The sequence below is a fragment of the Populus alba genome, chromosome 2 (assembly GCF_005239225.2).
Source record: "Populus alba chromosome 2, ASM523922v2, whole genome shotgun sequence".
NCBI lineage: Eukaryota > Viridiplantae > Streptophyta > Magnoliopsida > Malpighiales > Salicaceae > Populus > Populus alba.
The window spans coordinates 9063899-9135987 of NC_133285.1; the positions used below are offsets into that span (position 1 = coordinate 9063899).

Here is a 72089-nt window from a genome sequence, read left to right on the forward strand (position 1 = left end):
AATACATGAATCACCAACCAATTTTTCTTGTGCTTCCTGATGACTAATATTACAAAAACTCATCATCGATATCTATATAATTCAATATATGCTAAGATAGTCCAAACTGATGTATTACCCGATCTGGACAATACATCTTAACTACGTCAAAGCAATGCAACAAGACTTGTGCTGGCCAAATGTCAGATTCCTCATGACATATAGACAAAGTTAAAAGTATCAAGTCCTTTTTATGTGACATATATTTAACCTATCAGAACATATGAAATACTTATATTAGATAACAAGTCAAAACTAAATAATTGACATTAAAATAATAAAAAATACAATACATTTGTAACACATACCTAATGTGGTTGTTGTGCGTCCAACTCATATCGAGAGAACTCGTGGACATAAGTGAGATTTATCGTGAAATGTCTAACTCTGCACCATCTAAAATAACAAGCCACAAAATTAGTACATTTCTTATATTCAATTTATTTAATAACATGTTGAGTAGAATCAATTTTATTTTATTATTACCTAGAACCAGTGGGTAATGGCCTTTAAGTGACAATGTCAAACATATAATTACCCTAATTCTTTGAACATCCGATATGAATATACTGTCATGATGAGCAATATTAATCAATATTGACACTTTTAATTTAGTATTTAAAATTCCATTAATTCTAACAATAAAAGAACTTAAAAGTAATTGTACTTAGATATATAATAGACACTTGTCAATTTTTCTTCTTTTTTTAGACATATTTTACATAATTTTCGATAGATATATGTAAGCATGACCCCTTATATGTAATTAGAAATGACCTTATCTTCCTTAAATTCAGGAGCAAAAGAAGTCATGTATTGATCAATAGGCTCAACTAACTCAGCATCCTTATCTTCCTTATCTTTTTCATCTTCATTCCCAACCTCAACACTACAATGTAATGGTCATCTTCTTCTTTACTTGGTTTGGATTCACTATGACAATATGAAGGAAACATCATATCTAACTGAGGTTTCATATTAACAATTTCTTGTACCATCATGTATCTCATCGAGTTGGAAATTTCAAACAAATAAACGTAGAGTTATTGACTTTCAAATTAAGCAAAGTTGGATCTAAATGAAAGGTGGTCTCAGGTGATGAGGATGCTAGCATTACTCTAACGAGGTATTGATGTGGTTAACTTAGTTAGCCCAAACAGTGCAATCATCATGCAAAAATAATTTTTTTTTATGTGTTCACACACAAAGACTCGTTAATGAGTTCTTATCAATGGTTTACAATACTTTCCCTCAAGATCAAGAGGCCATAACTTGATTAAAAACCTTTTAAAACCGTAGCAAAATCTTATAAATACCCCCCTCAAGATATATATAAAAAAAAAGGCTGGAAAAAAAGAGAGAAAAAGATAAGGTAAGGTAAGAAAAAAAACAGAGAGAAATTTTAATCAGAAACATAGTGTAGAGGTCTAAAATCCTAAAAAAGGTTTTCTTAAGCTTTGCAAGTATATGAGAGGCAAAATTTTCTAAAAAAAAAAGCCAAGAGAGAGTAATTGTTCTAATCTAAAACTAGGTCCTTTGTGGCTTTTTTTTTTAAATATATATTTATGTTTACAAGCATAAAAAAAAAAAAGGTTTGGAATGCTTAACAAGTGATGTTGCATCCATCTCTTTGTTGTTGTGTTTTTTATTTAATGATTTTTTTTAAGTCTTTTTATGTTATATATATATATATATATATATATATATATAGTTTTGTTTTAGTTTTTGTTTAGCTTAAGCTATGCATGTTAAAGCGATGGTATATATCATGGGTTTTCTAGGCCTGTTCACGCATAAAATAGATTCAGAAAACCAATTTTGAATCCATGTTTGCAAGAACACGTAGGTTATATTAGGTTGGTAGTTTTTGGATTGGTACCCTGTGCTTAATTTTGATGTTTTAATTTTTTTTTATTAGTTTTTTGGATTTAAACATGTTTATATATGGTATTACGACTTGTTAAGATATATATATATATATATATATATATATATATATATATATAAGAAAGCATGTTTTAGAAGCTATAAAAATGCCTGTTTGTGGGGTTTAGTAGTGGCTGGGCATAACAAGGTTTTTTCTAGGTTTATAGGTAATGTTCTTCGTGTTTTTGAAAAGAACAATGCCTTAATCCTTTAATTTGGACCAATTTTAGTACATTGCTTTGCACAAAACCTTTCCTTATGCATGATTAACCAATAATCTAGTGCTTATTTGCATCAATAACATGATTTTAATGGTTTTTAATACTAAGGTTTTTATTTGAAATTGAAACTCATTTTAATAAAATCATGATGTTTAAAAGATAATCAAAGTGAATGATTGATATATTATTGATCATTTGATGATTTTCAACATGTACATCCTTCATTTTTATCAAATTTGGTATGTTTTGGAACCCATATTGTTGGGTTCATATTTGGTGTTCTTCATATTTTTGATGTTTTTCATCTTTTTTTTATTCATTTTGTTCAAGAATTTTGAGTTATTGTGTTTTTTTAGTGTTTAATTTGTTTTTTTTTGCTTAAGTTTTATTTTTGGGTTGTTTTTGGGTCAAACTAGGATTCTTAGTTCAGTTTATGGTCGAACAAAAAATTATAAGTTAACCCGGTCAGAACAAATTGGGTCAAAATTTTAGGATCCTGTTTGGTTTGCGATAACTTTCGTTAAAGGGTTTTTGGGTTTAAGGGTGTGTTTGGCAAATACCCCTTAAGCCTATTTTTTTGTAGTTTCATTATAAAGTAAATCGAGTTTTCATCAAACTAAGCCTAAAGGCAATAATAATAATAATAATAATAATAAAATATTTTATTTTTTCTTGCATATGGCTAAAAATCCAAAAGTTATTTAAGTATTTTTTTTTTATAAAAAAAATCTAAAATACTTTGACATGTTTTTTTTTTTAAAATATTATATGGATTTTACAACAAGTTTGTAAAATTCCAAAAGATTTTGGCCTATATTTCAAAAATATCAAAAACAGTTTTTATTTTGTTTCTTTTAATATACGGGATTATAAACTTATATATAAGACAAATTCCTGATATTAAATAAAAAGACAGTTTATTTTATTTTTTTTATGTTGGCATTAGAATTGTTAAGTTTTTAACTTGATAAAATAAGGATCTTCTTACTAAGGAGGACTTGTCTTAAACCTTAGATAGATCAACGATTATAAAACACTATATTTTCTTAGTTTATATCAGACAGATAAACAATGCAGCTTACTTCAGGTAAGACATACTAGGAATGCTAACACCTTTTTTTATGCAATCAATCTCCTTACCCAAACTCTAAGACCAGTTAAGGCTTTTAGTGACCAAAATATCATGTAGCAACTTCTTTCTCTTTTTTTTATTGATAAATAATAAGAATTCCTTGTTCTTTCCACTCATATCATTCCCGACAATCTCAATCTGGAAGGATGATTGTCGGGCGCCGCACATGTGCGACATAAACTATATATATATAGCTTTCCTATATCGAAAAGTTAAGGATCATTTCATGTGGATGTAGGCTATATAGTTATATCACCTTAAAAAGTTAAGAAACAATACATGATGATGTATACTATGAAAAAATATATGAGGATAAATATTCATAAATTAGTTTTATATTTTTGGGTTTATTAAAAAAATATATAAAAAAAGTATGGTCCCACCCGGGTATTGGGTTGACCCTGCATTATTTATTGGAGGTTAATCAAAATGCATAATTTATCAACAAAACCATAACGGTAACATAACCGGCTAAAATCTAAATTCATGAAATTAATTGGAAAACACCTAAATTCATCAAATTTTGCTATCATAATGAATTTATCAACCTAATTCATGTATGCCACCGCTAATTATCTTATTTTATATCTAATTCGGTATAATCCCTAATTTAACCTAAATAAACACCAACTCTAACAAAATAATTTGATTAACTCGCAATCAACAACAATCCAAAATCATTTATTATTTTACAAAATAACCTAATTATCATGTCAAATTATAGGTTGCATATACATCAAATTGGTAGAGAGAAAGTGTTGGATATACCTCTAAGTGTAGAATGTGGGTGGTAGTGGTGATTGTTAGTGGCTGTTTTGTTGGGAAATAGATTGACCCATGGTGGAGAAAGAGAGGGGGGGGGGTGGCAATCTCATGCTAGAGAGAGATAGAGGAGTGATCTCGTTGTGATTTGGGTGTGTTTTGCGGTTGGAGAGGGGTAGGGGGAGGGGGGGGGGGAGGTCACTGACAACAAGGAGAGGAAAAGAGAGGAAAGTGGTAGCTGACAAGAAGGAGATGGAAAGTGTAGAAAAAGGAGAGAAATAGGAAGAAAAGAGCTGTGTTTAAATTTCGTATAAAGTCACATTTTAAAATTGCGATAATAGAGTCATAAAGTTAAGCTATACTATTTTCTCAAATATTTTTTTTCAATTTGTTACTTTACTAAAAAAAAAATTTAACTATACTAAAACCCCAAAAAACTCTGCCGTCAACAGGACATATAAGGGGAAGTGGTAAAGATGATCTCCAAAGTCTCGAGCCCCTCAAGTTGTGGAGCAGAATTAAAATCCACCTTTACGGCTACCTATTGGACCAGGTATGAGAATCTGGACAGACGATATTTATGCGGTGGAAGATGATCTTGACAAGCCACCAATTGGAATGAAGTGCCATTCTAGAATCCTTGAGCTGTCGTTTGTGTCGGAACTGGATCAAGCATCTCCTCAATTTCTCCTCCTCTGACTTGTCCACTCCTCCACTACTCGTGATAGCACCCGACTGTTGCTGTTGCTGTTGCATGCTTCAGCAAATAAATCCTTTCACACCTCATTGAGCGCATTCCCTATTGGACAATTTAATGAGATGGATACCACATCGAAAGCGTTACATTAATAATTTAATATTATCTGATCTTCTTCTGGACCACATAATGGCTGCCCACCTCTTTTTCTGGTATTTTTTACAAGAATCCAAAATACCGGCCTTAGTATTGCCTTTCAAAACAATTTCCACGCCATTATTGTGATTATTATTGTGATAGCAACGCTGATTTTTTTCATTTTTTTTATATAGATTTAGACTATATTATATTTGATATAACCTTTGCTCTGGTTAGAAATAAATTTGGTGTATTTAAGATGTTGAATGACCTAAACTCTAGAACATCTTAACCGTTAAAAAAAATTTATAATTTGAATATCATTATAATGGAGAAGATCGATCAGATACCGAACATGACAACGACCTTCGTGGTCTTTTACCCATCATAAAAATAAAATAAAATAAATAAAAAGGGTGACAAACCGGCCTCCTCGTCCATTACTATATGGCGGCAATGCCAAGCTAGCGTATAATCGTGGTGTCCAGCCACTCCTTGCCAACTGAGACAACCGGGTCATGACGCCCATCTAATCAGTCTTGAAGAGTCAAGACTCAACTAATCATAATTAATGTTGCAAAAGTTAAAGCTGGAAACATGTGGTGCGCCACTTAGCTGGCCTAATCAGTCTTTTTGGCTCGAGCCAAATCAGGCAATTGTGGGACGAAAATGACCGGTGAACTGTTGCTAGATCACTCCCAAGTCCCCACTAGCTGGACATTTCTCCTTTTGAGCAAGGAGAGTCAAATTTCCAATTTGGAGCGAACTATATAGGGACACAGGTGTTATAGTACCCTGTGTCCAATAAGATTGGGGGGGGGATAGGGAGGAGACGGGTGCTGGTGACTTCCATTTTAAGATGAAATTATTAGATACAATATACACTTTAGATCCTGAATTTCTTATTATTATACACTTTGTTCACTGAGTTTTATTTATTTTTAGTTTTATTCTTTTAAGTTATGATAGCTAGGTTTTATGTCTTGAAATTTATTTTAGTTTTCAAGCTCTTTCTTATCCAATATTTCATTAAATCTTTTGACACTGAATCAAATATTAATTTTATAAAATAAAATATTAAACTATTTTTAAAAATAAAATCAAGAGATTAAGGATAAAATTTAACATTTAAATAAAACAAAGCTTTTTTTTTTTTTACAAATGATATGGAAAAATACTATTTGGCCTCTCAACTTTCAATTTTTACATGTTTGGCCTTGTTCTTTTAGGTTATCATTAACTTAGATAGAGAAAGGAAAAAGCTTTTACGCATAGTTGTTAAACTTGATCTGGGAATTGATTCGGCCAAAAGGCTGGGCTCTAGGTTTTATGGGTCAACCCATAAACCCGAGTTTTGTAGGGGTCAAGTTGGGTTAAAGATAAAATATGGAAAAGGAAGGCAAAAATGAAGAGGTGAAGCGTGTAGAAAAATGGCTCTTAATCTCTCATCACCATCTCCTCACAAAGTTTATGTACCCTCTTTGGCTTTATCATACAAACCCTTTCTCTTTTACATTTTCCCCTTGCAAATTCCTGTGGTTTCTACATGCTTGAAAACATTAGCTAGAGAGAGAGAGAGAGAGATGTTAAAGACTTAATAATGGTAGAAAAGTTTGCTTGTTTGATCGGGAAAAGAGTATCAAACAATCCATACAGGGAAATACTTGAAGAAGGAAAAGCTTCCTTTGCGAAGTGGGAAGAGAAGTCTCGAGAATATGGATCCTAAACTTTTGATTCCCACTTTAGCTGACAGCTATGCGGTGTGGAATAGTCAATTCCCTGCACGATAAAGAATATCCTTTCTTCGATGCACCACTTTTACCTATTGCCTCTCTCTCCCCTAAAACTGTAAGCTTGGTCCCATTTAACCTTCAATTTCCTTCAAGTTACAGTCTCAATCATCAAGGCTAGAAGGAAGAAATGGGAACTCAACGCCAACCCTCAAGATCTCCAAACCCAAAATGTTGGGTCTTGTCCGGGTTTGCTTGAGTTGCTGGGTTTTGCCAAGTCATTGCACTGACTGGTATTTTGACAAACTCAAACTAGTTCAGCCACTAGGACAACCGATTTCCAAGTCGACCCGCTTGGCCGATCCGGGTTTAATAACTATGCTTTTACGTGGCCAAAGTATGGTCACCAGTAACTTTGTTTTTTTGTGTCTATATATCTATCTTTAAGATATAAATCTAATAAAAATGGTTTTTTTTTATTTTTAATAATACCAAAAAAATATAGATTAAGGCTTAATTTATTTTTTATTTAATTCTAAGTTTTTAATCTGATTTAAATGTGTTTTGAGGATGAAAATAGAGTTTTAGAGGTTTATATGACTTTTTTTATATATTTTTTTTTGGTGAAAAGGGGGCTAAAATCTTAGGATTTTTGGGTTTAAAAACTTTGATGTTGATTTTTTTTTTTTTTTTTTTATCATCAAAGTCACTTTCGATAATAAAATATTACTACAAAAAGACAGTGTCGTTCACTATCTTAAAAAGAAGAAGAAGAAATACTTGCCTTGTGCTTTAAGAACACTTCACACCTGCATTGCAAGCTAGCAGCACATAGGCATCCTTTCAGGCCCCCACACTCGTGTACTTGTTATCTAGGCATTTCCATATACATACATACATACATACATATATGTGTGTGACTTAATAACTTATTTAATTATTTCATGATTTTTAAATAATATTTGAGTTTTTTTATTGTTATTGTAGCACTTGCTTGTCTATGATTATGTATGAAATTAATATGTAGAAGTTTTTGAAAAAACAAATTTACATGAATATAAAATGATAATAAATATATATTATATTTTTAATTGTTGTTTTGTACATTATTTTCTTTATTTAAATATTCATATAATCATATAAAAAAATTGAAAAATTATTTTTTTTGTTTCTTGCTTTAGAATTGTTTTACAAACCATGGTATGTTTTTATTTAGTAATCATGTTTTTATAGAAAAAAACATATTTCAAACAAAATAAAAAAGAAATAAACGAATAAAGAAAATGGAGTTTTTTCTTAAGAAAATACATTTTTTTCTACTCAATTTAAATTATTTTTTATTATTTTAAGTTTTTGCTCAAATAGTTATACTATTAATAAAAAAATCATTTTTTCTGATAAGAAACAAAATGGATAAAAAAAGATTTAAATCATTTGGGTTTTTCTTAAAATATTTATTTAGTTATTGTAAAAAAAAAAAAAAGATTTTGAAAATGGCTTGACGACACTGTGCGGGCGTTATGGGCAGTAATCTCTAAAACATCTTTTAGCACAAAAGATAGCCCCGCTTTTCTTTTTCATGCTATTCACAGCTTACAAGGGAGAAAAATGTGGGCTCTCGTAAAAAGTAAAACCAATACACAGAAATGGATGTTCTCTGCTTTTCTTTATAATTAATTATAGATTAATTAAGAAGCATGTGCAAACCTGCAGTTTCCAGTAAAATGCTGAAGCCAGTATATATATAAATTTGAAGGAGCTAGCCACATTTCCCCTTTATTTTTTACATAAATTTCTAGATCAGTCAACTTAACTACAGATCCACTGCTCCAGCTAATCAATCGTAAGATTGGATTTCTCCAGACCTCCCAATTTGATTGGTATAAGAGAAAGGTTTGGAGTTCAAATCTGTTTCTCTGACAACTGTATCAGGAAAAACGATTATCATGAATATGAAAACCCCATGTCTCTCTCCATTCCAAGAAGTTGACCTCTGCATTAATTCTCTCTGAATTATATATATATATATATATATCGCAGAGGATATGGACGGAACATTACATGTGGGGAATATTACAGCCAATCATCATCTATATATATATATATATATATATTCCGTCCATATCCTCGGCAGAGGATGATGGAAGGTGGTAACATGTGCATGGTATGTAGTAAGATTTTAGTAAATAACACAACAAGAACCAGATTCAAGTTTAGCTAGGATCGATGGAGGGCCGATGAGATTTAGGATACCAGGTAACGGGAAGTTATTTCCAAATTCTTAAATATTTTTCATCCAGGTCTTTAATTCTTAGAGTTTGATTCTCAAATCTTAAACTGCTTTTTCTCAGTTTAGATAGGAAGTATCAAACATCAATATGCTGCAACGTTTCTCATATAAATGTCAAATTCGTTTGTTTTTATGTTTTAAAAGTATTTTAAAAAAAAATATAAAATTTTTTAAATTTTAAATTAATATTTTACTACTATTTTAAAATTATTTTGATGTATCAATATTAAAATAAGTTTTTAAAAATAAAATAATATATTATTTTAATATATTTTTAAACAAAAAAATTATTTTTAAAAACAACCCATAACAATCTTTAAATTCCCTTTGGCTTGATGGAAATTGGACCCATTTTGGATTTGTCCCTCTCTCTGACTTTTTAGAAACTCAATTATATATGAGGACACGATTTTTGAGACAGAATCTAGCCAGCCAGTCAAAATGATCAAATATATATTGATTACGGACGCAAAGCTAGAATAAAATGATCACGAGGAGACTATGAAAAAAGATGCGAGTGAAATAAACGGAAAGCTCACAGGAAAAATAATTAAAGTAAATTCTTGAGGAGGAGCCGCATATCATGATGTTTGGATTTTAGAACATTTTTGGTGTTCATAGCCTATCGGTGCATCTAAAAGTACCCTTGGTTTCTAAGAAAGTAAAATTAACTTAATTTGTTATTACATTTTAAAATTAATTCTTCAATAATGTCCTTTCAATGAGAGACTTGAACATAAGTTATTTGAGAAAAAAAATCAATTATCATATGATATTAAAATTTGAATTCCTCATGTTCATTTAAAAAAATTGGTAGGGTTTGAGTTTATTGTACAATCTGACAAAAGTAACTAATTTATAGAGATAGATTAAATATTTGGGTAAGAATATAAAAACAAAACGAGATAATTATTTATATATAATTGTATGAACAACCTCAATAAACCATATCAAGGACGTGCTTGTTTTTGTAATAAAAACCATGTTTTATAAAATTTTAAATTTTTTTCTTGTTTGGAATTAATTTTTTTGATATTTTTGAATCATTTTGATGTACTGATATTAATAATAAATTTTAAAAAAATATTATTTTCATGTATTTTCAAATAAAAAATATATTTTATAAAACAATTGTTAATATAATATCAGACAACCTGAGCCTCAAAAGTCGTAATTTCTTGTATCAACTATTTAGTAGGTGGCCCAATGATAAGAGCTTGGGATCAAGAGGTTTGCTTCTCACGTGGTCTCAAGTTCAAGCATTGTGGTTGATAATATAATGATCATTAGAGGCTTACATGGTTGTTCACTTTAAGGCCCATGAGATTAATTAAGGTATGTACAAACTGGGCTAAACACCCATGTTAATCCGGGAAAAAAAAAATCATTCAGCTCCAAATATCATAACAGTCCGATTGGTATAAAAATTGTAAGAACCTGAGCATGATTTTGGTAGTAGTGAAAAGGTCTCAGCACCATTTTCAGTTGGAATAAAAAATGTGCAAACAAGGGGTTTATTTCCTTTCTCTGCACCAGAGTTCAAACCTTATTGTGCACGCCTGTTACCCCCGCGGTGTCTTACATGCTTATTGTGTTTGCAGGATGTTTAGTGGACCGTGGGATTAATCGTAATACGTGCAAGCTGGCCCGGACACCCACATAAATATATAAAAAAAAAAGTGCAAACCCTAGTCAAGATTGCAATGTATTGCCAGCTGCAGAAATACTGATTCTTTGTTATGGCCATGAGAAAAAAATAATGCGCTGCATAATACGAATGTTAAAAATGACAAACGAATATGTGTTTTTTTTTTTTTCCCTGGTACGAAGATGTTCAAACATCATTTCAATTGATAAGAAAAAAGAAGTTCGTATATGTGGACACTTCTGGAGCTGTTATGTTCTGTTTTTTCAATAAAGTGATGGGTTTTTCAACAACACGACCCGAGGGCCATCTAAATATGGACGCATCAGGAATTTATCGAATACAAAATGATTGTGGAATGGAAAGTTTATATTAATTCATAAATAAATAAATATAGGACATTTGTCGGCCCTATTAGGATTTCTCATTCGAACTCGCTATATTATATTATAATTGTAATTGTAATTGTAATTATGCATGTATGTATATACGCATGCATGTATGTAATTTAAAGAATGTGGCTAGCCTTACTCACGTGACATTACTTACTCATAAATAAATTGGACATCGTAATTTTTTTTATATTTTTTTTTATTTTATATAAGGTTATTATAATTTCATAACCTGAGTTATAAGTTTAATAAGTTAACTTGTGTTGACTCTCTTTATTTTTTAGATTCTCATTTAATTGAATATTTTTTTAATTGGATTTTTTATTTTTTTTCTATAGAATTATTTCGATTTCATAACTTAGATTATGAATTTGTCAAGTCAGTTCAGGTTGACTCTATTTACTTTTTTGTTTTTTTTTAATTGATTTTTTTTCAATTTCACCCTCCAACAAGTCCATCTTCTTTTTTTTTTTTTTTGATTTTTTCAATTTTATCATTCAATATTATTGTTTGGAAATTGAACTTCATATGTTTTTCTCGATTTGTTTTATATGGGGTTATTTTTTTTTTTCTAAATTTTAACGTTTAATATTGAATTTGATGGAAATTGAGTTTCATAATTTTTTTTTATTTTCTTTTGAAGTTATCATGAGTGGATTCAATGTCGTCAATTTAATATTTTTTATTTAAAAACGTATCATCCAATATATTATCGTATCAATATTTTAAAAAAAAATTAATATGTTTTATATTTTAAGTTTATGATTAATTGTTTTTATTAGAAGACATGGTAGAAATATTTAGATATTTTTTTAATGTTAAAAAACTTGAAAAAAATGCAGAGTAGCAAGAGCTAGTAGCTAAATAGATACAATTGAAAGAAATAGTTGATACATTATTGAATCCACTGCATTGTGAGTAAATGCACTGATTTTTTTTGTACTTTTTATTCTTTATAATTATGATTGTAATTATTATTACTGTAGAAACAACTAAAAGAAATAATTTTGTAATGGTTAAGTTGTGCATTTGTTTTGATGAAAAAGTTGTAAATTTGTGTGTTATTTCTAAAAAGAAAAGTATAAGATTATTTTTTCCCCAACCTCTCGTGTGAGATACGACACGTTGAAACTTACAAAAGAGGTGGGATCCAGATTCCCGTCATCCCCGGAAAAGTAAAAACTTAAAATCTGCAGTGTAGCTGTGAAAAAATATAAAGAAAAAAAATTAAATTTATTTGTAAATCTAATTAGAATTGTGGTTATGGTTTATTTTTAAAGTATTTTTTGTGTTGAAATGTATTAAAATAATAATTTTTTATTTTTAAAAAATTAATTTTGAAAATCAACGCATTAAAATAATACAAAATATATAAAAGATTAATTTTTACCCAAAAAAAATTAAATTTTTTTAAAAATATGATTTGCAGCACATTTTTAAACAGTGTTGTACAGTATTGGTTTTATTTAAAAAAAAAATAAGAAGAAAAAAGTCACGAGATTTAATAACATCTCTTTTGTGAGCTGGAATCATTAAAGGTCTCCAATTATTCTTTGCCTTTTAGTTACCGTACTATGATTAAAGCATGATTACTTTTACTACTCGACAATAGCCGAAAAGTTAAACGAATGCCTAGTATCTTTTTTCAATAAGTAAACAGTGAAAAGTCCCAGTTTGTTTAGAAAAGTCGTGTCAGATTTAATGGTTAAATTTGATTGTTGTTTTTTGAAATATTTTTATTTAAAAATATATTAAGATAATATATATTTTTTATTTTTTAAAAATTATTTTAAATATTAATATATTAAAATAATTTAAAAATATAAAAAAACATTTTTTTTAAAATACAGGGAAGCTACATTGCCAAATATAGTTTTACATTAGCCGTCACTTTTATTTTATTTTAATATAAAAAATAACTTCACTAATCATTATGATTACTCTTAAAGAGATTTGACCTATTAACTTCGCTTTTATTGTTTCTCATTAAAGGATGGTGGTGAATTTTGGAATAAACAGTTTAATAACTAATTTGAATGTTAGAAAATATTTTTTTTTTATAAAGTAGTCTTTTATAAAAAATAAAACATTGAAAAGTAAATTATTTCTTAATATCCAGTAGTGTTATGAAACATAAATTAAAAAATATTTTTTAATGTTTGACTATATCATGAAAAATTAACTAGAAAATAATTTATTAGTGTTTTAATTTTTTCTTAAGTTTATTAAAATGATAGGGATCAAATCTTATAGATAAAAAAATTTAAAGGATGATAAAATTAAAAAAAAATCTAATTTCATAAATTATTTTAAATAAAATAAAAAGTAATAAAAAAAAGAACAAACAAGACAAATTGAAAAATGATGAAATTAAAAATTTATTTTAAATAAAAAAATAGCAATAAAAAAATGAAGATTAAATTTGATAAATTAAAAATTTCAATTAAGAAAAAGATAGGAAAAAATAAAAATAAAAAGAATAAGGATCAAAGTTAGTATAAAATCAAATTAAATCAAATTCTAAGGGAAAAATTGAAAACAAATTAAAATAAAATATATAGCAATCAAAAGATTGAGGATAAATTTGATAAAATTAACAAATAACTATATATTTTTAATTTTTTTAAAAACTTTTAGAAAGTATTTTCAACTTGAAATAAATGGAAAACACTTTTATGAAAACGAAGTCAAATATTCTTTTAATTGAAAAATATTTTTTAATATATTTTTAAACATTTAAAAGTAAATTATTTTTTTTATGTTTGATAGTGTTATGAAAAATAAGTTGAAAAATATTTTTTAGTATTTGACTATATCATAAAAATTTAACTGGAAAATAACTTATTAACTAGAAAAAAAATTAAAGGATAATAAAATTAAAAAAAAATAATTTTATATATCATTTCAAACAAAATAAATAGTTTTTGAAATAAATAAACTATACTAGTGATTTGGAAAAAAAAAACAAGGAAAAACAGTAATATGGTCATTTGTTTTAATAATTAAATTTGTTTGAGAGTTTCGTATCATAAAGAATTAAATTATTTGAATATATTGATTATAAAAAGAAAGATTTTCTATTTTTAGCTATATTCTTTACATATAATTTTAAAATCAATATTTTATATAATCATTTTTAGAAAAAACATAAATAAGATACCTTGATCTATCTAAATAATAAAGATATATCATAGGGAGGGTTAACAAATTATGCAATGAAAATAAACTATCCCCATTTTTTATTATATTTATTTACACGGTATAAGATTGACGATGAGTAATATGACGAAGGAGACAAAATTTAAACCAAACTCTAATATTGACTCATTGAATAACTCGAACAGGTCAAGCACGCCCTAAACTAATCTGATAATTTCATAAATTACAAATGGTGCCACTATCTGTCCTTGTCGGTATTCATACACGCATGACTTTCGAAGTAGCTATAATAATTATGTGTGTTGAGTAGCATAAATTAGGGCAGGCTTTTATCATTAGGTATAAACAATATATATCAGAATTTGATATATCCCGGCAAATGTAGCAATAAAATGCTAGCAAAGTTTTATGGCAATGGTTTTTTCAAATTATACGAATACAACGACAGCATAATGTTACGGTGACGTTTTCTATGAATACGACGAGGACATTCATGATGGCTGGTTATAATGTAATATATTGAATATCTCACAACAAAAATCTTGCGCTCGACATGTTTTGTCAACGGACTTGCTAGATGCTTGTTAAAATAATCACATAGAACTTCAAAGACGCAAACTTATCATGTGTATTGTATTTTTTTTTAATTATTCGAGCCCAACAAAACAAAAACAAAAACAAACCAGGAACATGTATATTGTATTGTTTTGATACACATTACAAATAAAAAAAACCCCATCAAGTTTCTAAAACTTAAATCCTTGGCCAATAAACATCATAAATCAATTTTACCTTATGCAAATATCATCAACGTTTTTGTAATTAATGCAGTTGAAAGTCCTTCTTTAAAGTGTTTTCCGTCATAAATCAATGTTTTTTAGTTATTTTTCTATAATTTTGATATCTTCATGTTAAGATCATTAAAAACATTTCAAAAAATAAATAAGAAATACTTTCAAAAATATTTTAAAAAACATCTGAACCGCAATGTCAAACGATATCTTATTATTAATGTTGTATTTTCTTATCCAAAGAATATTTAATGAGGGTGAAATTAGATGTCCATGTACAAGTGCATAAACAAAAAAAATTCTATCATGAAGATGTTGTGATGAAGCATTTACTTAAAATAAGGTTCATAAAGAAATATTTAAATTGGTTTGCACACAAAGAACTCTATATTCCTTAAAAAATCATGTTAGATAGGATGATTGACTCAACTTCTAATTCTAGTAATATATATGAGTTTATAGATAGTAATGAGAATAATAAGCTGGAAATTGATGTAATAAAAATAAATTAAAATTAGTTAAGCAAAGATTTATGTAACATGCCTTTAAGTAAAAATTCAAATATATTGAATTTTTAAAATATTTTAACGAATCATTATAAAATAAATATATAATTCATAATAAATTATTGATCATCATTAAATATATTTAATATCAAATCAAATTTAAATTAAAAGATCAACGATTTATTTAACAACGAAAACAACAATATTTATATATTTCAGATGAAATTCTTGATCAAATACGTATTGAGAAGGCAATGGTAGAAATTTAGATTTTAGACGAGAAGACTTTCCATTTCACATTCTTCAATCTATTGCCATTTTAATTATTTTTTTGAACCTTAATTATAATTTAATTTGACTTCCATTTCTTAAGTTTTATTTATTGAAAGAAGCGATGAGTGTATGATACACACACGCGCTAGAGGTTTTGGATCCATGATTTTGATTAAAAACAAACCCAACAATAAATGCCACAAACTCCACCGAGTAATCCCCCTTGCTGATGATGTTTGTGTTTAAAAATATGATATTAGTTATGATTTAAAATATTTTTTATTTAAAAATATATTAAAATATTATATATTTTTTATTTTTTAAAAAATATTTTTAATATCAACACATTAAAATGATTTTAAAAAAAATTAAAAGAATTAATTTTAAATAAAAAATAATTTTTAATTTTTTAAAATACAATCTCAATAATATTTTCAAATACCGTATAAAGTATGATGTACCTCCAACCAAGTGACCACCGGTTGATGGCCCCATCAGTTTGGGTAGTCAACGCTGCGTGGGAGTCAGCATGAATGCTTCCATCGTATGATATGTATGATTCAGAGACAGCTATTAACAAGTAGTTTGCCAATTGCCACTATAATTACTGCTAGTTACTATGTCCTTAATAAGTTGTTAAGAGCGCTTTATTTTTATTTTTATCTGTATTCTCTAACCAGTTTTATCACGTTAAAATTAAGGTTTTCTTGTGCAGGTTTGAAGTTTATGAGTGGTTGGGAATTGAGATGAATATGTGCTCCGCTGTCACTGTGGTTGGAGTATATTTTTTTAAAAATCTAGAATTTTTTTTTAATCTTTTAATTATTTTAATATGTTGATATTAAAAATAAATTTTAAAAATAAAAAATAATATTATTTTGATTTACTTATAAGTAAAATACATTTTAAAAAAACAACATTTATTGTATTTTAAAACACTAATAACACTTCTATAAACGCAGACACGATCTCCATGTACTAATACTTTTTTCAGCCTTTAATTAAGGGAAGATGGTTATCACGTAAAGGTACGAATTTATTAAGTAAACTAGGATTATACAGTATAATATCACAGATAAAATTTCTTAAAGGGAAGAAATCTTGGTGATGTCCAAAGATATCACTTGCCGAGACGAGAATTTACGGATTTTTTTTTTAATAAAAAAGCTAATAATCATCATCAAAATTCAAAGTTAAGTTAGAATCCATTCTTTTCGTTTGGACCCACTTTAGAATCAGCATTAGAATATCGAGTAAAATTAATCTGCACCAGGCTGATTTGTTTTCACCTTGAAAAATATTTTTGTAAAAATTAAATAATTTTTTTATACATTAATTTTTTTTTAAATAGTTTTGATATAATAATATTAAAAATAATTATTTTTAAAAAATCAATTTTAATATATTTCTAAAAAAACTAATAGGACGTTACCAAACATGCCACGACACCAGGCAATAATTACAGAAAAGGCAAGTTGGCAACCAATTCCTCGACTTCACCAAGGCCATAACCGTCATTTGACATGCACCCAGGTTCAAGGCACTGTTTGTTTTGTTTTTTTGTTTTTTTCCCCGTAATATAATAGAAAAGTAAAGGCGATATTGGGAATTAGGGAAAGATTAGGAAGAAGTGGACGGCAGTTGAGGGGGGGATGCATTCAGAGAGCAGAGCATAGTAATTGCCTATAAAACAGACAACCCAAAAACAGAATCTACTGCCCATCAAAGACTCCCAAAACAAACCACATAGACTCTCTCTCTCTCTCTCTCTCTCTGCATTTGATTTCCTTAACCAATTGGCTATATAGCCAAATCTAAAGCTTACATTCTCTCCAATGTCTTTTTAAGTTTTAAACACCCGCAGCAGAGTGACAGAGAGTAAAACAAAGAAAGCTTAGAACTCGGCGAAACAGTAACAACACCCCCTACTTCTCTTCTTCCACTTCCACCTGTTGTTTCCCTTATAAATAACTAACTGTTTCTCTGTCAAAGGTATTGTCTCTCTTCTTCTTCTTCTGCTGCTGCTGCTGCTTCATTTCTTTTCCTTTTTTACGATAATTTGGTTTGTCTGTCTTGAATCTTGATTCTGTTTAATTTTCACTCTTACAATCATAAGAGAACCTTTGGCTTTCGCTGTTGTTGCTTATGGATTTTTTTTCTCTTTTTTCTGTCTAACTTTCTTCTTGTTTCTTTCTCGTCTTTTACAAAAATATTCCCTTTTGTTTTGTTTTCTGTTTCATATTCTTTGTAACAGGAAACTATGTAGGGACTTGAGCTCATTTGTACATGTAAATCCTTTGCATTTTGTTTCATGGCAATCGACGGAAGAAACGTTTTCCTGGAAATTTCCCAAACGTTGACCAAATAGTTGACCATCTTCAAAAAGAAGAACGAAAGCTTTACACTTATCCCTGTGAATCTTATGATCTCCTTTACAAACCTGCTTCTGCTGCTTATAGATTTTGACTCTCTTTTCTATATCTCTTCTTAGCCAACCTTTGAGTTCCTCCATGTTTTCTCTTTATTGAATTTGCAGAGAAAAACTTTGAGATAAAGAAAATAAACTAAAATTTTGACTTTTGCCTCTTCTTTTATTATGGTTGTTTGAGACTTGAGAGTAACTGGAAATTGCGTTTGTCGGAGGTCTTTGATTTACTGGGACACAAAATAGTAATCCGTGAAAGATTCAACGTATTGAATTCCATTTTTGTCCATTGTATTTTCTGCTCCCAAGTGATGTGCTAAAAACTTTGCACTTTCAAGTGTTTTTGTTAAATGAATGTACCATAGATAGCTTTTGTCTTCTTGCCCCGTGTCTACCTTCTGTTTATTCTCACGGTTTGATTTGCAAGTACCGATCGACCAACATTATTTGTCGTTATATTCAATGATAAGAATTGTACAAGCTTGATCTTGATCATTTATCCTTTACTGTACTATCATTACATGACTGCTAAAATATGTTTTCTTCTTTCTTTTTGATGTTTTGATTGCAGTTTTCAAAAGGGTAAGTGAGGATGTTAGAGAAAAAGATGGAAGGAATTAACACTAATAAAGTGATAGAGGAATTTGAAGCATCGACTAAAGATGCTGGAGGGGTTCAGAGAGAAACTCTGAAGAAGATTTTGGAAGAGAATGGATCTGCTGAGTATTTGCAGAATTTGGGTCTTAATGGAAAGACTGACCCTGAGAGTTTCAAGTCTTGTGTTCCTCTTGTTACTCACGAAGACTTGGAAGCTTATATTCACAGAATTGCTGAAGGTGATTCTTCTTCCATTCTCACTGGGAAACCCATACTAGACATGTCTTTGAGGTATGTATATTTCATGATTTCAATTAATTGTTTTTGGAATCTTGTAAGCGTAGCTTCTAATTCTCGAGAAAATCTGAATTTTTGCAGTTCTGGTACTACTCAGGGGAAGAGAAAGTTCGTACCTTTCAACGATGAATTGATGGAAAACACCTTGCAGATATTTAGAACTTCGTTTGCTTTCAGGAACAGGTATTAGCAAGGAATTGTCTTTTATTAGAAGGGCTTTTTAGTTCGTTTTTTTTTTCCCCTTATACAGAAAACTTTCTATATTTTTGCTAGAAGATGAGACTACTTTGTTGGATAATATGGATTCTGTTATCTGTTGTTTAAATAATTAAAAAACAAGGTTTAGTTATTAGCTCGCTGTTGACGCAAGTAGGATTGTATAATGCAGAGAATTCCCACTGGAGGAAGGAAAGTCATTACAGTTTGTCTACAGCAGCAAGCCAGGGAAAACAAAAGGGGGTTTAGGTGCAGGAACTGCCACAACAAATCTCTTCCGCAATTCGAAATACAAAAGTGGAATGAAGGCAATTCAGTTCCAAGGCTGCAGCCCTGATGAAGTAATATTTGGTCCTGATTTCCACCAATCATTATACTGCCATCTCTTATGCGGGCTTCTCTTTCGTGAAGAAATTCAATCTGTGTTCTCTACATTTGCTCATAGCATTGTCCTTGCATTCCGGAGATTTGAACAAGTCTGGGAGGAGCTCTGCAATGATATACGTGACGGGGAACTAAGCAGCCGGGTCACTGCCCTTCCTGTCAGAATGGCAATGCAGAAACTGCTTAGGCCAAACCCTGAACTGGCTGATTTAATCTATAAAAAATGCTCAGGATTGAGTAATTGGTATGGTTTAATACCGGAATTATTCCCCAATGCTAAGTACATCTATGGGATAATGACCGGGTCAATGGAGCCTTATCTGAAGAAATTGAGGCACTATGCAGGGGAGCTGCCATTGATGAGTGCTGATTATGGTTCTTCAGAAGGGTGGATTGCAGCGAATGTCAATCCAAAATTGCCCCCTGAGATGGCTACTTTTGCTGTACTTCCTAATATTGGATATTTTGAATTCATCCCTCTTCAGGACAACGCTGAGTGCATGTATAAGGAGCCCAAGCCAGTGGATCTGACTGAAGTCAAGATTGGTGAAGATTATGAGATCGTCGTCACCAATTTTGCAGGTACTCGCAGTTTTCCCTCTTAGATTACTTCTTCTTTGAAATTATTTGTTGGAGTCAGTAAGTGCATGCTGCGTATCCACAATGTTGACATGAATTGAAGATTGAAACTCCATTCCATTATATAAATGCCTATCCAGAACAGGCCAATAGCCCCGTCTTTTACATTCTTTTCAACAATTTTAGAATTCACTAGTGCAGAAGCTTTGCTTTATCTGTTGATACGTCTAACCTTGGGTGGGTACAGAAGCTTTGCTTTATCTGTTGATACGTCTTAGCTTGGGTGAGGACTCTATGTTGTCTTCTTTGCATAGGTTTGTCTTCTTTGTATAGTATGGAAGAGATTTTTTTATTATTATAATATATTAAAATAATTTATTTAAAAAAAATTATTTTAATATCATCACATTAAAATAATCTAAAAACAATAAAAAAATAATAATTTGAAGTTAGAAAAAAACACCATGATGTTTTGTTTTTTTTATAATCTTAAAATGTTACGAGAAGTCTTGCGTTTTAGGTATTGGAAGGGGGGAAATTAACTCCTAGATCTGCAAGTATTTATTATTTGTAATCTTTAGCCGTGAACTTCGACCCGTCAACGTTTTTCTTTATTTAAAAAATAGCAAATTGAATCATTCAATGTCAATGTGACATATTTTGTTATATGATTGAAAATAAAGCGTGTCCACACGGAGAACTTCTTTTATTTAATTTTGATGTTGATTGTGAACTGCAGGGTTGTACAGGTACAGGCTGGGAGATGTGGTGAGGGTTATGGGCTTCCATAACTCAACCCCAGAGCTTAAATTTGTATGCAGGAGGAACCTTATTCTTTCCATAAACATTGATAAGAACACCGAGAAAGATTTGCAGCTGTCTGTAGAAGAAGCTGGCAAGCTGTTAGCTGAGGAAAAACTTGAAGTAGTTGACTTCAGCAGTCTGGTTGATGTATCCACAGACCCTGGCCGCTATGTAATCTTTCTGGAAATTAGTGGCGAAGCTAGCGAGGAGGTGTTGCAAGAGTGTTGCAATTGCTTGGACCGATCCTTCGTTGATGCAGGCTATGTCAGTTCACGAAAGGTCAAAGCCATTGGACCCCTCGAGCTCCGAGTCGTCTGGAGAGGAACCTTCCTGAAGATTTTGGAGCATTACCTAGGATTAGGAACTGTTGTTAGCCAGTTTAAAACACCACGTTGTGTTGGGCCCATGAACATCAAGGTGCAGCAAATCCTGTGTAATAACGTTGCTAAGACCTACTTTAGCACCGCGTTTTAGTCAATATCTGTGAACTGCGCTTTGGTAATTGCCTCTTATTATAGTTAAAATCCATGTAAGAAAGTTTGCTGGAGCAGCCAAATAGAGTGTTTATGCAGCCACATCTCTCTTTGCTCCTCTCTCAACTACCTCCCTCTGTTTTCTGGGCCATTGTTTATTGAACTCTTCTTCGTAGTGGGCACAGGCTACCAAACTCTTGCGTTCGAGCAGGTCCAGTAGCCAGACAGCACTTTTTTCTATGTCAAAGCTGCCAAACAAAGGTTTACAGAACCCTTAGGTGAGTCCATCCAGGCTCATGTGCTGTTGTTGTTGGTAGTAAGGTAAGGAATCAGGTTAAAATATGAAGTAGGATTATTATTTAATGTGGACCGACCTCCACGAACAAGACAGAGGTACATGTTCGATATGACTTTGAATCCATTATGTTGTTATACAAGGTGGTCGTTAAAAATAAGGTTATGTCAATGTATCTAAGAAAATATATTTTATATGGTTGTCTTGTATAATTGGATGTATAAACCCTAGTTGTTCAGATAAAATATGAAAATCAAATCCAAATCTATCTTAGATTAGTAAAACTCTACGATGGATGGATGGAACCCTAGGAAAATGAACCTGGCCTATGTTCTTTCAATTTCTTCTTCTTCTTCTTCTTTTATTGGATGGGGAATTTTTATTTATAATTTAAGAGTTAATGCACCTTGTCGTTATTCACTTAAAGTCAATGATAAAGGGACAATGAAGAAACATCTTACCCTTGCAAAAAGATGGAGATTAGATAGGAATTTTGTATTTGAAGGAAGTTCCACATTAATGATATATCCCTTAGAAAGCTTTAGAATTTGAGTGCGAATCACTTTATAAGCATGTTAAGTAAGTGATTAGACATGGTGTCACTTTAGAAGTCACTAGCTTGTAACTAGTTTAGTGATTTTGTCTGAATACGGAAGGAACAAGAAGAAAAATTATGGCACTTTAAAAAAAAAAAAGATACACGTCTCTTGGAGTTTTTATATATATATATATATATATATATATATATCATTAAATTTAAAAACACAAGTTTTGAATTTTTTTATTAAAATAGATTTTTTTTATTAATGTATTTCTTATTTATCTTAGTCAATATAATATTTTAACTGGAATCATTGTTTCTCTTGAAAAATTATATTTTATGATCGTTAAAGTAAATGAACAAATAATCTTAAAGTATTGTGTCCATATTTAATGTGATTGAAACCTAAAAAATCATAAATGTAATAATTTATGTTCAAAATCTATTTATAAATCTTAATAAATAAAAAAATCGATTGCAATCAGATTTTCATGAACAATTTATCACTAATATTATATTTTTTAAAAAATAGATATTCAAATAAATATTTATAATAGTATTTAAGAACCATATTGAAATTAAAGAGTAAGTGAATCTAATAAAAAATTTTCTAAGTGTAAAAAAAATAAAATAAAATAAAATAATTAAGCCTTCTTGGAAACCAAGCCAAATTTTTCTTTGACCGGAAAATTAATATAAAAATTAAATTTTAAGGGATGAAATTGAAAAAAATATATTCAAAACAAAATATATATAGCAATCAAAAGTTTGAGTACCAAATTTGATATAATCAGCAAATAATATGATATTTTTAAATTGTTTACAATTTTCAAAAAGTGTTTTCCATCTAAAATAAAAGGAAAACACCTTCCTGGAAACCAAGTCAAATTTTTTTTTGACCAAAAAGTGTTTTCCGTTAACTAACTTTTCTAATGACAAACAAACACATGAAAGTTTGGAAAATAGTTTTTCAAAAATTATTTTCCAAGAAACAAACACTGCCTAAATTAAATGGGTACTTACAACTAAAATGTCAAATTAGTCCTTTAGACGTTGTAATTATGGCTGCATTACGGATACAAATAAAGTTGTTAAGATACATTGTTAAAGAAGGGGATCTGTCATTTTCCTCACCGAATTTTGTTTTTTAAGCATTAAAAAAATATCCAACTACATTATTCCCACATTCTCCAATTTAAAGGGAAATTTTCAGAATCCTAATATCGATCAACTTCCAATCTCTGTAGTTGCTCACAAGCTAGGCAAACATATGCTGTCGCTCTTTTTTCTTAAATCTCGTTTTTGAGACACCAAACCAGTCTAAGTTAGATCCCAATGAATCAAACGTCAGAGGCCAAAACAGATGATCAACAAGAAGAAGAAGAGAAAGCATTGGCCATATGGGATTTAGGCAGTCCATTATATGACTCGCAAGAAGTGGTGTCCCTCGCTCATCTCATTGAGCGGCACCTTATGACACCGCCATCTCCTGGAGGTTCAAAAAGGCTCTCGCCCAAGAAAATTTCTCAAGCATCTGTCGTCGTCCCCGCTGCAATATTGGTGTCAAATATGGGCTCCAAGAGGGAAACCAAAAGAGTTCCTTCTTCTTCTAAATTGAACACCTTGAGTGAGTTTGTGAGGAGAAAGTTGAGGATAAAGAAGAAGATTGGATCACACAGCAGGAAGGATAATTCCAAGAAGTTGAAAGCAGGACGTTGTAGCTCTTGCATCAAGTTTGGCTTGTGAAGGCAACAGCTAAAAATAACTCAAAAATGGTGGATAAAACAGGTAATCGACCATAAGGGGTGATTTTGATTGCTTGTTTGAGATCGCACGGTGCCTGTCATTTTGTTCGTTGATCTGTTGAAATATCTTTCAAATGCGGAGGATTTCTCTTCTTAAAGTACGTAGCATTTACTATGGTACTAATTCAATCTATCAAATATTGTTCCTGGTATTATATTGCTCGTAATTTTGTAATTAAACAAGATTAATCGTATACGCTCACAGACACACGTCATCATTCCCGTGAGATTAATTACAATGATAAGACTGGGTTAACACCCTTTGCTCTCATTGATCATACTTACCCTGTCGAATATTGTATGGAGAACCCTGCATGTGCTATATAGAAATTATATATGATCAGTGCTCTAATCCTTATGAAACAAGCCAGATTTTGATTTAATAAAAAAAAAATACTCTCTACTTTATTTAACCAATCAATGAACTTTTTTGCATATAAGATTCTCTTGAATTCATGGAGTTTTATCCAAGACCCTATCTCCATGATGCTCATCTCATTCAAAAATTTTCCTCCTGGTCTCTCGCTTTTGATATAGGTTTTCATAGATGGTTATGGATTCAAAATCACTCTCCTCCAAGGTTCTCATTTTTGCTAACTACTTGGTCAGCCTTTTGATTTATCCTTACATGTATTTTATCACAAGTTCTTAATGTCTCTTCCTCAAAGAGTAAATTTATCATTACCTATTTTAAAAGCACATCTTATTCTGCTCCTATTCTTTATTCAATAGATTACAACAACCAACCACCATGAATGGTTGACTTTACTAACATGAGATGACTATAAAAATCAGACCCTATAAATAATAGAACCTTTAGAATCTCCTAGCAAAATTCTAATTTAATTCAATTGTTGGATTGAAATTCATACCTGTTACTATAAGGTTGTGCATTTAACCAAAATCCCTTGCATCAATTATCACCAAGAGCTTTAAAGATTTCTCCAAATCTCATTAAATAGATGAGCATGGAAAAGATAATTTCTTGGTAGATGAGCATCTCATACCAAACAGTTTGGTAAAAAAAAGAAAAGTAAAAATATAGTTGAACCAATCCTTTCTAGAAAAAAAAAAAAAAAAACAAGACAACAATCATAAGTAATACAAAATTCTTACCATACAAAAACTCTAATTCAAATTTTATTGTTGAATATTTCTTTTCAAGTAGCTTGTTTCTTTAAGAGGTTTATAACCACTTGAATAAACTTATCTATATAATTTAGGAAATTCAAAATTAAAGAAAAATGCATTAAAAAAAACCCTAAACAAACTAGGAAATATTAAACTAAATTTTTTATAAGAAAAATAGCCTTTTTGGGGACAAACTTGGAGGTTTGTTGGACCTCTAATAGTTATATCTAGTTGACTATCCTATAAAACAAGGCTTGTAGAATATTCTGATAAGATTTGTGCATGAATCAATAGTTGAATTGAAGGTTAATTATGTGTCCTTTTATAATATCGGTTATTTTGCACAACTCAAACCTTTTATTGAACTTAACCATATCTTATTAGTCCATAAATATCCTTAAAAGACTATTTATATAATCCAATTATATAGATTCATAACTAACTAATAAGAACTATCTACATCACAAATAGTATTGGTAAGTTTGCATGCACACACCTTTGTTGCAAACAAAAATGCTTATAATGCTTTTATTATTAGGATTCATATTGTAGAATCCATGTACTTTGTCAATCTTTTAAATGCTTATAATGCTTCAAATACTTTTGGGTTTCCCTTGTAATTCTATAATGAAAAAAAAGTTAATTTAATGTTTTGTTTTTAGCTATATTACTAAATTTACTGAGGTTCTTCCTTTACCTGTGATTAATTTATGGTATTGTTTACGAGTCTTTCCCTAATAATAATAAATGCAATGAAATTGTCTAGTTATACGAGTTCAATATATGTAGCATACAAGTTTAATTTTATTAAAAATATTTAAAAATTATATTACAAGCAAATATAATGTTAACCAGAGAAATCATAAACATGTAACTCAATTAATTCACTAAAATGCATATAAACACACAAATGGTATAGTATTAAACTTGAAGACAATTAAAGTATTAAACTTATTTCTATTTTTTCTAGATGCAATTACAAAGTAAACATATAATTTACTTACTTGTTGAAAAAATCTTAACAAAAAAGTATATAGGGTTATTGTCAAGGATTCAATTATTTATCTTAAAATAAATTACATGTCACATGATACAAATAATTTTTTTTCTTACAAATAGTCTCCCGAAATTTTAACAACTTTATTTAAAAACTAGGAAAAACAACTTGATTTTCTCTCATAATTAACTCAAGATCCTAAAGAGTTAAAAAAAAAAAAAAAAACTCACTAGAATGCAGAAAGACTCGAGGAAAAGGAAAAAGACGTGATTGATACTTTTATGACCAGGGTTGTCAAATTAATTCTAAATTAAGAGAGTTAATTCTGATATTTTTATTAAATAAGAAAGCATTAAATACGTTTTAAAATACATCTAAGGCATTAATACATATGTTTTTTTAAATTGTCTTTCTATTAAACATAAGAAATAGATCAAATAAATTTAATGAATCTAAATAAATATCGATAATGGATTGACAAAAAAAAATTAAGCAAAATAATTTTTTATAATAAACTTAAATTCAAACCATTTTGAGCAGGGTAAGCTCAAAATCCACATAACAGTCTTTTTTTCTTTAAAAGTTTTGATGCTTTATATAATAATTTTATTTATTTTTAACTTCACACTATATAAACTATAAAAAAATATTGTAATCTTTTAGTGTGGGATTGAAGGTCTTTTGAGTTTGAAAATATTTATCAATTCAGGGTTTTTTTAAGATCAATTTCATATTAATCCATAATTTTAAATATTTTATGCTTAAATTATTTATATTGAGAATAATAATTTTAAATGAAAATTTTAACCCAAATTATGACAGCTAAATTAACCTTAAATGTATTCATTAAACATGTTTTATTCAATTTTTCTAACATCCCATGCGAGGACTTGTAATATAAATCATCGATATTCTGAACTTCAGCAATACTCTCTGCATAGCAGGGAGGGAACAGAACAGGATTCTGATTCCATTCATGTCTTAGATTGCATAGTTTTAAGATCCGGTCTTGTGGTCGACCCGGTCTAAAATTCATGTTCTGGGTTTTAGGTTTTGATCGAATCAGGTTGGTCAATTTTAAAAAAAAAAATGTCGTTTTAAAAAAAAAACAAAAGTCAATGGATTTGCGGCTTGGTCTTGACCGGGTCTTGCCGGATCAACCCGCCGGATCACATTAGATTTTTCCTTTTTTTATTTTTTTTCAACCCGGCCCGGTTCTAGTCTCGGATTGGCCCGATCTTGGGTCGACTTACCAGACCGGACCGGTTTCTAAACTATGCTCTCGATTGTGTTAAAAGCAGGCCTTCTATACGAACATTCCAGCCCAATCATTATCTCGAGCCTTCTGTACCAATTCCTTGACTGTAGTTTCCAATCACGTAAATTGTCCGGTGGCTTCTTGAGTGCCTTTTGTTTTAAAGCAAAGGCAATTTTTTGTGTTAAACCGGATGTTTGAAACATGTTCAACAAGTTGACGCAACTTCGTGTTGAAAAAACGTTTTGAAATATCACAGCATGAACATCTGGCCATCCGTTCCGAATATTTATATGAAAAAATCAAAATTTACGAGAACAGTTCAAAGCATTTTGCTGTCTGATTTCGGAGGAGAATATACGACCTAACCAATCATTGGTTTACCAGTACAGAAGAAGCAGAGAGACGTGCATTTGTACGATCCTCGAGGAAGCGAGCAATGTTGCCCACGATCACATGATCAAACTCTTTGCAGGTGCTATGTGGACCTCCTCCCTCTTGGGCTCATGTCCTTCCGAGCCTAGTTCCCAAGTGGGCAAAAGGGCCACATTCCGAAGGAGATAACCTTTCCCTTGTGTTCCCTTCCTTCTTCTTCTTTTTTTTTTTTTCTTTTTTCCTGGCTTAGGAGGACATTTTTGTTTGTGCCAGCAAATGATAATTCTTTATGCGATTTACGGACCACGGTCCATCCAAATACATGGCGGGGAAAGACAGATGGGATGTATATCTGCTGACAAGGCTATGCTCACCCAGTTGTCATCGAAGTAAGGTGGACTTTGGTCTGTGCAATTGTGAGTTGTGACAGCGAAGGCATTCAGAGAAATTGGCATTTCTGATTGAGCTGGAAGGCTCTTCGTTCAAAGCTCTTGTTTTCTCTGCCACATTCCCTTTCGGTCCCCACATGAGCCCTTCGAGAATCTTATCCAACACCAATAGCATTGAACTCGGAACCAGTGGCGGAACTAGGTTCGGAAAAAAAAAATTGATAAAAAAAAAAATCAAAATACCTAATCACCCAGCTCTGTCATTACACGCTCTGTACCAAAAATTCTCTCTCTCCCTCTCTCCCATCAAAAGAAGGTAACCGAAACTCAAAAACCCTTTTTTTCCCCCTTGTTTTCACTATCTCTTCTTCCTTTCAGGGTTGTTTTATTAGCATTCTATTTTGTTTTTACGTTTGGGTGATTTGTCATATGAATCATATGGTCTTCATCTTTATTATTGTTTCTAATTTTGAATTTTAAATTCTCTTAATTAAGATTTATTTATTTTATTTTAGATTAATATTTTGATTTTAGGTTGAACCATGAACAAAACAAGAATAGTTAATTTTCATTTTCGAAAAAAAAAATTAATAACTTATAACCTAATGAACTAACTTCAGGGTGTAATATTGAATTAGTGATTGAGTAGCCCAAACTTATTTTAGTTTAAAGAAACTTGGATTGATTATTGAGAATCTTCTTTTAAGAATTGTAAGTATTAAACATAAAATATTGACATTACTCATTTAATTTGAAACTAAGGTAATCAACTTCAAATTTGAGAATATTCAGTTAATCAACAAGATAAAATTAAAAAGACATAAATTAATTTAGAGTCATATCAATCTTTGATGTCTAAATATCCACTAACGAGTAAAAAATGTCATCGTCAATTTTAGTCTTATTGGTTCAAAAGCTTTTCATGGCTTGAATGACTTGAATATTTAGAGAAAATGTTGTATTTTATTTTCCCTGCTATTTATTGGCTAGTAAACCAACTGGAAAGAAAGGATCAAACACGTTTACTTTTAAATGATTTAATTGTTGGAAGAAAGTTAATAATGAGGAACAATGTGCTTTTTTGACTCATATGGAAAAATATTCCAATTCAACTCATAGATTTGTTGTTAAATGCTTGAAGAATTTGAAAAATAAATCATGTCATATTTAAAAGGTGGTTGGAGGCAAACTTCTCAAGAAATAATAAATAATCAATTATGTATTAAAGCTTCAATAGATATTGTTTGTTGGCTCACATTTCAAGCATGTACATTTAGAGGACATGATGAATGACCAGAATAAAAAAAATTAGGGTAATTCTCTTGAAATGATGAAACTTTTAGCATCATGTAATGAACAAGTAGATGTTGTTATTTGGGATAATGCTCTAAAAATTCTAGATACATATCATATCAAATTCAAAATGAAATTTTGCATATTTTTGCTAGAAATGTTCAATCTTCAATTCGTCATAATATTGATGGTGCAAAATTTTGTTTAATTATTGATGAAGCTCGATATGAATCCAGAAGAAAGCAAATGATCCTTGTTATCAGGTTTGTTGATAAAAATAAATTTATACGAGAATGTGTTTTTAGACATATTGCATGTTAAAGATTCAAATGCTTTAACTCTTAAGGAAGAGATTTTTTTTTTTTTTTTTTATCTCATCATATAATCTTTATTTTCAAGATATAAGAGGTCACGGGTATGATGATGCTAGTAATAAACATGGAGAGTGGAATGAATTATAAGCTTTATTATTTAAAAATTATCTTTATGTATATTATATACATTGCTTAGCCCATCAATTATAATTGCCTTTATGAATCGGTCTTCATAATCCTTTTTTAACATTTGTTTTGTTTCCCAATATTATCTCTTGCGTACAAGAATTTTATTTTTGAAAATAAAAAAAAAAAATTATTTTCATATAATGTTTATGATGTGCAACCTTAATAATATTTTTTTTTCTTTTATTTAATCAATTTAATATGTGTGTTTATTTTTAATATCATTTGATTTAATAAAAATATAATTTGAATAAAAAAAATTTAGTAAACACAACCACATAAATGTTTTATCTTACAAGATTAAATATTTTGATTTATATTTGTCTTTTAATTTTTTCAATTTTATTTTTAGTTATCGTTAATACTTTTTTTTTTCAATTTATTTAACACAAATAATTTTTAATTTTTTTTTATTGCATGTATACATGAGCTTTTCAATTTATATTTATTTTTTTTATGTAGAAATACATCAAAAACATCTATATATATAATTTTTTTTGTAAAATAAAAAATATTTAACTTGTAACGGAGCCAGAGTCGCTAGTATAGCTCGGGTAATCGAAACCTTCCAGATAAATTGATATGCATGTGCATCACATTAACATTATACATATAATCTGTCTTGTGTATGTAATTTTGTAAACACCGAGACTATATTGTAATATTAATAATGTATTAAAGTACATAAAATAAATAAAGACACCGACATACCCTTCATGAGCATCTCAAGAAGCAAACATGATGTATTAAATTCACTGAATGTTTAGAACTTTGAGAAGTCATCACGGGTGAATAATTCGCGTCATCCTTTCACGTAAAGATTCAGCTGAATAATATTTAATAATTTGTGTCCCCAACAGTGCAATATTGTGCCCAGAGGAGGCTTGGTTAAATTTCTTTTATCTAATCTAACAAGAAAAATCAGATCATTGTAATCACTCTTTCTCCGAATCCTTTATATTGTGAACACCGATGTTAAAATAGGACAACGAAAAAACTTGTAAAAAAAAAAAAAAAACAGCAATAAGTTTTCTAAAAAGAGGCAAGACCAGTGCAAATTGTGTTTCACTAAAATTTAATTTTTTTTTAAAAATTATTTTTTTATGTATATTTTGGATCGTTTTAATATGTTGATCTGAAAAATAATTTTTTAAAAATAAAAAATATATTATTTTAATATATTTCAGCATAAAAAATACTTTAAAAAATAATTGTAACCGTATTCTTAAATATAACTCAATTCCTATAGCCTTTTTTTTTTTTTAATAACTAATCAATCCTTTAACCATAGTTTTAAAACTGGGACCGGTCCGGGTGAAGGTCAAAACCCGTTTGGGAATTGGCCCGGCCAGACCCGGTCGATTGACCCGGCAAGACCCGGTCAATATCCAGCCCCAAACCCGTTGACTTTTATTTTTTTTTGTTTTTTTTTGCTAAAACGACGTCATTTTGATTTTTTTAAAAAAAAATTAATTTTTTTTTTTACCCGGTGACCCGGTTAAACTATGCGCTTTGATAATCCTCGATTTAGTGCTTCTTCTTTTTTTGTTGCAATAATCTTGCCTTTCCTCGTCAAGAACTTCCATCTTATCTTCTTCTTTCCTCTTTATCATATATATTTTTTAAGATAAATTGGTAAAACAAAAGATTGACGAAAGAATTAAATCAAATGGATATGAAAGATATGGATTGGATATTATTTTTCTCTCGAAATCATAGAACTAATCATTAGCATTGTTAATCTATATATATGTTACAATCTCCGCGTTAAAGGCAACCTATGGTGGATATAAGAATTCTTTCTATTTTTCGTTTAATCATATGGTGGATGTAGATTTAAAACGTAAATGATCTGCTCACCTTACAACTCCCAGAGAGACTAGGAGGGACATTTGGTCCACATGTGACGTCACTGAGCTCTTATAAAAATCAGTTTGGACAGGCTGCGGCCATGTTCAATGGCTAATGCATATACAATCCATCAATTACTATTGAGATCTGAGGTGTGAGCGAGGCCATCCCTTGTGCATTATTAGATTAGATCAGGAAAAAAAATAAAATTGTGTTCCTTGCAAGTTGCAACTTGTAGCCAAAGCTTTTCTACGATACAGGTCCTGTGTGCTTTCTGCTCTTATCATGCACTGTTCCTTGCTCACCACCCGTTTATAACGGTAACCAGGTTATAAACTCCAACCCTAGATTACCAGACTTCAACCAAATTACAAAAAAAAAAAAAAAAAAAAAAACAGAGAGAGAGGAAGCTATTATAAGTGGATGGTCAACTATTGTTATATGAAGGAAAAGAATAAGTAAGGTGAAAGAATGGTATTATGAAAAGAAAAGTGGTCATCCTGAAAAAATAATATGTAAAGACAGGTCAGGTCACCTAATTGTAAATGAAAAGGCGAAGACAGGACATGTTCTTGTCTATGTATTAGATCCATGCATTTAACAATACCCATTGCTCTGTGAGCCACCAAACACCATTTGGGCTGTAGAGGAAACCGGATTCCACTCCTTCTGTTTTTTTTTTCCTCGCCTTCAAAGAGAATTTGTTGGCCTCTCTGACGCCAAATGGTGAAGGAAATGAGGTCTGATTTGAACCCATTTTCACTCTCGAAACACAACAGCGTCATTATAAAGTTTGCAGTCTCATTTCTCTTGGCGGGTCTTGCTTTTCGTTTATTAATCTCTGGTTCATTCAGATTCTCTTCAGTTGTCGAGACATCCGTCCCAGCTAATGAAGAGACTAAACCAGAGTCTTTAATGGCTTCTTTGCCTGCTGAAGAACCAGCTTCTAATGATTTTGAAGCTAATAAAAGCCAAAATTCACAATCAGGTATCCAATTCTTTATTCCCTTTCTTTTTTCTCTACATGCTTGAACAAGAAAGTTCTAATCAAAACAAGGAATTGGTTATATTGTAAGAAAGATTTGTCAAAATGAGGATGTGGGTTTTCTTGGATGCGAAAACTGGATTCAGTGTACAGTCTTTGTTTTGTGATTCAATGACAACTTCTCTTTTCCCATTTTCATTTTCCGAATATTTGAAGATTGGATCGATCCTTTTCTTTTGCTATTGGTTTTTTATTACATCTGTTTATTCTATTTACTGTCGCAGTTCTTTTATCATGTCTTTTTCGGTGAACCCGTCAACGCAGATAGACATTCACCATTTAATTCAGCCACTTCCTCTTAGTTTCAATATTTTTTAGGTGCTGGCTAACATGTCTGGTTTTTAAATCTGAATAATGCAAAATAGCGTTTAGTATTCTGCTATCTGCACAATATTTTTTTAAAAAAATTATTATTATTATTATTTCACTTAAAGGCATGCGCTCCCATTTCATAGAATTTAGTTTGCTGTCTCGTCTTTGTATTAGCATTCACTTTCAGTTAATACTCCTATGCCACTCTTTGTAGTGTAGTGATGTCTCTTCCATGCACATGTAATTGCAGGAAAGTGTGATTTGTTTACTGGAGAATGGATACCGGACCCTTCTGGTCCGTTTTACACTAATCAGAGTTGCCTTCAGATAGAAGGCCATCAAAATTGTATGAAAAATGGAAGACCTGATTCAGGGTATCTCTACTGGAGGTGGAGTCCGCGTGGCTGCCGTCTCCCGAAGTTTAATCCTAAAAACTTTCTTCACCTGATGAGGAACAAGTCATGGGCCTTTATTGGTGATTCCATTTCACGTAACCATGTCCAGTCATTGCTTTGCATTCTCTCTCAGGTAAAACCAAGAGCCTAAAGAAATTTTCTGTGTTCTGTCATTTAATTTCTCGATTTGTTGCCGACCATGTAGCATTTGCTTGGCCAAGTTTTTCGATGGTTACTACTTCATCGTGTATAATTTCTTGGTCAGGAATTGATATCAGGGAGCACTGTAGATCATCAATACGTGCAATGTGCTGTTTCTTTTGAAAACTGAACTAGTCAAAAGAATTAGAGTAGAAGCTAAGTTAAATTAATCAATATCAATTGCTACACATTAGCCACCTTCACATGTGAGATTAGGATTGCTAACCACTTAACTAGGCATTGAACTGAGGTGGTGTAGTTTGAGGTTGTCATGGTTAAAGACACTCTGCATCTTCTTCAAGAGCACGAGAGGACTCTGAATCTTCATATCACTGCTGTAAACATTTTTTGTTATTTGTCTGTTTCTTTTTCTCTCCTCGTGAAGCTAGATCATATAGATGTCAATAATCAAACATCAATCTTAGTTCATTGTGGAATACAGCTGCTACTTTGATGGTCAGAGTACCGCTATTAAGAGGTTATCCTGTCTTTTTCGGAGATGGTAGTCCTGTCTATTAGTCATTTATATATCCACAATTCTTGTTGGTTAATCTATGTAATTATTTGGAGTCAATAATCGGCAACTGCTAGTAGTTGTTATATTTACCAACACAATAATCCAAGCTAAGTCTTGCACAAAATAAATATATTGTTCTCGATAGGAAAAAAAAAATATCCCAAGTGATGATTTGTTTGCCTAATTTTTCTATTTAGGTTTAAGGATAGTCCAGGAAAGGAATAGAAAAGGAAGTAGCTTGGGGATTCAAAGGAAAACTGATAGGCCATGCAAAGAGTAAGGATATGTTCATGTTTTTTTATGCTTGAATCCCAGATTGAGGCCCCACTGCAGCACCCACTACCCACAGCCCTTGCATTTAATAAAACTGTTGGTGGATACACCATGACCTACCACAGCATTACATGTTTGATCTAGCTTGCTTCAATTGTTTTTGTTCTGCAGCATCATAGATTTTGATTTTGTGCTGCAGCGTTGTATTCTGCTGGCAGTTTTCGAAATTTGGTCGCGTTGGCAATAATTGATCAATTACTTTGTTATTTATGTCCGATAGGTGGAGCAAGCTGTTGAAACATACCATGATGAGGAATACAGGTCGAAAATATGGCACTTTCCAACCCACAACTTCACCCTTTCAGTAATTTGGACCCCCTTCCTTATCAGAGCAGATATTTTTGAAGACATGAACGGAGTTTCCTTTTCAGAAATCCAGCTTCATCTAGATGAACTTGATAAAAAATGGACCGATCAATATAGGAATTTTGATTATGCAATAGTTGCTGGAGGAAAATGGTTCCTGAAAACTGCCATCTACCATGAGAACAACGTGGTTACAGGCTGCCATTACTGCCCTGGAAAGAATTTGACTGAGCTAGGGTTCGATTATGCATATCGCAAAGCAATGCAGCTGATTTTTAACTTCATCACAAGCTCTGGCCACAAAACTCTTGCTTTCTTTAGAACAACTACGCCAGACCACTTCGAGAATGGAGAATGGTTTAGTGGGGGTACCTGCAATAGAAAGGTGCCCTTCAAAGAAGGCGAGGTTAACATGACTGATGTAGACACGATGATGCGTAATATTGAACTGGAAGAGTTCGCGAAGGCTGCAGCGTTAGGACCCGAAGAAGGGGTGGTTTTGAAAGTACTGGATACAACTCGATTATCTTTGTTGAGACCAGATGGGCACCCAGGACCATACAGGCAGTTCCAACCATTTGCTGAAGATAAGAATGCTAAAGTTCAGAATGATTGCTTACACTGGTGCTTGCCTGGGCCAATAGACTCTTGGAATGATTTGGTGATGGAGATGATAGTCAATGGCGGAGTATATCAATGACAGATTTTTGCTAGGCTCAGCTTCTCCATGATTTTTTGACAAGCTTGGCTGAATAAGATCTTGATGATTAAATGGAGTCGGATTTGACTTTTGGAAAAAGAACACGGGAAGCCATTACCCTGCCTGCGCACGCCCGTTGGGTTGGCGCGATTGTAAATGAAAACCTACATTCTTTATGATCATTTCATTTCATTTCATCACAAAGTTATTTGGTCATTCTATCACAGAAGCTTCTTTTAAGATCCATCAGAACCAACACACCTTTTCTAATTGCAATATACGTCTGTAGTTATTGATCGTCATATGCTCTCTGAAAATATATAATAACGTTAAGAGAGCACATTTGCTAACTGATTTGGCATTGTTTTTCAAATTATGATGTATTTAATCATGAATGCTGACAATTTGAGAACAGAGTAACTTATAGTAAAGCACCAACCACAAGCTGCCCCATCAGTGGGGCAAAACAAAAGCTAGTAAACGCATCATCAGTCAGGAAAAGTGTTTCCATCTATTTGACATTCATAATTACTCGTAGCCATAATACAAAGCAATTTCCAGCTAGAAGAAGTTGTTCAACAAAGATATTCAAGAGTAGGCAGAGCCGCAGAGCTATTCCCCGACCAGCATTTCCGATCAGACAGCTATTAAAATAGACTTCCGAGCATGTCCAATTGCATCACTTGTAAGAATCCTAAATGCCGAGACAATGAAAAATTACTGCTTTCCCAGCTTCCTATTACGAAGTGTTTCCAATGGAAACAACACCACACATATCTAATATCCGTTTTCTTATAAGCTCTACATTTGATGGAATCACCTGAAGTGTTGGTAATGATATAGTTTAGGAGCACAAATCTGGATTAATTGGTAACAAATTGTTTTCTTTTTTCCACTTTCTTGGTCTTCAATTCGTCACTAGAAAGAAAAAATGAAGAAAAGACTCGTTTCTGCGTTTCAATTTGAAGATAATAGCACAGTTGGAAGATAAATTATTCAGTCAGATATTAAAAAAAAACATAAATAATTAAAATAATAAGATCCCATTTTTATCATCATCCAGCTTTTATTATTGAGATTGACAATAGGTTGTTAAGCTCGTGTTTTAAAATACATTTAGGCTAAAAAAACACTATGATTTAATACGATGATGACAAAATCAGAAAAAATCACCTTAGAAACATCAAATTTGATGATTTTCCAATCTAAATTGAGTGTAGAGTATTTGAGGGGGGCCTAAGTACCTCCAGGTGATTCTCAGGCAACCAACTTGCGAAGCCATTTCTGGAGAACAGATCGCATGTTTGTGTTGAGATGATGTGACAAGTTAGTAGGCACACAAGTTGCCACAGCAAACATCCCTTATGGTAAACCACTCGTTTTCTTCCATCCGTGACTGTGTTCAAGTCATTAGTTATTTATAGTCGGAAGAACTGAATTCTCATTGAGAACGCCCACTATTATATACATGAATCATGATTCGAAATCTACATGAAGCTAAATTCTATATGGTATGGTGGGCAAAGAGAGAATTTTCTAATGAAGGTGATGATGTCTCAAATTCTAAAATATATAAATAAATGGTTATTTAGTGTATACTTGGACTTCTTCTTAGTCTAAAAAACTTCAGATTTACAATAGAAGTTTTGAGTAACTGCAAAAAAAATCTCAATCAAAGGAACTCAAAAACCTTCCGATAATAAAATTTATTATCTTTATAAAAAAAGGTATGAAATATCTTTAAAAAAACCTTAAATTCCAGTAAGAAAGATTCGAAATCTAAATGAAGCTAAATTCTAAATGGTATGGTGGGCAAAGAGAGAATTTCCTAATTAAGGCAATGCTGTTCGCTCTTCCAAAGTCGGGAAAAAAAAAAAAAAAAAAAACTGACTTGCAAGAAAGAGTGTTGATTAGTTCAAATGAGATTCAAACCATTTAAATATTTGCTCAGACTGCAGGCTAGTCATTTCATGGTGAGCAAATGCAAGATTGAGTTCCTCCTGCACGTGTTGGACCATACTCTTATCCAGCACAAGGTTCTTGCGTTCACGGAGAGCTTCTTTCCATCGCGTTGCACGCCCATCTTTCTTCATATATCCATTCCCATCAACAAAACTCTTGACCTGAAATAGCTCAAACAACTTAGCAGAAACAGTTTGATTCATTCCTGGGATTCTATCAGCTAAGAAACTTGGTGACAAAGGAAACTCCATGCATTCAACCTCTGCTGCATCAATGCCCTTGTTCTTCAGAACTTCTATAAACTCACTTATCTTTTGCTGCCTATATGAGTCTTTAGGCATGTGAACAAAAAGCGTAGGTGGGTAGTTCACTGTGATATCCATTTGGTCAAACTTCCCTGCAGCAATCATAAGTGTTATGCTACTGAACCTCAAATTGGTGGCGAGTGCAGAGACGAAGTATCCACCAGAAGAGGCCCCCAAGGCTACAAGAGGAAGTGATTCAAGATTATGTGTTTGTGCCCACCATTGTATTATATTCTTAACAATTAATCTTTCCTCCCCAAATGTCCAGCATCTCCCTGCGCTTGAAATTGTGATCACGGCAAATTTACGAGCAAGAGCATGAAGAACAAGCAGCCTTTCCTCAGGCAAACCAATGCAATTAGGGCAGCTTGAAGACCTGTCCCAAAAGTTAGCAGCTCTGCCATCGCATCCATGAGCCACAAAGAGAACTGCTTTTGGCAAACTGGGTATTTGCCATATCACATCTGTTCCATTCCTCAGCTCTATTGTTGGGTTAAATTGCACTGACTCGAAAGAATTCCACTTTTTTATCGGATATCCAAAAGAAGAATCAGGGCTTTTCCCATTGTTGCAAAACAACAATATTAACAATACAAGTATCACAACCAGACACGTAACCACAACAGGCACCCGGCAGTTTTGAAGTCCAGGCCAGGCCTTCAATTTGGCTCCACGCTTCGCCATTACTGTGAACAAGACTATCAACTCCTTTTAACACTTTAAAAGAAAAGTGAAATCTGAAAAATGAAAACAGCATGCACGGCAGGATAGTTGCAAGAAACACTAGATTTGATTGAAGGGGTGGAAGTGAGACTTGGAAGATTCTTGTACTGCCATCTGCCTAATCTCACTGTATCCAGATTGAAAATTTTACTAGTGCTTTATACACACAATCACACTTCCATCTGATGGATCTATTCGAAAAGACTGCTTTTCTTTTGCTAAAAGACGAAAAGAAGTTTATTAAGATTTCTGCACTCTGGTCATAATAATGCTGATGATCGGATTTGATTACAGTAAAAACCAAAAAAAAAAATTCCCTAGGAATATAAGCAATGAAGTTTAGATTCATCATATTTCCCACCTTTCCTTTGTTGCCCATCAATTTTCCATAAAAAGAAAAACACCATATACAAATCCCAACATAAAAATCAGCTATAAGTAATTCAATCAAAGCCAAATAGTAAAATGAAGATCTTATCTAATCTTCGAGAGAGAAAAAAGAAAAAGTTAAGTGAGAGATAGAAAGGAAAACTTTACATTCTTAACGAGAAGGAAGTTAACACGACAACAGTATCCAGGATGCCGCCCAAGATTGCCGCTGGCCGGCCCCTCCAGCAGACATGTATATTCAATGGTCAACGATCACTCCAGCAGAATAGATCTTATCTAATCACACTAGCCCAGCATCAATGGTCGACTAAGGAGCATCATGCATCAATGGTGGACAAGATCACTTCAACTTGCAATATATTCTTCTGATTTTCAGTTTCTACTCCATTCTCAGGCTCAGCCCTCAGGGCAATCAAATCAAACACAAATGAAGCTGGGCTGTTAATATTTTGAGCTGGATTATACCTGAAGGAATCTTGTGGGCTAATCTTCAAATTACATGTGTACACTACTTATAGTTCCACAGATGGAGAGATGGATTGGAACTTGTTCTTTGGGCAAGAGGCCCAATTTCTAAAATAAATTTTTTCTTTTTTAGAAAAGTGCTCTAAAAAGCAAGATTGTTTGACATCCATATGCAGCAGCGCTTGTTTGATAATATAATTATAGTTATTTTTTAAATAATTTTTTATATTAAAATATATATTAATGATATTTTTTTAAAAAATTATTTTTGACACTAACATATCAAAATAATTTGAAAACAATAAAAACATATTAATTTAAAGTTAATAAAAAAATGAATAAAATTTAAATTTTTTTCAAAAGCGCATTTAAAACGCAAAAACAAACAGGCCTATAATAAAACAAAATAGTTGAAAGATCAAAACAGGTAACTGCGTTTCAAGGGGAAAATTTTCCAACGTCGAGTAGTAATTAGTTGTATTTTATTTTTTATATTTTGAATAAAAAGATAGATCTAAAAAAAAGATAATAAAATTAATGATTCATAAAAAATAATAAAAATATTTTTATTTAAATATTTTTTTATTTTTTTTTCAAAATAAACCAGATAAAAAAACTAATAGAATACCATCAATTACTTCATAAGCATTATAAAATTTCTTATTGATAAAGCAATCATAAGACAATTTAAGTTTTTTTGGTAAAAAAATAATAATCCAAACTTATCTTTATTTTTATTTTTATTTTACAAAATCACCAATATTGCATATTTACCATAATCTTCACCTTATATCCAGTGCCATAATCTTCATTTGAAGTGAATGGTTTTTAATTTTTATTGTTGATATGTATATAATTATGAATGTTTATTTTAATATGTATATATTTATTTATAAAACTCTTTTTTAGGACAATGTGTTATGGTGTGGTGTGGTTGTCACATTCACTCTATCTTTAAAATAAAAAAATCTAAAATAAAATAAAATTTAGATATGGAGTGAATTGCATAAAAAAATATATTTTTTTTTATCTATTTTCAACTAGTCTTTATTTTCTTTTATTTTCTTTGGTTTTTTAGTACGTTTATATAAGTTGGTCTATTGTTACTTGTATAACAGAAATTGGTTTTGATAATAACTCAACATATCAATGTTGACTTCACCTGAAAATGCTTGAATTCTATCAATGTTGACATCACCTGAATTTAAATTGTTCCATCAATGTTGACTTCACCTGAATTGAAATTCTAAACAATCAAAATATAAAAATTAAAAATAATTAATATTAATAATTTTAAAAATAGAAAACCCTACAAGAAAATTAATATTTCAACTACACTCAACCTTGCTGTCTTTATTCACATGTACATATGTAAAATTTTGATTTGAAATTATACTACAAAATAAATTTAAATATTCAAACATTCAAATCCCAACCTCACCAAGATAAAACAATTATGCAAATATACTAAAATAGATGTAAAATAAAATACAAACTCATTATTAGCAAAATAACATAACATAATTAACTAAGAACATATAAGCTAGTCTATATATGCTCATGTCAATTGATGGATGAATCGGCTTTATCAATAACGTGGCTTTCTCTTGTTTGAGTAGCCTCATCTTTGGCTATGACATTATCAAAACTCTAGGTCTCTACAAAGTTTTGAATTATATTAGGGCAAACAGTGAATCAATATGATGCATAATAATGTTATAGGTCATCATTATAGGGATCATGAAGATCAACAATGATTTATGGACCTCTTATAATAACAAGCCAACCTAATATTAGGCAAATACACATATTAAACCATAAATAAAACTCATCATTTATCATATATTAATTGCAAAAATAAAATAAAATACATATAGTATTTTGAACCTGCTATACATGTGGCTCGTATTTCTTGTCCTCCTATAAAGGAATATGCTCTGGGTTTAGTTTGATGATTCAACATGTTATACCCTAATACCAAACCAAGTGGTCCTCCTCTGAAATTATAGGATGTATCTTTGTAAGGATCTCATTCATCCATGCTTTCCATAGCAATATATAAGTTTGAAGGTGGCTATAGGAATGGTGTGATAATATGTTTCGGTAGACTACCCACATACAACTCCACCATATTTAATCCACTTCAGATGATCGATTCAATCATAGTCCTAAAACTCACATCACTTGAAATTGATACGGAATAATATTAATGTTCCCCAAGATGACATCTCTAAATAATATCAACTTTAACATCAATATAATTCCACCCGAGTCCATGAAATATAACTTGTTTAATATCCATTAGTGACATGCCTATATTAGCATTCAACAATATATTACTTCCATTATTATTGTTCATATTAAGAATAATATTACCACCACAATAACATAACATAAACATTTTATAAGATATTATGTAAAACAAGAAAAACCATTTCAATCAATTCAATATAATTTCAATAAAATTATATGAAATCAATCATAATTGCATCAATTTATAGTTGATTTATCACAATTAAAACAAGATACTCAAATATGGAAATTAATTACAAAACTCAACACAAAACCTAATTGATCTAGTTTGTACCTAATTGATGTTATTTTCATGCTTAATTGAATTAAATAAATTATAATTGTGTCAATTCAAAGCTAATTTATCACAATTCAAACAAAATAATTTACAACAATTAGTTCTAAAATTCAATGCAAAACCTAATTGATCTAATTTCTACCTTATTGATGTTATTTTCATTCACAATTGCATGAAATCAATCATAATTATATCAATTTATAGCTAATTTATCACAATTAAAACAAGATATCCAGTTATGCCAATTAATTCCAATATTCAATGCAAAGCCTAACTGATATAATTTCTGCATAATTGATATTATTTTCAAGCTCAATTGCCAAAAATCAATCCTAATTGCATCAATTCATAGATAATCTACACAATTGAAACATAATCCTCAATTACAATTACTAATTTCAAAATTCAAAATTCAAAATTCATCTAGATTTATCAACCGGGGGGACATAGAAGAGATCGGTTTTCAATTAAAAATGACTGAAATGAGGCTTGAAGACAAAGAAAAAAAGTTTTCTTAGATGTGATAAGACTATAAATGGTTGATTAGCAATGATTTTTGAGTTGTAGACAAGTAGAAATGATGGAAGAGAGGGTGTGAGGGGTGACTATTTTTTGGGAAAGAAAAGGAGAAACGGTTTTTTATTTGGTAAAATGTCGTGGTTTGAAAATACAACATCTTAAGTTACTATGTTTTTGAATTGCGATATATAAAATATTTTGTTTTTCAATCACAATATCTTTAAAAATCATGTTTAAAAACCGTGACATGTATCAAACTATGTTATTTTACTAAAAAAATAAAAATTCAAACTATATTATTCTACCAAATTTTTAGTAAACAATGCTATTTTGTTTTTTTTCTTTTTAAATCAACATTCTATATGTATAAATAAAAAATACTCTAAAAACATTATGAGTCATTAAATTATATATCCTTAAAGAGCGGATCTCACTAATTAATCTAATAATTTATGTGAATATTCTTATTTCTTATATTTAACAATATTCTATATGGTATTGTTGAGTTAAATAGCTTAATCAATTCATTGTATGTATTGAGATGTGCTGGTATAATATTTGAATCTACAAATGAGGTGAAAATTTGAAATTAAAAAACTGTCTCGACATCAAATCTTAATAGATGTTAATTAAATTAACTATAATCTTAAATTTTCAAATTTCGAATAGATTTAAACCTTACGAGACTTAACTTCGAAAATTTAAAATAAATTTAAACCTCGTATTTCTTGAGCAATCGGATTCAGGGTCATGAGTTGGAATATTGTATGCATGCTCTCCATGATTTTTAATGGTATTTAACATATTAATTAATCCAAGTAATGCTATTTTACAAAAAAAAAAGAGTAGATGACAAGAAATTTATAAGTTATCAGATTAGATCTACCCATCAACAACTCCCATATTGAGTTAAATGATTTGATAGCTCACGTGTTTTTTTAAAAAGTCTATTCTTGATTTTTAGAATAATGTTTTTTCTCCTTTATTTGGAATTCCTCTGACCAAATACATGCAATCTGCCGTACTGTCACATGTAATAATTAGATTGTTATCATTATTGCACTAAAAAACAGATCGGCATCATTAAAAAAAACAAAAGCTTTATGATAAAATTAAAAAAAAAAAGGAGACGCGATATTTGATAACTTCAATGACTTTCTAGGTATTTATTGACATTAACATTTTTTTATGTAAGCTTTTGGAATTTGTTTTGTCCGGATTAGAATCAAGTAACATTAAAGCAACGAACTCGTGTAGCATGTTTTGGGATTGAAATCCTCTGATTTTGAAAATGATAGATGTTGAATCCAGTGTATAAAATTAAAAACGTTGAATTCAAGGATTAGAATATAATACTAAAAAAGTTTGGGATCAAAGTGAAGATTTAAAAAAAAAAATCAAAATTATAAAAAATAAAACTTTAAAAATATATCTTTTCACTCAAAAATTTAATTAAAATAATATTTTTTAAAATTATTTTAAAATTAATTTTAATATTAGTGCATCAAAATGATCAAAAAACACAAAAATATATTAATTTGAAAAAAAATAAAAAAAATTAATTTTTTTAAAAAATACTTTTAAAACGTAAAAATAAAAAAAAAACAGGCAGAATTCAGGTGTAATGGATGTTCATACCATCTAGTTGAAAAGTTGACAAGAAATTGTAAAAGAACAATATTGAACAAACACATCATGTTGAGTCTTGAAACCTTAACTGAAGTTTCCTTTTTGAAGGCTGATCTTCTACGTTAAAGGTGCTATTTATCTCCTATTATTGCAAGCTTTGCTGCTGCTGTGGAGGTTCTATTATTACTGCCACTGGAGAATTTATTTATTTATTTTTTTGTTGCTAGCGTGTGGAATTGTTGGTTGAGACGCTACTACATACACGGTGATTGTTGCTGCTAGTTGAGAAACGCTGTGGCTATTCCCTCATGTTGCGTGTTGATGCTATTGCTACGTGCTTCAAGCTACTGCTGTACGTTGTTGCAAGAAACTACTGCTATTGTGTCTGAATATGGTATACGTTGCTGGTCTAACTTGTTGGAATGGAAGCTACTGCACTGCTGTAACATGTGACTGCTGCAAAGTGCTTGGCAGTGTGGTAATGATTACTTTTCAAATAATTTTTCGTGTTAAAATATATATTAATAATGTTTTTTTATTTTTTAAAAAATATTTTTGACATCAGCATATCAAAACGATCCAAAAAATACAAACCACATTAAATTTTAGCAAAAAAAAAAATTCAAATTTGTTGGGAACGTGGTTTGCACCGTGTTCCCAAACGCATCCTGTGTTTCAAATAGGGATTGTTGTGGTGTTGGCTCTCCTATTCTTCCAAGTTCTGATTACGAGGAAACACAAGGAAGAAAGAGACATCAACCAGAAAAACAATGGCCTCAGCTGTGGACAATAATTTTTGTTACTACATTTCTCCATCTCTTACAACTCTTCATGACACACACATGTTTAATTGAAGTTATTTATCTATTAAAAAATTTCAATTACAATCTTAGCCACCCATTAATTTACTTTCACAGGCTATATCATATATATATATATAAGAACAAAATGATCCATCATGTTCTAGCTAGATATTATTCTGGGCTTGAGATTTTTTATATATATATACACAATATTCTTTTTTATTCACTTTAATTTTTTGACTTTTGACAAATCTCATACATTGAACAAATTAGCTCTAATTATTGGTGACCAGTTCCATAAATCAAACGATAGAAATTTTAAGAGAAGTGGATTCGATCCAGAAACTTGTCATAAAATAGGAAAAGTACTTTTTTTTTTTCACAAACACAGCATACAGCATGGAGTAGTATTCAATGCTGATAGGTGAAAAACTATTTCAAAAATATGATGATGTTAAAAAATAGAGCAAACTTTAAATATTGTAGTGGTACGTCTCATTTTTGTATCTAAATTATTTTTATCAATTTATCACCAAATCACTTAATAAAATGAAATGATATCACTTTTTGTGTTTTTAATGAAAACTCTTAAAATTGATGAAAATCCTAATTTTAAAAAATAAAATTAAATTAACATAAAAAATATTTAAAAATAAAATTAAAATTATTTGTATAATTGAATAATGGTACATTTTTTTTCAAAGTTAAAAAAGAAAAACATGCACCAAACAAAAGTCAATTGACTTTTTCAAAAGAAAAAAATAAGACAAGTATAGTTATTAAACCCGGCTTGACGGGTTAACTCGGAATTTGCAATCCTATCCGGGTCTAAATTATGAAAAATCTAGGCCTGCAATTGACCTAAATAAAACCATATAACCCGCTGGATCAACCCAAAACTCTATGACTTGATAAAACCTGGAATAAACTTTTTTTTTTCAAGCTAATTTCTTATTTTTTTAAGACAAAACCAACTGATTATTTTTTTCAGTCTCCGGAATGTGGAAATGCTGGTTGTTCCTTTTTTTTTTTTTTTTTTCATGCCAATATTTTCCTTAATAAAAATGAAAAATCAAATCTATAGGTTTTTTTTTCTTAAGCATGTCAAAGAACATTTTTATGTGGAACACTTTTAGATAAGCAAGTGATTTTAACTGGGATGGATTTTTTGTATTCGGATTGGATTTATGATTGCTTCGTTAGGGGGCTCGCGTAGTTTGTTACGTCAGCTCAAAAAGGATAAGCTGCGTTGGTATCGAGAAAGTTCTGTGGAGTTTATAATTGCAAAAAAGGAGTCAAAGTAGTGGCTGCGGCCCGTTCAAAAAAGAAAGAAAGAAAAAAAAAGTGGCTTTAGTTAATAGAGGGATAAAAATAATTTTTATATATTTAAAATTCAATCTCATTGGATTAATTTGACCTGACTGATCCAAAATTGAAATAAAATCAGGTTTATATAAAAAAAATAAAGGTAGTTAAACAACTGACTAATTAAGTAAATTGAGCTGAAGACCTGGTTGATCTAACTAGACCCGATAAAAAACCCGGTTGCAACTCGTTAATTATTTTTTTAATTTTTTATCAAAACAACGTTATTTTGATTTGTCAAAATCCATGACCAGAGTCTAGGGCTGGGTCAACCACCGTACCAGGTTTAAAAATACTGATTTTTTCAAAAGATCCATAAAAATATAGACACTATCTAACATGCAAGGAAAAGAAAATCAAAGGTTTTTCTTTTACTTAGTTCAACTTTATACGCGTGAGCTTACCGCATTTCCTTATTAATTACTAATTTATATTAAAGTTCATTATATAAATTTTAAAAAGATTTATTTTTTAAATGTTAGATTGAAAGTCTATTAGTATTTATATTTTTTTATTCACAATAAAAAATTATATTTTTTTAGTGTGGAATAAATTTTTTTTTTAATTTAAATATTTTAACTTAAAAGAATAGAATAATATATTTTTAATGTAGAATAATTTTTTAAAAAATAATATTTTTAAATTTTATTATTTACAATATTCATAGCTTATATTTATATAAATTTTTTTTTAATTTTTTTAAATAAAATATTAAAATTTTAAATATTATTTTTATTTTTTTCAGATTTGAAAATTATGAAAAAAATAATTTTTAGGTTAGTTGATAACATAAGCGTTACGTTGAAACTGACATCATCACCATAAATGTATTGAAAGGGCGTAAAAGGTAGTATATTCATCCAGAAAAACTCAAACCATCTAGAAGCAAAAGAAAGAACGAAAGAAAATAAACAGAGAGAGATTCCTTTCCCTTTTCCAGAGTTTGCCCAAGTTCTTTCGACTCTCAAATAAAGAAAAATATTTATACTCCTGTCATTAATTCCACAGTTTACCACCAAACCAATTATAGCCTCCTAATTAATTCATCACACGAGCACCATTGACAATTAGACACCGAAATAAAATAAAATAGATATTATTAAATATATATACGTAACCAAATCCTCTTATATCTATTTAATGACACCGTCTTTTCTCCTATGTGCTTCATACCTACAACACACCTACAAACCAAAGCAGCAAGCTTAAGCCAAGCTTTTCCCCTGCTATCTCTATGGCACAAACAGATGCACCAGCCCATGTAGCCATTTTACCGAGTCCGGGGATGGGTCATCTCATCCCCCTCGTTGAGCTAGCCAAGAGACTCGTTCACCAACACAACTTTTCAATCACTTTCGTTATCCCAACAGACGGTTCTACCTCCAAGGCACAGAGATCAGTTCTTGGATCACTCCCTAGCGCAATCCACTCAGTATTTCTCCCCCCAGTTAATCTAAGTGACCTCCCTGAAGATGTCAAGATTGAAACCACAATTAGCCTTACAGTCGCCCGGTCACTCCCTTCTCTACGTGATGTTTTCAGGTCTCTAGTTGATGGAGGTGCCAGGGTTGTGGCCTTGGTTGTTGATCTTTTTGGGACTGATGCATTTGACGTTGCTAGAGAATTCAATGTCTCTCCTTACATTTTCTTTCCTTCTACGGCCATGGCTCTGTCTCTATTCTTTTATTTGCCAAAGCTTGATGAGATGGTTTCTTGCGAGTACAGAGAGATGCAAGAGCCCGTGAAAATACCCGGGTGCTTACCGATTCATGGGGGAGAGTTGCTTGACCCGACTCAAGATCGAAAGAATGACGCGTACAAATGGCTTCTTTACCATACAAAGAGGTATAGACTGGCTGAGGGTGTGATGGTAAATAGCTTCATGGACTTGGAAAAGGGGGCTCTAAAGGCTTTGCAAGAGGTAGAACCTGGTAAACCAACCGTTTACCCCGTCGGTCCACTGGTGAATATGGATTCCAGGGCTGCGGTTGAAGGGTCTGAGTGTTTGAAGTGGCTAGATGATCAGCCACACGGCTCAGTATTATTTGTTTCATTTGGGAGTGGCGGGACCCTCTCTTTGGATCAGATAACTGAATTGGCTTTGGGTTTGGAAATGAGTGAGCAGAGATTTTTGTGGGTTGTGAGGAGCCCAAATGATGAAGTATCTAATGCCACATTTTTTTCTGTGGATAGCCACAAAGACCCTTTCGATTTCTTACCGAAGGGTTTTTCAGACAGGACCAAAGGGAGAGGTCTAGCAGTGCCGTCATGGGCGCCACAACCACAGGTGTTGAGTCACGGGTCAACGGGAGGGTTCTTAACCCATTGTGGCTGGAATTCCACCCTTGAAAGTGTCGTGAATGGTGTGCCATTAATCGTGTGGCCACTCTATGCTGAGCAGAAAATGAATGCATGGATGTTGACTAAGGATATTAAAGTGGCCTTAAGACCAAAGGCCAGCGAAAATGGCCTCGTTGGAAGGGAGGAGATTGCAAATGCTGTGAGGGGTCTGATGGAAGGTGAAGAAGGGAAGAGGGTCCGCAACAGAATGAAGGACCTAAAAGAGGCAGCAGCCAGGGTGCTCAGTGAAGATGGATCTCTATCTGAGGTGGCTCACCGGTGGAACAACCAAAAATGCACTTAGAACCTTTTGCATTTACTTTCAACTTCTTTTAAACCTTTTGTTTACTTTGTCCCTTTCTTCGAATCCTTTGTATTCGAGTTTAGGTTCGCTTTCTTCGAGTTCTCTGTTGTTATCTGCTTTGCCACATGATTGCATAATATTCATGTGGTTCTTTGTTTTTTAGTTTTTCTTTTTATTTGGCTGGAATCTTAGATGCTTGGTATCCAGCAATCTCTTACGTGGAAGTGTTGTTTCTTTCATTAATTTGCTCATAAAACATGGATTAGGTGCGACGTGTTCACCATTAGCAATAAAATACCCACCATCATGAATTATAAGCCAAATATGAGGACGCACTGAACTATAAAAATGTTGCAACATCGCAGTGAAGTCATTGGCACTGAAAGGAATATCAAATGAGGTGGGTGGCTGAATATTGACACCACAATAATTCCATTTCGTATGCATTTATCATTGCAAGATGGAAAATACACTAGAAGAGGTGAAAATTTGGAAACGGTGGGTGACCCCGACTAGATTGCTCTACGTTGCGGGTAACATCAAAAATTATTTAAAAAAAAAAAAAAACGGAAGTACAAGCACGGTTAACGCTTTGTTAGTATCATTAAAAAATTTAATTGTAAATTGAAAATTAATGTGTACTTAATAAAAATAAATAAAAAAGTTATATGCATTTCTTTTGACTAACTTTTAATGGAAAAGGTAATCATGAAAGGTTGTGAAAACAAGAACATTTGTCAATATTGGCTTCTTCTTTTTTTTGTTGATAAAAATGTGGTCATACATTGAGTTTATCCTATCAAATGAATCCTTACTAAATCAAAGTTAGCTAACCAATCAATTGTTGAAATGGTGGACACTAACCTCTCGATACTTTACAAGAAGATTCCTAGCCTTTAGAATCAAAACCAAGTTGGCATCTGACATTAATTTATCAAGTTCAAGTGCAATAGTTGAATTTGATTCAAGCATAAGCTTATGGATGCACATGTCCCATATGAGTTTTAAACTAGAACTTACCACTTATAGCTCAGTTTGAACCAAAAAACAGTACTCAATACTAATAACAAACCCTTTAATCAATGTGCCATAGTTGTCCTGAATGAGACCTTATGCTCTAGCGACCCCTGCATTCCCTTTGCTACACTCATGAACATTGAGTTTCATGCATTGATTAGAAGGTTAAATTCACCCTGATTGTACCACTTGTTTATTGGTGCCTAAAAATATCTCATCATCATTAGTGCACTTAATATCAGCAATAAAACTACTAATAATGAATTAGAGTTTAGATTGTCTTCACCTTCAAAAACTTTATTATTTCGCCACTTTCATATGAACCATGCCGCTAAACCACACATGATGAACCATGAAATGCCTTTTTTTATGTAGAAATACTAATAGAGAGATTATTAGCAAATCACTAAATAAGACCTACTAAATAAAAAATCCCTCTCTCCCCAGGTTTAATTATAGCCTATCATACTTCCTTGCATAAGTACAATCCCTTAGAACATGTATTAAAGACTCCATTTCGATTGGATAATTACAGCAATAAGGGTCATTTGTATAATATTAGCATACTCGAAATTAATTTGTAAACTCAGACTATTATGATTTGTAGACCATGAAAAAAAAGTCTTGATTCTTTTTGGGCCATTCCATTTCCAAATTAAATTTCATAAAGGATGCAGATCCTTTAGTTGATATATATTGCATACCTATGAATTATAAACTGAATGAACAATCAAAACTCCTTTAGAAGTAAGCATCTTATAGACTAAATCTTCATTAATACTCTTAAAAGGAGGAGGATAAATTGCCATAACCATTAACACCTGCATGTGTAAAAGATGAGCAAACGCTTCTCATTTCCACTAATTATAAACAATAACAAATTCAACCATAAATATCATTTTTCAAATCATCTGGAATATCTTATATTAAGTGTACACATAATGGTCCGAACCCATTTAACCAACTATCTAACTTAAATCTCATTTCGGACCCATTCCCCAATGATCAGCTAAGTCCCTCAATTACCTTTGCCCAGACTTTACAGATAGCTTTTCAAAATGGGGAATCCATACCTTTAGCCTATACATGAGGAGCACAATCCTTCTTCTTAATATATTTACCTCGAAGCACTTTTATCTTAAAATTACACTTGTCATGAATTATACCCCAGCCGAGTTTTAGAATAAATGCTTTATTCATGTTACGCATCTTTCTCACTCCTAAACCTCCTTCTATTTTAGGCCAACATATAGAACCTTATTTGACTAGGTGAATTTTATTCCCATCTTCATTGTATCCCCATACAAAAACCCTACAAATTCTCTCAATATCCTTACAAATTGATTTCGAGATAATAGAGGACTATATAGGATATAAAAAGAGTTGTTGACAGAACTTATTTACACAAATTTATTCTCCCTACTAATGATAAATTCTTAGACTTTCATGTTGCCATTTTTTCTGCATGCTCTCTATGATATAAGCTTAAGTTTATTTAGTTATTCTCTGGTGCAGTAATGAGACCTCAAGATAGTTTTCAAAGTCATCTGATCTAGTAAAACCATTGTTCTTTTCAATGATTGTTGCTAAGTTAGATAAGACATTCTTAGAGAAAAATATTTTTATCTTAGAAATATTCACCTTTTAGCTTGATGAGATAATGAACTTTAAACAATGCAATACTCTCTCAAATTGTATTTCACTAACTTTAGCAAATAATAGCATGTCATCTGCATAACATAAATGAGAAACCTTTATGCCTGCTTTTGCTAACTAATGGCTTCCACAATCTATCCTTAACTACTTTACTTATTATTAGGACAATTCTTCCAAGCAAAGAACAAAATATAAAGCGAGAGATGGTCCCCTTGTCTTATCCCCCTAGTCAGTTTAAAGATAAAGGACACTTCTCCATTCCATAAAACCAGTAAAGATAAACTCTCAATACTAGACATAATCAATATATAAAACTAATATGGTAAGCCAGCATCATCCAACATATCCCTAATAAAGTTCTATTTTAATCAATTATAGGCCTTTTCCAAATCCATATTGATTGTCATGTAGCCCTTTTTTTCTTTTTCTTTTTGTTCCTCATATGTGGGTAATCTTATGAGCTACAATTATACTATCTATAATACGTCATCCTAGAACAACACTGCTTTGGAATTGGAAAATTAGATACAACATCATAAATTTTCATTTATTTACCACCAACTTTTTCAAAACTTTGAATATCACACTACACATCCCATTAGGTCTAAATTGGTGAATATATTTCAATTTATATAGTTTCAAAATCAACACCAAATATGACTGACTAATCTCTTGAACTTTAGTTTTGCCTTCAACCACATGCTTTATGAACTTGTAAACAAACTTCCCACGCATTTCCATTATGACTGATAGAAAATAGGCTAACAACCATTTAGTATTGATGCTTTGTAAGGCTTCATGTCAAACATTGCCCTTTTTATTTCCTTATTAGTGATTGGAGCTAACAAATTATCCATAAACCCCCTAATTGACCAATGGGAAGGCTCCATGAAGTTGGAACTCTGGTATTGTATCTTTCTCTCTAATGAAAAGTCTTTAATAAAAATCCACAACCATCTATTTTAACAAACTATCATCCAAGACCCATTGTCCATTATCATCTTTAAGAGTTTTTATTCTATTTCCTTGCCTCTTGATTATTGTTTTCATATAGAAATATGATGATTTTCTATCTCCAATAGAGATCTAGTGGCATCTAGATTTTTATACCAAAAAAATCTCCTCCGAAGTTGGAATACAATTGTACTCCTCAGTTAACAATCTTTCTACCCTATATAAATACTTATTACCTCTATTATTCAAGGTCTTTGAATCCATCCTAGTCTGGCTAACACCCTCCTTTTACATAGAGAAATATGTCCAAATACATTTTTATTCCATATTTTCAATTACCATGTCATCTCTCCAAATGCATCTGTTAAGATTACTTCACTGCTCTAATTATCCTGTATAAATTCTGTAAATTTTTTTATAAATGATTCATGTTGCTTCAAATTTGAATGGTTAACTGGCTTTCTATCTCTGCTCCAACATATTATCAATCTCTACAAGAATTGGGTGGTGTTCTGATTTGACTCTAGGTAGCGCTCTGATTCAAGCTTCTATGAAACGAAGTCTTTAAGAATGATTTCCAAACTCTCGGTCTAGTTTTTCAAACACCCTATTATATCCTTTACTTTCTTAACCTCTTAATGTAAATTTTGGATTGAAGCTATAAATATCAATTAATCCATACTTCTGAACTCATTTACCAAACTCCATACATTTCCTCACAACATTAGGTCCCTTTTTTATTTTCTCAGGAGCTAATATAATTTCTTTAAAATCTCAAATTAGCATCCAAAGTGACAATATAGATCTTAATAATAGACTAACCTCCTCAAAATATCCCTTCTTTAGTGTTTCTTTTGGATTCACATAGATAGTTGTACATAATCATGGAACCCTTCCCCATCATCCACTATAAAATGAATGTAATGTTTAGAAAAATATAAGACTTCTATGTCTATCTTCTTCTTATTCCACAAAAGTCATAATCCATCTAACTTACCTTGAGCTTCCACATTAAAACTATCACTAAATTTTAATTTAATCATAATTTTGTCAGCGGTATCACCATTTACTCGTGGTTCGCTATTATCAGAATATCAAAGTTATAAAACCTCCTTCATAATGGAACAAAATCTTGTATTCCCAGCCCCTCTAAAGTTACAATTCAATACCTTCATGAAAAATAAACAAAGTAAAAAAACTATAACACCTAGTGTACTTTGTTCTGCCCAGCACCATCGATGCCTTTATTCTCTAGAAATCTGATATCTACTGAATGACCAAGAATTGGTGGTCTGTTATTTAGCATATTTAGTATTTTCGTCTCCCGCAAGACTGCAAGACCCTCTCTACATTCCCCATTGTGATCTGTACGTATAGGGTTTGTTTTGCTATTAATCACCATAGATCGGGCTTGTGTTTCATTTGTAAATTATTAGGTCAACGGTCCACTAGCCTCACTCGTGGATGCTGCATTATTCTTACCTGTGAGCCTCTTCCCTTTTAATCTTTCCTTCTGCTCACTCTAGCTCTTTTCTTGTAAGATTTGTTTATTAATTTACTCTGTTGTTACTTCTATAATTGTAATAGACTTTCCTGCCTTAGCATGAGTCCTAAATGTCCTACTACTCTTTTTATCTTATTCACCTTCTTGATTCTCATCCTCTGCACCGATATTAATCCCTAGGCTACATCCATGTTTAAATCTGAATTATTAAAGCGGTATTTTCTCTTTCCTAGCCTTGAAATTTGCCTGTGATTTCTACTTAAATTCTGAATTATACCGTGAATCCTGCCTCCCTGAGTGCTTACCAGATCTCCTCCCTGATTTCGCTGTAATCGTCCATTGGCCATAGTAATCCACAACCTCTCTAGTCGGAACACTGTCGCCTCCACCTGAGTCTGTTTTCACTTCTCCATACTGATCCTAAAATTCTCACCTGTTGTTCTCGACATATTTTATTCTTGAATAACATCTTGATCCCCATGGGAACAACCTTTTTTCCTATGCCCATATTGGACACATTGAAAGCAAATCAAGTGTTAATCACTTAGGTCATAGATTTAGTGTGCTACGCTAAATTGATTCGAGTGATCAACAAATCATCTTTTTAATGTTTGAAAATAAAAAAAACAACCATGATATTTTTTAAAAAAATCAAATTATTTTTTATATTGGTCTAGGTTGTTTTTAGACTCGTCATGTCAATTGAGTCACATTCAAACAACTATAATATAATTTAATTTGAAATTTAAATTAAATAAAGAGCCAAGTTAAAAGGTTAAGTCGGGTTTAATAATAATATATATATATATATATATATATATATATATATATATATATATATATATAAAACTCTTGGCTTAAATATATTAAAAAAAGATGTTCTAACCTCAAAACTTCTCTGTGACATTGCTTTTAAATACTGAAACGTAAATTAAATGAAACCCCATCTTAGATCAGAATTGAAAATATTTTCCCGTGTGGAAAGCATAGAATTGTCATGAACTTCGACCGGTTAAATTTCAAACTCTATTTTTTTTTTAAGTAGAGCCCATGTTCAACAGGTAAACCAACTCAGTTTGGCATCTTGTGATGTACGACTACAAAACATTTTGCATCATTTTCAACACGGCTATAAATCTAAAATCGCCATGGGGTAGAAAATTAGAAAAGTCAACAATCCATATTGTTAAAGTTAATCAACATCAGACCTTGACTGAGTCAAGAGTGATATGCTGGTTTAGTCAATTTGTTTTCCAATAAAATAGGAATAATCCTAGTCACAAGGAATTTGTTGCAGTGTGATTAGGAAAGTCAGTTGTTTTATTCTTTCTATTTTATAGTCATTCCGTGTCTTATTTGTAGGAAGTCTGTTAAGTAAAATGCCTATATAAAGGCTTGTAGCTGCTGCATTAATTTTATCCATCAATAAAGTGTGTTTTTCTTTCTTTAATTGTTTGTCTTTCTGAATATCAAAAGTTCAACAATTGGTATCAGAGCATGGTTCAAGAGAGAGTGTTTTATTTGATATTTGAGAGTCAAACACGTGAGGAAAAGAAAAGAGTGAGATGGGTGATCTTCAAGTTATTGGGGGAATTAAGAAGCTCAACAACCAGAATTATAATACTTGGTCAACGTGCATGATGTCTTACATGCAGGGCCAGGATTTGTGGGAAGTTGTGAATGGCTGTGAAATTACACAACCAGAGGCTGAGGATGCAAATGGTGCATTACGAAAGTGGAAGATTAAAGCAGGCAAAGCAATGTTTGCTTTGAAAACAACAATTGAAGAAGATGTGTTGGAACACATTCGGGATGCCAAAAATCCTCATGAAGCCTGGAAGACGTTTGCAGATTTATTCTCAAAGAAGAATGATACAAAGCTTCAACTATTAGAGAGTGAGCTGCTGTCAATAGCTCAACGTGAACTAACTGTTGCCCAGTTTTTCCACAAGGTGAAGACACTTTGTCGAGAAATTTCTGAATTGGATGCAGAAGCTCCAATTGGTGAAACCAGGATGAAAAGGATAATTATCCATGGTTTGCGGCCAGATTTCAGAAGCTTTGTTGCTGCAGTACAAGGATGGCAGACTCAACCATCACTTGTTGAGTTTGAGAATCTGCTGGCTGGTCAAGAAGCACTAGCCAAACAAATGGGAGAAGTTGCACTCAAGGGTGAAGTTGATGCACTTTATGTCCATAAAGGCAGATGGAAGCCAAAGCAACATGCCAATGACAGATCCAAAAGAAATGAAGACAAAACAAAGTTCAATCGAGAAGAAAGAAATTCCAGTGAAGCAAGGGGCTACGGGATTAAAAGAAAATTTGAAGGGAAGTGTTATAACTGTGGGAAGAAGGGTCATATGGCAAAAGACTGTTGGCAAAAGAAGGAGCATGTTGAAGGTAATACAGTTACCTTCAAAATTGAAGATGAATGGGATGCTCATGCATTCTTCACGGCAGTAGAAGAAGAAGAGTGTTTGCAGAGGAAGGAGCATGTGGAGAATGATGCCGTCACCTTCAAAATAGAAGATGAATGGGATGCTCATGCATTATTTACTGAAGTAAAAGAGGCAGCCTTCACAATAACAACACCTGAACATATTGATTATGAAAAGGACTGGATCATTGATTCAGGCTGCTCAAATCATATGACAGGTGACAAAGAAAAATTGAAGAATCTGGTGGAATACAAGGGAAAACACGTAGTAGTCACAGCAAACAATTCAAAGCTGGCTATAGCCCATGTTGGGGATGCCGTAGTCTCTTCCCAACTTAATCTCAAGGATGTGTCACTACAAAATGTTTATCATGTTCCTGGAATGAAGAAAAACCTATTGTCAGTGGCACAATTAACATCTTCAGGACACTTTGTTCTCTTTGGTCCTCAAGATGTTAAAGTGTACCGTGATCTTGAAAGTCTAGATGAACCAGTGATAAAGGGGCAGAGGCTTGAATCAGTGTATGTGATGTCTGCACAAACAACATATGTAGACAAGACAAGGAAGAGTGAGACAGTGGATCTATGGCATCAAAGACTGAGTCATGTGAGTTTTTCTAAACTCAACATGATGATGAGAAGGTCTGCATTGAAGGGTCTACCTCAGCTTGAAGTAAAGATCGATGCAATTTGTGCAGGCTGTCAATATGGCAAGGCACATCAACTGCCATATGAAGAATCGAAGTGGAGAGCAAAGGGACCATTAGAGCTTATTCATTCTGATGTGTTTGGACCTGTTAAGCAAGCTTCTGTTAGTGGCTTGAAATACATGGTAACATTTATTGACGATTTTTCAAAGTTTGTGTGGGTTTATTTTATGAAGGAAAAATCTGAGACACTCTCAAGATTCAAGGAGTTCAAAGAGGTGGCAGAAGCTGAGATCAATAAAAGAATATGTTGTCTACGTTCTGACAATGGGGGAGAGTACATATCAGATGAATTCTCTTACTATTTAAGAGATTACAGAATTAATCATCAATTCACCTGTGCAAATACCCCGCAGCAAAATGGTATTGCTGAGAGGAAGAACAGGCATTTAGCAGAGACTTGTCGAAGTATGCTTCATGCAAAGAATGTTCCAGGTAGATGGTGGGCAGAAGCAATGAAGACTGCAACTTTTGTAATCAACAAGCTTCCACAGCAGAGGCTTGATTTCCAGTCACCATTTGAAAAGCTATGGAATAAGAAACCCACAGTGAGCTATTTTCGAGTTTTTGGATGTGTATGTTATGTTTTTATACCTAATCATCTACGCAGCAAGATGGACAAGAAGGCTGTTAGATGTATTTTTGTTGGTTCTGATAATCAACGGAAAGGGTGGAGATGCTGTGATCCAATTACTGGAAAATGCTACACATCCAGAAATGTTGTGTTTGATGAATCATCTTCATGGTGGTCCATAGAACATCAATCACTACCAGACTCAGAAGGGCTTAAAGAAGAAATGCAAATTGCTCGAATCCAGTTGAACAAAGATGAAGATAACACTGACAGTCAAGAAGAAGTAATTGATGTTGATGCTGAAATTAAAGAGAACCCGTGGCAAACTGGTATACATGACCAACCAAGTGAAGAATTCAATGCAGCAACAACATCAAATCCACCTAGAAGATCAACACGAATGAAGAAGCCAAATGCAAAATATGCAAATGCTGCAGTGGTAGAAGGTGTAAAAGAACCAGAAACCTTTACAGAAGCTTCTCAAAATTCAAACTGGAATAAGGCTATGGAAGAAGAGATTACAGCACTACAACAAAATCAGACCTGGGATCTTGTACCAAGACCAGAGGATGTGGAACCCATTTCATGTAAATGGGTGTATAAGATAAAACGACGCACAGATGGAACAATTGAAAGACTCAAGGCTCGCCTGGTAGCGCGAGGATTTTCTCAACAATATGGACTAGATTATGACGAAACGTTTAGTCCAGTTGCAAAACTTACATCCGTGCGAGTTGTACTCGCTGTTGCAGCCAACAAGGAGTGGATCTTGTGGCAGATGGACGTGAAGAACGCTTTCTTGCATGGAGAGCTAGATCAAGAGATCTATATGGATCAGCCAATGGGGTTTCAAAATAAAAGTCATCCCAACTACGTATACAAGCTGAGAAAGGCACTCTACGGGTTGAAACAAGCACCAAGGGCTTGGTATGGTAAGATTGCCGAATTCTTAACAAAGAGTGGATTTTCAGTAAGCCATGCAGATTCCAGCTTATTTGTTAAAGCTAATGGTGAAAAATTAGTTATACTACTCGTATATGTCGATGATATAATCATCACAGGAAATGATGTTGAAGAAATCTGCCAAACTAAGGAGAATTTGTCTGTTCGGTTTGAAATGAAGGAACTAGGACAGCTGAATCATTTCCTTAGTTTAGAGATAAGTATCACATGCAGAGGAGTAATTCTATGTCAGCAAAAATATGCCAAAGACCTTTTGGAAAAGTTTGGGATGCTAGAGTGTAAAGCAACTGCAACACCTATGGACCCAAATACCAGAATGTGTGCACATGAAGGCAAGGAGCTGCAAGATGCTACAATGTATCGACAGATGGTGGGAAGCTTGTTATATCTAATTGTGACCAGACCTGATATTTCATATGCAGTAGGTGTAATGAGCAGATACATGCAAAATCCAAAGAAGCCTCATTTGGAAGCAGCCCGAAGAATCCTGAGGTATGTGAAGGGCACATTTGACTATGGTTTGTTGTACAAGAAAGGTGAAGACTGTAAAATGGTTGGCTACTGTGATGCTGACTATGCAGGAAATCATGACACTCGTCGATCAACTACTGGATATGTGTTTAGACTTGGGTCAGGATCGATTTCTTGGTGCAGCAAAAGGCAACCAACAGTGTCTCTGTCAACAACAGAGGCCGAATATCGTGCAGCAGCAATGGCAGCTCAAGAGAGTACATGGTTAATAAGGCTGATGAATGATTTACATCAAGTGACAGACTATGCAATTCCATTGTATTGTGATAATCAATCAGCTGTTCGTCTAGCAGAGAACCCAGTATTTCACGCAAGAACAAAACATGTGGAAGTGCATTATCATTTCATCCGAGAGAAGGTTTTAGAAGAAGAAGTTAAATTGAAGCAGATCAAATCAGAAGATCAAGTTGCAGACATATTTACAAAGGGCCTGAGTAGCAACAAATTTGAAGCTTTCTGTCAGCAGCTTGGTTTGATAAGAATTACAGAAGCAGATGTTGAGGGAGAGTGTTAAAGTTAATCAACATCAGACCGTGACTGAGTCAAGAGTGATATGCTGGTTTAGTCAATTTGTTTTCCAATAAAATAGGAATAATCCTAGTCACAAGGAATTTGTTGCAGTGCGATTAGGAAAGTCAGTTGTTTTATTCTTTCTATTTTATAGTCATTCCGTGTTTTATTTGTAGGAAGTCTGTTAAGTAAAATGCCTATATAAAGGCTTGTAGCTGCTGCATTAATTTTATCCATCAATAAAGTGTGTTTTTCTTTCTTTAATTGTTTGTCTTTCTGAATATTAAAAGTTCAACACATATGTCATAGTTACGAGGTTTGTAGTACTCTTGAAACTAATACGAATATTAGACAGAAAACCACCTCTTCGAACCAAGTAATTTAACTTTGAAACGGGCAACATAGTATGTAAACCATCTTAGATATTTTAATTTTTGTTGAGATTAAAGATATTATTAAAAAAAATGAAGACTTGCTACAAAATTAATATCATTAAATAATTTTATTTCAACAATTAGAATCTCCCAAAGTCGGCTTTCGGTGCATCAAGAATTTTATTTTATTTCTTCGCTCGACTCAAATTTTAGAATACAAAATACCGAGCTCATATTTGCTGTGAATGTGTTTTTGTAGAAAAAGGAGCCTTGACAACAACTCTACCATCCAAGATTATATTATTAATATTTTATTTCATTAGCAACTCTAACTGTCTAACACCTTATAGTATGTTTGATATGTTGTGATCAATTGTTACCATGATATAAAATAAATAAAAAATGTTACCATGATATATTATATCGTCTGTTGGAAAAAAAAAAATTGCAATGCCATGTACTTATCATTACTCATTATAATTCTTGTAAGTCTATTAGGAATTATATATATTATATAAAAAATATGTAACGAGCAATTAATGGTTAAGAGAAATATTGTATGAATTTCATTTTTATTCAATTAGATTAGATTTTTATCTTTATTATCTTTAATTGAGCTATAAACATTATAATGATAATTTACTATGAAATTCTATTTTCTATATAAAAATATATATATATAAAAAAAAACTTGATTGCAAATTGTTTAATATAAGGACTGTAATTATTTCAAACAAAAAACACGAGGATTAAAAAAATCCCAAATAAGGGATTATTTGAAGAGAGGTAATTGATAGGGACGAAAATGAGTTCTTAAAAACAATAGAGGGATTAAAGTTAAACATTCTATTGCATTATAAAATGGATTATAATATTACGAATCGCTAAAATTATACCCACCGATCCAGGCTGCCTGTGAGGTTGGACTCTTAAGAAATGGATTGTCTGATTATTAGGGTTTCATTTTGTATCCAAGTCCATGGGCAAGATCATACGAGCTTGGGTCGTTATTCCATAATCCATGTTCAAGCTTTGAAGGCGTCTGTCCAACATTGAGCATTTAACAAGTCCGTACATAAAAGCTCGTGGGTCTTCAACCCCTTGATTACGAGTTCTCGTTTTACTTTGAGAAAGTGCCTGATATATATATATATATATATATATATATATATATATATATATTATATATATATATATATATATAGGTGATGAACCGGGTCTGGCCCGAAGACAACTGCAAACTGATGTTTCTCGTCGAGGTAAAGCAATTGATATCAATTCAAGTAGGATGCATATTAATAATAAAATATATATAAATTAAAATTAAAAAAAAAATTCTTATTTATTAAAGTACTTTAAAGTAACCAAACTTATATTATTGTCAATGATGAATTATTTATTTTTAAAATTTTATTACTTTTTATTTGTGCAGTTAGAATGTTTGCAATAATTCTTTTAAAATTCTAATAGCATCAACATTTATTTAGATGTATTTTTAAATAAGGTTTTTGAATCAAAATAAAAGGACTAAATTATCTATTACCCTAGTTAATTTAAGCCTTGAACTTGAGATGAAAACTAAAGTATAAAAAGAGAAAACAAAATACTAAAAACAAGGTAAGGAAGAGTGTAAAAATCTAGAAAAAATAATGTTGGAAACTCTTCTTTGACCTCCTCTTTTTATAGTGACTTTTAGAGATTAAAACGTTATAGAATTAATTTTGGTAATAATCATAATAACTCCCACAATTATCAACCTTGAATTATTCATCATAAATGAATAATTAAATTTGAACATGATGGTTATAAATCTAAAAATTTGAACCGAAAAAACTATTCAAATGTGCATAACTTGTTTTTGGAAGAGATTATTAACAATTATGGGTTACACTTGACAAAACAATGGGTTGAAAACAGAATTTTTTCATAGACCATGCCCAAATTTCAGTTTCCATTGATAAAAAAAAATGTGATGTAAAATATTATTTTACAATTAGGTTGGGCCGGTACACACTTGCTTGTGTTTAAGCTCAAATCTCACTTTGCAATTTAGGTTCAATTTTAACTTTCTAACATTCTAGTTTATAAACATCAAGAAAGTTGTGTTTTTTAACCATGTAATATATAATTATTTTAGAGGGTTTGAGTTTCACAAAAATAAAACATATCAAATAAGAGTTCTTTGAAATCAATTTCTTATTCATCCATAATTTGTTTGAATCATGTTAGTGTTTCATGTTAAAAATTGTATGTTAAAAATTAAATTCAAACAAAATTTTAACCCAAAAAGTTAATGGATTCAACTTTTAATTTAGCCTCAAATATGTTCATTAACCATGTTTTAATAAATTTTCCAACATTTTTGGTCATAGATAAAAAAAAATAATAATAATAATAATAAAAAACAAATTAGTGAGAAGTCTTAATTCTATCTATTTTGTTACCTCAACATGTATCAACAATACTATACAGATTAAGACTGGATATTTTACCCACGGTTACTGCAGCTTAGATATTTTTTTTTCTCAACAAAAAAAATTATATATAGACTTTTTTAACATGTTTTTGTATTTAAAAAAAAATTATAAGTGAATATAAAAAAAATATATACATACATGTAATCAAGTAAATTGAGAACTATGCATGTTAATAAGCAAGAAAAAAAAAACCAGAAAACAATACATGACTAAAAAATGAGACTAAAAATATATAAAAATTGAAAGACAGGTGTAGATCAAGATATTTAATTTTACAAGATCTGACATTTATGCAATTGTGTTTGCTAAATTTATTAATTAAATTATATTTATTTTATTTAATTAAAAAGTAATAAAAATAGACACACATTAAATTGATTGAATAAAATAAAATAAAATAAATAATATGCAAGGCTCCATATATTAGAAATATTATTTAAAATAATTTTTTTTTATTTTAAAAAATAAAGTTCATTTATACAAAAGATTTATATATATCAGAAAAACCTCCTAAAAAATTAAATGCATAATTGAAAAATAATTTTCATTTCAAATAGGATTTTTAAATAACATAAAAGAGAGAAGGTATATTAATCTAAATATAAATATAAATAAGATTAAGATTAATTTAAAAAAATACAAAAAAATATTTTTTCCTTCAATAAAAAAAGTGAACAATGTTGTTCACATCAAAACTTATGGGATGAACTCAAACCATAAATTCAACCGAGTTTAATATTTTTTTCTTTTTAAATTTATAACAAACCTAAAAAAAAGTAAACAATATCATCCAAGATAAAATATGAAGGGACGAACAATGCAGCTGCACAGTGTTCATCTCACATATTATGTTCCCTTAAATTTATAGCGAAATCTTAAAAAAAAACAAAAAAAACAATAACTAGTGTTATCCACAGTAAAACATGTGGGGGTGAATATTATATATGCACAATATTCACCCTACACATTTTAATTTATTCAGGGTGAATCTGCACCATAAACTTAATTCAATTAATATTTTTCCCCGTAAATTTATAGCAATCCTTTAAAAAAAAAATAAACAAAGTCATCTACAATAAAACAGGAAGAGGCTAACAATTCGGCCACATAGTATTTATCTCACACATTTCCTCGTAGCATAAAAAAAATAACAGTTTTTTTTTATACGGTTCAGGTAATTCAGTACATTTTACCGGTTGGTATTGCTATATATTGCAATAGCCACTCCAGCAATCTTGAAAAAAAGTAAGCTAAAAGGTTACATTATTTAAAAAAAAAAAAAAACTCACTACCTCATCAAAGGGGAAATTTATCTCGGCCAGCACCAAAGGAGACTTTGAACACACCATCATCTCTCTTTCAATAATGACGAGGCGGGAATAATGAACGCGCAGCCTAACTCTATTAAGCAAAGAATTCCGGATTGTCAAATGGGAAACTGGTGTCAAAATCTACATAATCGATAGAGATATCCAAATCTCTGATTGGCGAATTGGTGACCGAAGTCGGGGCTGACATTTTCTCGGTGGTGAGTTCACACCCTCGGGTTTGCACGTTTTGGGAACCTATTCCAAAGCTGTTCATATGACATGGTGACACTGAGAAATAGTTGGATTCGGACGTTGCAGGAGATATAAATGCTGGAGAAAAGCCACCAAAGATGCTGTTTTCAATCATGGACTCAGTGAAAATATTGTTTTCCTCGTTTTCATTCCCAGGTGACGTACATGGGAAGGAAAAGAATGGGAAAATGCCGTCCTTGGAGCCCAAGTCCTCGTTTTTAACTTGATTACAGTCTAATCCAAAGTGACGAGATGTCTCCTTTGATGGCTTTGGTTTCTCTTCATGGTGCTGCTGCTGGCAATGATATTTACTCTGTTTCGAGAAATCATTTTCCAGTGAAGGCGACACCACGGGCGGAGGAGAGGCTTGGTTACATGTATGCCTTCCTCGATAGGTCACTTCAAAAATTGATTGGTTCTCATCAGATCTTTGCACTTGCTTCGTGGCCAGACAACCTTGTGAATGACGGTGAGTGCATCTGTAGTATCCTCTGCGATTTGCAACACCAGTTAATGTTAAAATGATTCTATATAAACCTAATCAAATGGATTAATAAGATGATTAACACATGCTTAATGGTTATCGAAGTCATAGCTATCAAAAAAAACTATCTTAACGATGATTAAAACATCATCATGTCATATGTTATATGAACAGGATGCTATCGAAAAATCATTTGAATTGCTTGAATGAGTAAAGAAAACTTGGATTAAAGAAAAAAAATCAGGTAATTAAATATTCATTGATGATGATGGTAATCTCAATTTGTAGCTACTGAATTTGAATACAAAAATAAAAGAGTTTTAATTGCTATTATATTGTGTATGGTACGGCAACAAGTCTCTTTTCCTAGCGACTTTAATGACGAGAGCAGTCGGGACACGGCCTCACGCTTTAAATTGGAGTCACACCAGGTAGATAAGGTCTGGTGCCGAGCAATTATGACATTTTTCAAGAAGCTGTCGTCCAATTGGAGAGTTTTTCTTCTCCCCGTTTTATACGTGGAGATAACATGATTTAGAATGCGAAAGAACATGTCTCGGACTCTCACCTTGGAAAAGTAGCTCCGAGAATATCTTTTTGCCCGTATTTCCTCCAGCTATGACCGTCATCAAGTGGTCCTTCTAGGCCAGTCCCTGGACAAACCTTCACTTGCTCCGTCCGTCGAGGTTGTGTCTTTCTACAGCGGCACACAATTCACAATTAATTCTAAGTTGGATCATAACAGTTAACCTAAAACGCAAACCTAGTAAGTAGTAAAAATATAGCAATTAAAAAAGAAAAGAAAGGGTTCTTACCTCTTCTTGTTAGCATCTTTGTTCCATTCCTCCTTGCAATCTTGATCGGAGACTTCACTCCAAGGACTACTGTTGGAAAATGAATGCGGTGATTCCATTATGCCAATTGTGGGCTTTGGTTGATCAGCAACTAAAGTACCGCGATTTAGCACTGAAAGTGCTTTCTCGTAAGAAGAAAGTATCTTCTCAACTAGGGATTGACGTGCTTCAAGGGATGAGGAAGGGTTAAGATGGTTCCTGAGCTGTTTTGCTAGCTCTTTCCCTTGAGCTAGCTCACTAATTAGAGTCTTTTGCTCCCACTCCACGGACTTTTCCATTCAGAAAATGCAATAAGTGCAGTACAACTGTGCTTTTCAAGAGCTAAGTTGTGAATGGATTTGGGTCCAATTGAGGTGCAAATTAAGTAATAAGATGGAGGAAGGTTATTCCATCAAGAGCACTGAGCTTTGCGCTCTCAAGTGTACGTAGCTAGAATGAGATCCTGGCTATGTGAGCAAAGGAGAGGTACAGAAAGAGGCGATGGTAAGGCTTTGGATTGAAGCATCAAAAGCAACAAACATAGAACTGAATTAAGAAAGAGAAGTCTGTGTCTAGTTTTAAATAGAGATCAAATTAAACGAGCCGAAATAGCAACAGGGTTTTGTGAGATCACTTGCTAAAACAGAGAAAACGAGACAAAATGTGGGAGTAGAAAATGACCTGAAATGACAGACTGGTGAGATATAAATGTAAAGAGAGAGATGATAAAGCTATCTGTATGTAAGAAAGGTAAAGATTTTTGTTGCCGATCAAGAAGCTGTGAGGAAGAGGGAGATTTAAGGTAGGGAAAGGGGAAGGAAGAGAGACAACCTCTTGACCGGAGAAAAAGATTGTTTTTTCACTCACTCACAAAGCAGTGGGGCCGGTTTCTTTCTTGATGGAGGTTGATAGAAAGGAGAGTGTGAGAGAAAGATTCAATTTCTGACCATTTCAAACACACAGACGTAGTCACCAATCACTACTTCTCACTCTCGACTTCTACCCTTTTATTTATTGTACTGATTCAGTGCTCAGCAACAACGCGGAAGGAGGTTTGGATATTCTCGGCGGTCTCGTTCTTGCTTCATGGTTCACACTGTCCATTTACACTAAGGCTCCGTTTGTTTGCAGGAAAGTTGTTTTCTTTTGGAAAGTGAATTCCGGGGAAAGTAAATTCCTGGAAAGTGAATTCCGAGAAAGTATTTTCCGATGTTTGGCAGTATTATGAAAAATGAACTGGAAAACACTTTCCAGTGTTTGTTTGTGTTATGGAAAATAAACTGGAAAATAATTTATTAATGAATTAATTTTTTTTTTAGGTTTATCTAATATATATAAAATATTTAATCACTTACAATAAAAAAATAAAATATAAAAAGTATAATGATGAATTTTTTTTATTATATCCTATATTCATACATAGTTAATTTTATAAAAATATAACTATATATGTAATATCATATTATAGAGAAATAAGCTTGTAAAATATTTTTTACGTAAAACCATGTAATATATTTTTTTTTTCAATTTTAAAAGCTTAAAATAACTTCTTTTTTTTCATATGAAGAAAGCCAAATTAGTTTATGGTATTAAAGTAAGAGTTAGATATTTGGGTTTTTTTTGGTATGAAGATTTTTTAAAAAGATAAATAAAAACAAAAATATTTTGATGGGTTGTTTGGATAAAGATTTTTTTTGTTTTTTTTTACAGGTATAGGCAATTATCCCTTTAATATCCCCTTAATATATATCAAATAAGCATTTATAAATAAAAATAAATAAATTACATAAAACAAAAGCATGCATAAATATTAAGTTTTGGTTCAAATTCATACATATTAGTTCAAATTCACAAACATAAACATACTAGACCGAATTAAACAAGTAAATATACTTGCCAAAAAACTAACATAAACTTTCTTATCATAGTGAAATCATCTAGCAATCAGGCCTGTAGCAGTGTTGTTTCACAAAATTATAAACCCAAATTTTCCTCAAATTAGCATTTTTTGCCAAAAATGCTTTTGCCAACATTTCATTTTGGACCAAGTGATCAAAAGCATCACCAAGAGCGATCTCCTCAAAGCCTTCAACTTTCATCACTTCTGTATATAGCTCATTAACATCAAGTTGATTTTTGCTTAGGCTTTGAATTGCAAGCGCTACATCTCCAATCTTTTTAGACAACTTTTCAACACTATCATCTTCATCCATTCGATATCTCTTCTTATGTTGCCTCTTTTGGGTATTAGATGAAGATGTCTCTTTACCTTTTGAAGTTTCTTCATATTCTCCTTCATTTTCAATTGAAATAAATTGCTCTTCAATGTTCTCTTCCAGGTTGATATCAGCATATGATTTGGCATAATTTCCAGTTGCCATGTCTTTCCCAACAACAATTGTCATTGCTTCATACATATCAAGTTTTTTGTTGAGATACTTGTCATGATTCGGATGGGCCTGTTCATAAAAATTAGAATATATAATTTTCAGTTCCTTATATAAAGTTTTGGAAACAAAAGTAAATGTAAAATTACATAGAATACACTATTTATCATACCTTTACTTCTTCATCATACACATCTTTCAAAACCGTAATCATCTTCAAACAATCATCCCAACCAAAACCACTTTTATTTTTAAGTTGGGTTATTATTCCCCATTCTTTTTTCACAGTTTTGAGATGATTCTCCACATGCTTCTGCTCGCATGACACGTTGAACTTTTGACTAATTTCTGTAGCTACCTTTGCAAAAGATTCCGCTTTGAAGGTGGAAGAAGGCTTGTTTCCTTTAAGTGCCTCCTCGACTAATATCTCAAGTAGCATGTGAGACATAGGCTTAGACCATGTGAAGTGCTTACCTTTGCATTTTTCATTCTTCGCAGTATTCATTTCTACAAAAAAAATTCATAAATTTATACAAAATAAAATTATATAATATTTAGATTGAACTAATTTTATACAAAAAAAAAATACAACTACTATTTAAATAAGAACACATGAAATACATAATAAATTATAATGAAGTCAACAAACAATACAAATATATAACAAAGACAATACAAACTCAAGAAAGACATAATAAAAACAAACACATATAATTAACACTCAATTACTAGTTTCTTTGAGTGTTATAATCATTCCACATGGTTGATGCAATCATTTCTCTTTTTGTTATCCACTCCCTATTCTCTTCCCTCTCCTCCCGTTGGCTTAATCTGATTGTTCTTCTAATTGGTTCACTTTCCGAACATATTTCTTCCATAAGAAAGTCATAGGGATCAACTCCCATTATGTGATTATGAATAATACAGCATGCAAGCACAACATTCACTTGTGTTTCATAAGACCAAAAAGGTTTTCCATCAATTGATCTAAACCGACTCTTCAAAATACCAAACCCTCGCTCAATAGCGGTTCGTAATGAAGAGTGTCGAAGATTAAATAACTCCTTTTCATTTTCCGGTGAATGTTCTGTAAACTCATTCAAGTGGTATCGAACTCCACGAAAAGGAGTAATGATTCCTTTTCGAATACCATAACCAGCATCACCAAGATAATATTTGCCTACAAATAAAAAATAAAACCTATTATTATCTTTATCTAATTAGACAATTTACATGTTTATTGCATATTGTAAATATTTAATTTATACCTTCTGGAATTTTTAGTCCACTAGGTCTTGATAGTGCATCACCTAAAACCCGAGAATCATGTGCACTTCCTTCCCATCCAGCTAAAACATATATAAACTTCAAATCAAAAGTTATAGCTGCTAAAACATTTTGTGTTGTTCCCTCTTTTCGACCTCGAAACTTTCCTTGAATGTCAACAGGAACATTTGCAGGAACATGGGTACCATCAATTGCTCCCACACAATCCTATATAAACATGAAAATAATAATTTATAATCATTTCTTCTAGATGTAATTAATTAATGTATAAAAATATTGATATTGTTATCATACCTTAAAAATAAGGATAGAATCTGCGATTATTCATTATCTCCGCGGGAACTGTATCCCCTGGATCTTTGATAAGGTGTTTGTATAACTTAAGAACTGATTTTAATACAATTCTAAAATAACGATGGATAGTTTCAACAGACCTATAGTATATACCACTAATAAAACGAAATCTTTGATTTCGACCTATAATTTGTAAGAACACAATTACTTGCTCCCTAATAGACACATTTTGAGTTGATCGTAATAGGTTACGACTTGTGAGAACATCACACAAATTATAAAACACAATTGGTTTCATACGAATTTGTTCGACGCAATGTCTATCACCTCGATTCAAAATGCTATCAATATAGAATTCTCGTTGAGTAATTGCATTTATACGTGGTTCTCTTGGTATATAAATTCTACTTCTTTCTCGTTCAATAATAGTTACTCCTGCAGCTATGACAGTTACAGCTGCTCCCATACATGTTGCATGATTAATCTTACTATCCATGATAAGAAAGTGAAGTTTTCTGATAATGAAACCTAAAAAAGTATGGAGAAATAAACATTCAAAAAGCATATCAAATACTTACACAATCAATATAAGAAATTATGATCAAACTAACACAATCAATATATTTGGATAGCTAGAAATACTTGTAATTACAAGCAAAAAATGGATCCAAGAGCTGACAGGTCAGAGAAAGAAACACAGGGATCGACATACATGCATTACATAAATGACAGAATAAATGCAAATGTTATATATATCTATTTAGGTTTTCCTCCAAAAGTTAATGGTTTTAATTACATAACAATAAAAAAATACACACACGCGCAAGAGCACACTGTTTAAAAAAAAGGAAAGCACTTAGTACATACAGAGTTAATTTTAAGCCATTTCTAAGTAATTTCTAATTCATACACGAAGCTGGAAATGCCTTGGAGGATGAACACAGTAGGCTAAACAATAACTTAAGATTTCTACTTTGTTTGGGCATAAAAGAACAAAATTATATTAACCATACTTTTTTCATTTAAAAATGGTAAAAATATTTCTACTTTACTGGGATCTTCTCCATTCCAGCTGGCTGGTTAGACACAACCTTGTTCTCCCCGGAGGCCCTGGCCTCTCTTTTCTGACCAAAATATTCATTGACTGGTGAGAGTTGAGGTCAAATTCTTGAGCCCATGGCTCAGTGATCAGAGCCATCGGTATATGTATTTATTATTTGGCCATGGATTCTTAATATTCTTTAGAGAAAAACATGGCTAATTATGTATTTTTCAATGATGCGTTTAGATGGTGTTTAATTTTAGATGAAAAAATATATAAAAATAAATGTATTTTTTAAATAATTTTAAAATAAAAAACAACTTCATTTTTTATATCAAGAAACAGTAATTAAATACTATTTAAAAGCTTTTGATGATAAAATAACAGCAAAAGAGGGTCCAATAATGATAATTATTGTTCCATAACGTCAAAATGACATTTTTTTATATAAAATGGTATTACCTCCCTTACCACGCTAAAAGGTAAAGAATATTCTCTAAATTCTGAAAAATATAAATTATAAAAAATAGGTTCAAATTCCAATTCTTAAAAAAAAAAACCCATAATTAAAGGAAAGATAGTTTTCTTTAAATAGAATTATTGAAATAATATTTGCGGAATTATATTCAGCAAATATAGAGAAAACACAAGGCTATGTCTATGGAATCATAGGGAGACTATAGGACGTTTGTATTACAGTAAGAATTCCAGCTTGGAAGACTGGAATAAGTTTAGGTGTTTGTATTTATACCATGACATCTGAATTTATGATATTAGTACAGTCTAGCAGTTGACTACGGTATTCTAACAATTTATCTATTCTACATGCAGTGTTTTCTGGAAACACCATCTAAACGTGTTGGAGAATTGAGTAGATGAAGCAATTAAAAACAAACAAGTTGCTGGAAAAGGTTGGCTAAACAGGAGTTTTATCCTTGACTCATCTAAAGTTTTATCCTTGGCTAAACACGAGATTTTGTAATCAACATTCCACATCGCCTCCTCTATGCTGACTCATCTAAAGTTTTAAACTGAATTAAGAAAAAACCCATCCCCACAGCCCCTCATTTTCCTCTCTTGAGATAGACCCTATTTACTTGGAGCAGCAGCCAAAAAACCCATCCCCGCCGCCCAGTTTTTTGCCCACCATCTTTATCATTTCCCCCTACCCATCCTGTTATAAATGTCTTTCACCAATTTTGGTTTTGATTTGACCCCTTCTTGGTGGGAGATCGAGAGCATGAATATAAAACCACGCTCTCTCTTCGCAGACCCATACCCAGAAGACAATACCCAGAAAGAATGAAGAAGTGTGGTGGAGTAGAAATGTGGCAATGGAAAATGTTAAAGATTGATTTGAGATTATCAAGCACACACATTAAAC

The 72089-nt window shown here is 31.6% G+C and overlaps 5 protein-coding genes across 5 annotated transcripts; 3 read left to right on the forward strand and 2 right to left on the reverse strand.

The window, feature by feature from the left end:
• The first annotated feature begins 17391 nt into the window (after nt 1-17391).
• LOC118057695 (jasmonoyl--L-amino acid synthetase JAR4) lies at nt 17392-21580 on the forward strand. Its single transcript, XM_035070346.2, has 5 exons — nt 17392-17693; nt 18698-19014; nt 19102-19203; nt 19409-20202; nt 20939-21580. The coding sequence occupies exons 2-5, from the start codon at nt 18719-18721 to the stop codon at nt 21475-21477; spliced, it is 1731 nt and encodes a 576-aa protein (XP_034926237.1). The 5' UTR covers nt 17392-17693; nt 18698-18718; the 3' UTR covers nt 21478-21580.
• A 10715-nt stretch (nt 21581-32295) lies between these two features.
• Nucleotides 32296-36158, forward strand: LOC118057697 (protein trichome birefringence-like 25). The gene is made up of 3 exons (XM_035070349.2): nt 32296-32896; nt 33516-33793; nt 34932-36158. The coding sequence occupies exons 1-3, from the start codon at nt 32632-32634 to the stop codon at nt 35715-35717; spliced, it is 1329 nt and encodes a 442-aa protein (XP_034926240.1). The 5' UTR covers nt 32296-32631; the 3' UTR covers nt 35718-36158.
• A 1428-nt stretch (nt 36159-37586) lies between these two features.
• On the reverse strand, nt 37587-39667 carry LOC118057698 (uncharacterized). Its single transcript, XM_035070351.2, has 2 exons — nt 39245-39667; nt 37587-38670 (listed from the first exon to the last, which is right to left on the reverse strand). Exon 2 carries the CDS (start codon nt 38666-38668, stop codon nt 37628-37630), a length of 1041 nt encoding a protein of 346 aa, XP_034926242.1. The 5' UTR covers nt 38669-38670; nt 39245-39667; the 3' UTR covers nt 37587-37627.
• Nucleotides 39668-47377: 7710 nt separating this feature from the next.
• Nucleotides 47378-49329, forward strand: LOC118057699 (hydroquinone glucosyltransferase). Its single transcript, XM_035070352.2, has one exon. The coding sequence runs from the start codon at nt 47703-47705 to the stop codon at nt 49110-49112; it is 1410 nt and encodes a 469-aa protein (XP_034926243.1). The 5' UTR covers nt 47378-47702; the 3' UTR covers nt 49113-49329.
• A 14626-nt stretch (nt 49330-63955) lies between these two features.
• Nucleotides 63956-66642, reverse strand: LOC118057700 (probable WRKY transcription factor 46). Its single transcript, XM_035070353.2, has 3 exons — nt 65678-66642; nt 65431-65559; nt 63956-64869 (listed from the first exon to the last, which is right to left on the reverse strand). The coding sequence occupies exons 1-3, from the start codon at nt 65992-65994 to the stop codon at nt 64221-64223; spliced, it is 1095 nt and encodes a 364-aa protein (XP_034926244.1). The 5' UTR covers nt 65995-66642; the 3' UTR covers nt 63956-64220.
• Nucleotides 66643-72089: the final 5447 nt, after the last annotated feature.

Excerpts from the sequence above, each read along its gene's own strand:
- LOC118057695 (XM_035070346.2), top strand. The coding sequence starts at position 18,719 with ATGTTAGAGAAAAAGATGGAAGGAATTAACACTAATAAAGTGATAGAG. Across the intron at positions 19,015-19,101 it reads ATACTAGACATGTCTTTGAG|TTCTGGTACTACTCAGGGGA; the intron begins GTATGTATATTT and ends GAATTTTTGCAG. Across the intron at positions 20,203-20,938 it reads CGTCGTCACCAATTTTGCAG|GGTTGTACAGGTACAGGCTG; the intron begins GTACTCGCAGTT and ends TGTGAACTGCAG.
- LOC118057697 (XM_035070349.2), top strand. The coding sequence starts at position 32,632 with ATGGTGAAGGAAATGAGGTCTGATTTGAACCCATTTTCACTCTCGAAA. Across the intron at positions 32,897-33,515 it reads AAGCCAAAATTCACAATCAG|GAAAGTGTGATTTGTTTACT; the intron begins GTATCCAATTCT and ends ATGTAATTGCAG. Across the intron at positions 33,794-34,931 it reads TGCTTTGCATTCTCTCTCAG|GTGGAGCAAGCTGTTGAAAC; the intron begins GTAAAACCAAGA and ends TATGTCCGATAG.
- LOC118057698 (XM_035070351.2), bottom strand. The coding sequence starts at position 38,668 with ATGGCGAAGCGTGGAGCCAAATTGAAGGCCTGGCCTGGACTTCAAAAC.
- LOC118057699 (XM_035070352.2), top strand. The coding sequence starts at position 47,703 with ATGGCACAAACAGATGCACCAGCCCATGTAGCCATTTTACCGAGTCCG.
- LOC118057700 (XM_035070353.2), bottom strand. The coding sequence starts at position 65,994 with ATGGAAAAGTCCGTGGAGTGGGAGCAAAAGACTCTAATTAGTGAGCTA. Across the intron at positions 65,560-65,677 it reads AAAGATGCTAACAAGAAGAG|AAAGACACAACCTCGACGGA; the intron begins GTAAGAACCCTT and ends GTGCCGCTGTAG. Across the intron at positions 64,870-65,430 it reads CTCGGAGCTACTTTTCCAAG|AGGATACTACAGATGCACTC; the intron begins GTGAGAGTCCGA and ends TGCAAATCGCAG.